The sequence below is a fragment of the Lycium barbarum genome, chromosome 11 (genome assembly GCF_019175385.1).
Source record: "Lycium barbarum isolate Lr01 chromosome 11, ASM1917538v2, whole genome shotgun sequence".
Lineage (NCBI taxonomy): Eukaryota > Viridiplantae > Streptophyta > Magnoliopsida > Solanales > Solanaceae > Lycium > Lycium barbarum.
In genome coordinates this window covers 74,237,778-74,309,866 of record NC_083347.1, presented here as the reverse complement: position 1 = coordinate 74,309,866, position 72,089 = coordinate 74,237,778, and the positions used below count along the sequence as shown (strand labels likewise).

General features: G+C 37.5%; 2 protein-coding genes across 3 annotated transcripts; one reads left to right on the top strand and one right to left on the bottom strand.

The window, feature by feature from the left end:
* The first annotated feature begins 42,087 nt into the window (after positions 1–42,087).
* Positions 42,088–57,706, top strand: LOC132620424 (U-box domain-containing protein 40-like). 2 transcript variants are annotated; one of them, XR_009574896.1, is made up of 3 exons: positions 42,088–43,200; positions 43,382–44,915; positions 57,394–57,706. XR_009574896.1 is itself a non-coding variant. In XM_060335098.1 (2 exons), the coding sequence occupies exons 1-2, from the start codon at positions 42,289–42,291 to the stop codon at positions 44,114–44,116; spliced, it is 1,647 nt and encodes a 548-aa protein (XP_060191081.1). In that variant the 5' UTR covers positions 42,088–42,288; the 3' UTR covers positions 44,117–45,064. The 2 variants fall into 2 exon arrangements, 1 of the variants encoding a protein (XP_060191081.1); XM_060335098.1 differs by lacking the exon at positions 57,394–57,706 and having other exon boundaries at positions 43,382–45,064.
* On the bottom strand, positions 45,536–47,387 carry LOC132620426 (gibberellin-regulated protein 14-like). The gene is made up of 3 exons (XM_060335099.1): positions 47,293–47,387; positions 46,649–46,886; positions 45,536–45,908 (listed from the first exon to the last, which is right to left on the bottom strand). The coding sequence occupies exons 1-3, from the start codon at positions 47,350–47,352 to the stop codon at positions 45,724–45,726; spliced, it is 483 nt and encodes a 160-aa protein (XP_060191082.1). The 5' UTR covers positions 47,353–47,387; the 3' UTR covers positions 45,536–45,723.
* Positions 57,707–72,089: the final 14,383 nt, after the last annotated feature.

Sequence of the window (72,089 nt, the reverse complement as noted above, 5' to 3'; positions counted from 1 at the left end):
GATATGATCTTGTGACTTCTCGTACTTCTTGACTTATAATATTTTTTTTTTCAGTCTCTTCTTACCTTGCTCCTTCTCTTAACTCCAAGTCCTCTTGCACCATTATAACTTTTCCTAGTACTTTCCTTCGCTTCTTGTATATACCCCTGATACCTTGCTTCTTTTAGAGTTGTGCTCCTTCATGCCTTATCTTTATAAAATTTTCCTTGCTTTTGACCTTGCACAATACCTTCATTAGGGTGTACTGGGATTGCAGTCTCAGTCCCTTCGATGACTTCATCGCATCATTTTGTTACTATGCCGTAGGTACCCCCCCCCCCCCCATCTTTATTCATTTGGGTGTTTAGCTAGCGTGCTTCCTTCAGTCACTCAGACGAATAGCTTTGTTTGTTTACTTAACTAAGTCCTTTCTGCATTAGCTCCTTCCAACAGCTGCTTATTATCTTTATGCGAGTTCTTAACTTCCTCCTCTTCCCACCTCATAGCTTCCCCCTTATAAGGATGTAGCTATCTGACGCTTTTGAGAACTAGCTTCTTCCTATTAATGTGGTCATCCTTCCCCCTGGAGGTCTCTTCGCCCCAACGAGGGGTTAGGCTTCTCCCTCGAGAATTCTATGATCCCATACGTTGGTGTGTACCTCTTTCTTTTCACGATATCCTTTGTATGACTCCCTACTCATACTAAGCGTTCCTTAGCGTATCATTGGATTTGCATTTCCTTTACCTTGCTTGCTAGCGCTAAACTTCTTAAGTCATCCCCTTCCCATGGTCTGTACCTTCACGGCCTCTGCTCTTCGAGTGCCTCATTGACAACTTTTGTTTCTCTGTCATCTTCTGTTTATGGCGATACTGTTATGCATGTCCATGTATCCTCCTTTTTCTTCGCTGTACGCCTCCTTACCCCTTTCCACATGACCTAATATACTTGAAGCTGTTGGCGAGAGCTAGTTCGTTAAACTTTTCATTGTTCGTTAGAACTATTGTTCCTATTATGGGTTTCCATCATTCCTCCGGTACCTCACGAGGCATATACGTGTCTTCATGTGGTACTTAACCTTGCATGATATCACTTGTACTATAATACATACTCAAAACATTATTTGTTGCGAATGATTCACGAGGGTCTTCTCCTTACCATTTATCATGATCTCCCCTGTGTCTAATCGCCTATCTCTTTTCCTTAGAGTGATTCCTTTGCATCCGCATTCTGGTGTGAATTCTAACTCAACTTATCCTTCAAAACTAGTGTCCTTCTCCTTCTTTTGTAGACGAACAGTTCCTTGTAGTGTTTATCACACTTAACGGATTGCTTCATTATCCATCGTAAGCCCGTTCTAAGCCACAGCCCGTTGACATAGCCATCCTTTCGTAAGGCAAGTAGGACTGCGATGTTCATGAAGTCTTTCTTGATAACTTTTGTTTACTTTCGTTATGATTCTTCGTCATTGTCGCTTTTAACTTTTCTTTTCTCCGGGTCCTCTTATTCCTCAAGACTTATTTGACTTGATTGCAACTAGACTCGTCCGTTAGCATTCTTTCTCATAATTATTTGTGGGACTAGCTCAAGGATTCCTAATACTCCTAACTCCTCTAGTCCCAATCCATCCTGACTTCTCTACCTGACTTATAGTTAGTTCAACAAAATCTTCCAAGGTGCTTTGAACTTCGTGCTTATCCATCGTCAAGTTGCTCATTCGATAAGACTTTATCCACATACATGCACCATATATCTCACCATAAGTAACTAAGCCCTACTTCTGACTTTCTTTCATTTAGGCATTTAGTACAACGTAAGCTTGGGCCCCTTAACTCCATATCCCTGATGGGAAAGGGTGTAGTGGTAGGGTGTCATACTGCCCTGGCTAGCGACACCTTGCATATTATCCACTTGCTGTATAGCGCCACAGTTTTGTTGCTTTTATTTTTAACCTTTACTCCTCTTTGAATCGCTACAATATCCATCTGTTGCATAGCAAATGGCATTCTAGTTCCCAAAACGTGTGCCAGCAGTTTCAATGGAGGGGTCATTAGACTCGTAATCATCCTACATTGGTCCTGTTTCTGCTAAACTTAACCAGATACATGCTTGAAGTGGAACTTTTCTATTATCCTTAATTACTCTCCTCCCCTTGGTTGACCATATTATTCCTCCTATACAACTCCCATCCATACACTAGCAATCCTTGATTAACAAAATTTTCAAAACTGAAAACCGTACGATATCTTGTAATACTAACGTCTGTAGCGGTCCCATCATAATGCTGGACTTAGATGGAAAATCTAATGTGCCCACTCCTGTAATGCTTTTCTCATATCCATCTCATCGGCCCTGGTGGTAGGGCTAGAGTCTGTGGCGAGGTCACACTCATAGCTGCCCTGACAGTTGTCTCATAGGGTCCTTTATACAGATTCTTCACGATAGAGGTCATAATTTCAGGAGGGTCTGACTTAGTCGTATACTTATATTGTTCCCTATCCCTTCTGTTACTTTCTGACCTGTATTGACGATTGACGTTAGCGTTACATGCACTTTTGGAACTGACCCCATATTCTTGTTTAGCTGAAACCCTTTATTTTGTTGGCGACACCGCAATTTCTAACGAGAAGATAGAATTGGGAACGAACTTTCCTACGTTGTTGGCTTTATCGCACGATCTAGATCATAAAGAAAAGAGGTATTTCCTAAATGCCTTGTAGCCTCTTGTTCATAAGTATGGCGTGCTTCATACCCCTAAACAAGACTCTACTAGACACAACTCATAGACATCCCTAAGACTGACCCGCTCTGATACCACTTTATCACACCCCGATGAGGGGCATGACGGGCACCCTCCCTAACAACCGAGTACCACCTGACGTGAAATAATATAACCTTAATATAACAATCCTGATCGTAATCATTAGCATGTACAGATAAGAGCACCGGTACACAGAAAGGCCCAACACAAGGATAATATAACCTCTTTGTGAACAATTGTATACAGAAGCTAGCCGACAAGGCCACAACATGAACATCATAAAATATCATATAGCCACCTAGGCTATAATATGTGTATCATAAGAATAATGAAAACATGCATGACTCTGACACCCACTACACTGTCTATGAGCCTCTAGGATTACGTACATCTGTCATTTACATAACCTGCAGACTCAACAAATACCCAACTAGCAAGCCAGGTAAAATGTACTCGCTGACGTCGCGCTGAAACTGGCGATCCTACTGAGAGAGTTCTTCTGCTCTGCCTGTCAGGACCTGCAGCGCCCTAAGAAGTGGGACGGTCAGTACGGATAAAAGTATGGAGTATGTAAGGCAGGGAAGTAATGACATCAGTAACATATAAATGTAAACATGGGAGAATAGTGATAACTGGTAACCTGGGACATCTGAAACCATAGAATATGCCATGCATGAGAAAATCATTTTTCATATGCAACACACACACACACACACACACACATATATATATATATATATATATATATATATATATATACGTACCCGGGCCCTAGTGGGACTCAGTGTGAAGCGTTCCCGACCTTTTCAAGACTCGGTGTGTATATCATCATCATCATCCTCCCCGCATCCGGGTTTCCCATGTCCGGGAAAACATCATTATATCATAACGTACCCGACCCTAATGGGACTCGGTGTGAATACCTAACTGATCAGTGGTTGCACATCAATGTGCCGTTCCCGGCCAACTATAGCACGGCTCGGTGGAGTAAGATAGTGCATATATATATATATATATATATATATATATATGAATGCATGAGGGGTCAAAGAAGTGACATTGGGCCTTTCGGAGTGACGTAAGGTCGTTATACCTCCGAATATGGGACACATATCGAGGACAAGGAATGACTCAAATCATAATACTCACATTAACATCATAAGGATCTTTCATAAAGTATATAGACGGTTTGATAGGTGTCAATGGACGACTTAGCTGGGGACGTTTACTTAATTTCATAAAATATCGGAAATTCAGTAAAAATAGAGATTTTTGAAAAAATATGCATCTTTAATAAAATATATGTACTTCTCATAAAATACGTATATATATATATATATATATATATATATATATATATATATATATATATATATATATATATATATATATATATATATCGTAAAATGTAGGAAATCCGAAATAGACTCAAATGGATTGATAATGCACGCTAGGGGTTGTATTGATTCGTGGCAAGGAAAGCGATAGCGAAAAACTTACATACCTTATTCTCTAACTTGCTGCCTAAAGGGATTTCCTATCCCAAAATTGTCCTTTCCTCCGCACCTATACGAGGACATGCAAATCCTGGGTTAGTCCTCCTCGACTTGCATGCAAATATTTTGGTGTTAATTTTCCCAATTATCCGAAGTTACGAAAATTTAGGCAGCATTTCGCCTGCTTATATTCTGTTTCATTATAATCATGACCATAAAACCAACACCAACAACAATACCAACAACCCATTTAGTTTAATTCAACACCCAACTTATCCAAGCAACAATACCCATATAGATTATATTCCCCTTTTCCACAATGTAACAAAATACGCTAAAATTTAATGAATACGATTTCGAATCAACAAAACCCATGATAATGAAGATAAGATCTTACCTTCTTAATCTTGCATGGCTCCTTGGTAACTCAAAATTCAGATTCCGCCATCCTCTTCTGCAATCCAATCAACAAATACGACACTGTAGCGATGATACGAAGTTGCTACGAGTTTCCCGAGCCTTGATCACAAAGCTTCTTCACAATTTCTTGTGTTTAAGGATAAAGAATGTAGGAGAGATGTTTCTAGGTGGTTCTAGTGTTTAAGGATGTGTGAAAAAAGGTGAAAAATGAAGTTAGGCTATTTATATAGCTCCAAGTCGGGTTTGGGCCGAGTGGCCCAATTTAGTGGGCTTTTAAGTGGTTTCTAGAATTTTCGCGTAGGTTCGCGGGCTTCTGGCAGTCGATTTTAAAATGCCCATAACTCCCTACTCCGATGTCGTATCGACGAATGGTTTGATGCGTTGGAAACTAGACTCGATGAACTTCAATTTGGATAATTTATTTACCCCATAACTCCTCATATGCTAGGAGATATATCCTGCTCAAGTTCGAAAAGAAATGTCACGACCCAAATCGATGAGTCGTGACGAGTGTTTGACCTCTAGTGACCAGACACCCCTATACTATCTCTGGACGATACTGAACATCAAGGGCCCATAAGCAACTGAAACTGAACTCATACTGCCTCATGAGAGGGTGACATCATGAACTCTGTACAGTCTGAATATATATACATACATGCTGAAAGAACAGTGCAAGCCAGCTAGGCTGCTACATATACTATACACAAAAGAATAGAAGCGGACAAAGCTACATTATCTGACTAATACATACAACTGTCTACAGACCTCCACTGGAATGAAAGCAGTAGAAAGGACGGGACAAGACCTCGTCATACCCATAAGTATGTACATCTCAAAAGACCAGCATACCAAAATAGACTACAAATCCGGTTCAATGGAGCACACTAACCACTGCTGAATAGAAGTCCTACTGATCTGGACCACCTGTCGGTTTACCTGAACCCGCAGGCATGAACGCAGCCCCCCGAGCAACGGGGAGTCAGTATGGATAATGTACTGAGTATGTAAAGCATAAGAGTAGCAAAAGCATAAGAATCATAAACTAAATCTGGAACTCAAATATCACTGACTGTCCACATAGATTTGTATGAACCAGTATCTGTAAGCATGCATATATCTGTATAACTGACAATGCCTCTGTGGGCGCATAATCTGTGTACTCTTAACGATAATCCTGCTCATGCCTAACAATGTAGGTCATACGTATGTATATGCATATATAACGCATGTTAAGCCTCTATGGGCATCCGATCATATCATATCGGCCTCTCGGCGGCCATCATCATCATATACATTGTTGCGGTACGTGCAGCCGATCCTTATATCATCATTATGGTGCACCGACTGATCAAGTGGTAATGCGTATATAACGCCATTCCCTTCCTCATACCCCATATACATATAATACTCACGTATATAACGGCTTCTGGTCACGGGTCAATGTGCATATATATAATGAATGTAATGCATGAATAAACTGTATACACAGAACTGGACCCGTGAACAGAAGGAACAATCACAAACGGGATACAAGAATATCACAGACTGAAGTACTCCTAATGCTTCTAAGAGTAGAATAGTATGGAAGCTCGCTTACTCACTTGTTGGTGCATTTCATAAGATCATGCCAAAATGAAGAGGGAAAAGCCTTAACATACCTTAACGACTCTTTAATCGCTTAACGTTCTCCTTCCAAATCGCAAAGTCTACATTCAAGAGGAATTACACTAAAGTTAAGCCTAGAATAAACACTCTTAAGCTCACACTAGCATATTTAACGAATTAACGAAATTTGGGCAGCATTTCCCCTATATCATCAACTTCCACCAAAGGATGAAACAACTCCCAGACAACAATAATAATATCCATAATATCACAATCAAGGAGTTATACTCAATTAAATCCCAAGTCTAGCCAAAATCCCCCTTTTTAAGTTCACTCATAGTCATCTTCTTCATTACACCATCCATGACTTCTCTACTTTCATTCTTTTCCTTTCTAAGGGGTACTAAACCTTTATATCAACTCAACCATAAGAATAAGATGAGGAACATACCTTATAATCAAAGAACTTCACTCAACTTCCTCCAAGCTCACATTCAACACAACTTTGAAAAGGAGCAAGAAACTTCACCTTCCATGGATTACCTCAAGTTCTTGATGTTGATATCCTCTCTTGATGATATGGAAAGGTGGGAAGGGTTTTATAACCTTCAAAAGCTCTCAAGAGGACTCTAAAAAGGTAAGGAAATAAGTGAGAGAAGGTGGAAATGAATTTGGGGCCGTTTGGGTTTTAAAAAGGTGGTCAAATTACACCCCGACCAACTTTTCAAAGAGTATGCGACTCAGCACACTGAGTGTGCGGCCGCACACTCCTCCCTCGGCCTGGGTAGGAAGGCCAGCCATTCTGGAAAGTTGGCTCCCAGTGTACGGGTCAGCACATTGAGTGTGCGACCGCACACTGCCCACTTTCTCCCGGTTTAGTGAAAAAGCGATCCTTTTAATTCGTTTGATCTCCAATCCTTATGGAACCTTCTTGGCACTTGGCTAGAACTTCATTAACCATATAAGGGGCCTCATATCTCTTCCTCAAGGTAATTCTAGGCAAAGCATAGCTCAAATGATACCAAACTTCCAAAACATTGTTCAACCTTAAGCTCCCCCGACGAACTTGCTTCCTTTACCTCAAATGTCTTTGGAATCTTAATTAGAATCCTCAATCACCCCTTATTAAATTAAAAGGGCTTCATATCCAATTTAGGTTTACATTGGCACATTCATAATGCGAGCGACACGAAACTCCAAGGTGTAACAAGAAATTTCTTTCAAAATTTTGCCAAGTTTTTCCCGACAACTAACTTTCTTCAATCTGCTTGACCTCCGAACCTTTAGATATTCTCTTAATACTCGTTAGAAGTCTTTCTTAGCCTTATAAGAGTTCTATCGCTCTTCCGGGCTCACGTTAGTTTACTAACGGCACTAACGATACGAAATTCTTCTAAGGTGTAACACTCGTTCGTCATGACTTATATCCGGCGTACGATCACGATGTTATCCATCCATAAGCTCCTTCTCTGAAAATATGCCATGAGTACGGAACGTCCTTAGCTCTTGGGAGGGGCGAGGTGTAACAGGAATAACTCTGTTGGTCCACGTGCAACTTCAACTCCCAGAAAATACTTCAGAGAGACCAAATCTGTCACACCCCGATCTTACTAGGGTGTGATGAGCACCCGACCCCATGCTCGGAGCCGAGCGAACCCGCTAACTCTTATTACACGCATACTCGCTTGGGCTCTTAACTCAAATAAAATGGAATGCATAATAAGAACTTCCAGAAATATCCTCTTTCGTTGCTCCCAAATCAACAAAATCTGTGATCACGTGGAATTTGTAACATAATACATAAAGACACATCGGTTGGTGAAGCCGCTTACAAGACTGACATACTATACCCACGACTCTGTCTGCAAAGTCTCTAACTTCGAACAAGACATCATAGCATAGTACTCTGACCCGGCAACACTCCAGGGCAAATGGAGCTTGCCAACTCTGTTGGAACATCTTCTATCATAGCTTCTACTCATCTGGGTGTACCTGCGCGGCATGAAACGCAGCCCCCGAAGAAAAGGGGTCAGTACGAGCAATGTACTGAGTATGTAAGGCATGAATAATAACATAGTAAGGGATGTAATTATGAATAACAACAGAATGGAAATATAGAGCATATCATGAGGTAAAAGAGTAACCTGTACATCTGAGTGCCTCTTAGGGCGGATGCCATGCATGCTTAGCTTTCTTTGAAAAACATTTCCTGTTCATATATATAGAAAATAACACATATCATGTTGCCGAGGCGTCTGCAGCCGATCCATTTAACCACATGTGTCCCGCGTCCGGGATGATATCATGTCATATACAGATACATGTATCGTGTGCATATCCCAGCGTCTATAGCGCTCTGGCCCTTTTTCCCATCTTCCCCGTATACATATACATATACATATATCATATAGCAGCATGCAGGAGAGCCCAAAGAATATTATGTCTCTATCGGAGTGACGTAAGGTCGGTAACCTCCGGTTATATTATGAAATAATCATCATGGCTTTGTCTCACCTTGAAGGAACAATTAGTATAGGATGAGACTAGCAACGAATAACAGCGTTAAGAGAACACGGAGTAAGATCATAAATCTCATAAGGCGTCGCTTCATATACATATGCACATAGAACAAACTTTTAGGACCCGATGGGTACGTACATAAATCGACACCTGAAGGCTCAGAAACAAGTTTCGGGTCAATCCGACTTAGTATAAGAAAGTTATGAGCGTTTGAAGTACAGAACCTTCTACGAACGTTTTAGAAGCCATTTTTGGAAAATCATTCTTATCATAGTCATCATAGAAATATTCTCATCCTTGACATCATCATTGTCATTGTGAAACATGTCCATCGTTATTGTCATAAGAGCTTATAAAATCATAAACTTCTGTTTTGATAGAATACGTGTTGACACCCAATTTTGTCCCGCCTCCCCTCCGAAATACCTATTTGCACGTGTGATATTTTGGAAATTTTTTAAAATATATATTTAGATTTCTACTATAATTGTTAGTCTCTTATTAATACCCACGTTTTATTATTCTATTGCAATTATCATTTTTATTATTAATTAGTATCATCATCATTATTATTATTTCTAATTAATAATAATAATAATTATTATTATTATTATTTCTTATTATTAATTATTATTATTATTATTATTATTGTTATTAATTATTATCATTATTATTACTGCTATTTTGTTATTATCAATAATTGTTATTTGTTATTATTATTATTATTATTATTATTATTATTATTATTATTATTATTATTATTATTATTATTATTATTATTATTACTATTGTTATTACTATTACAATTATTATTATGTCATCAGCATTATTATTATTACCATTATCATTATTATTATTATTAGCAGTATTATTACCTATTTATTCGCTACTGTTATTTAGTATTATTGCAATTCACATTTCTCAACGTTCTATCAGCTTCCGCATACACATCGCATTTATTTCGCACATTTAAAATGATAGCGTTCATTTGTTATTAAATATTATTGCACGGCCATTGCAACATCATATAATTTTATTATCCGGATCCTTTGTAATTACATATTTCCGTATTAGGTGATATTCTGGCACCCTTAGTACATCGTTAATCAAAATGGGTCTCTTATTCAAATTTAGAAGCCAAACTATCTCTTGTACTCGGTCCGTATTTTGATTTATTGGACCCCAAATCAAAGTCCAATTGACTCCTAAATATTTTTTGGACTAGACCATATTTTTTATCTCAATTTTTAGACCAGTCCATGTTTTAATTCACTAGTCCATCCTTTTAATACCCAGTCTAAAATTTGACCCGGTCCACAAATGGACCGGGTCCGATCCACAAATGGACCGGGTCCGATCCACAAATGGACCGGGTCCGATCCACAAATGGACCGGGTCCGATCCATTTTTCACCCAAATAAGGGAAACCCTTTTTAGGGTTTCCCCTTCATTTTTCATCTTCCACCGCCGCACATCCCACCCCTTTTCCTCTCCTTTCCCGCTCCCTCTCCGCCGCTCCTCTCTCTCCTTCCCTTTCTTCCTTCTTCTCCACTCCCTCACCATATGCTGTCCCCCACTCGTCTTGTCCCCCCCCCCCCCCCCCCCGCTCCTCCTCTCTATTTCCTCAAACACAAAGTAAAAAAAAACCCTATAAAAGGGGCTCACAAGAACAGTTTAAGGGGAGGATTTTCGGATTGAGGTAATTCCCCCCCCCCCCCCCCCCCCCCCAAAAAAAAGAGGAGTTTTCAATTCAAGAAATCCCCTTAAGAATCAAGATTTCTTTTTCGAGTCAAAAACCCCCCAAGAACCTGTCGGTTTCTTTTATTTCATGAAATTCCCCAAAGCAAGTTTTCAGTCGCACTAAATCCTCAAAATATTGAGCTTGTAGTAGTTGTGATAATCCAAAATATCGAGTCAAAAATATTATAATATTTGTTTCCTGTTTTTTTTCGTCTGCCTTGTTTGTTGTTGTGAGTTTAAGCATCGCAATCTCTGATTTAGTAGTCTTCGAGTGTAGATTCGAGACCTTCGCCCCATTTCGCTGCACCCGAAGAAGGTAAACCCCTTCCTTTAGTTGTTTTCTGTTTGGCTAAATTATTGTTCATACTGTTCATACTATGAGTTAGTCCTGTATTAGTAGTAAGCCTGATTAGGACAGTTATGTTGTTGTTAGTTTTAAACCATGATTGTATGCGCTAAAACATCTGTCGGGTTTTAGTGGTATCTTTATCATTTGTAAAGTTTAATCATGTTTAGGAACATTTAATTCCTGCTTATGTATTAACTGGGGTCCTGTTTTAGTCGAAGATTCAAATATATTAAGTAATCGGTTCGATCGACATCACGCCTACTTTAGCCTCTGTTTGTGTATGACATGTTTTCATTTGCTTCATATCCTGTTGGTTTAGATAATATGATAATATTGGCAGATATTGTTCCAGTTCTGTTTTAGAATTAGTTTTGTCTAGTGCGAGTTTAATGCATTGTACTCTTTGATGGATAATTCGATCTTCAGTGTATTGTTTGAAGGATGCTTGTCTGTTGTTGCTTTAATATATCTGTGTGTTGATTTAAGTCAAAACAGAATTTATTAGAGATCCAAGGTATCCAATGAATGAGTCCAGTCTGTAGATTAGTTACATTCTGCTTAAGTTTTCATTGTATCAAAGTGAATTACGCATACTAGTTTGGTTGGTTCTTATCTCGCACTGGTTGTTTATCGGATTCAGTCTATGGTTCACTGATAAATGACAAGTAGGTTGAAATATATAAAGGTTGATTCAGTTTCAAATATATAAAATATCCATCACTATATCTAGCCTGATTCAGTTTCAATGAAGAAAAATACACATCATCTGACTGGGTTGTTGAAATTAGTCTAAGCTGGAAATGACATGTCAAGATTCTCTCTTTTCCAGTCAGTTGTTGCTGGTAGGCTTTTAAAACAGTAGTAAAAATGACCCTAAATTCTAAGTCTTTAAATTTCAGACTGATCTGTTGCTGCTTGATAAATTCATTGTTATGGCTTATTGTTTTGGTTGCTGAGTCTTAAAAGGAAGAGTAAAGTTTAACCAGAGATGGGATCTTGAATCTTAAAACCATTAAAATGAATCATCTGATCACTTAAAGTCTACCCTTCAAAAGCAAGACTGGTTTCCTGTCCTTTGCCATATCTTTTTAGTTTATAGCATGTGCAAGTCTTGAAGTTACTTATATATTTCTTGGTATCATTTTGAACCGAGCTAAAACTTGGTGTTGTTCTTATATCATGCCTGAATAATTGAACCTTCCATGTACAAGTACACTTGGCATAACGTTGCCATAGGTTTCACTTTAGTAATATGTTGTGGGAAAGTTTACAAATGTGATGTTGATTGTGGAAAAATTGACTGCTGCTTTACTTTTGTCATTCTTCATATTTTTGTGGCTGTACATTGTAAGTATACCTCATATGAATATGTATACATGAAATATACATAGTATACCTATAATCTAAGGAGTTGTTTTGAATTTGTGTTGTTACATGTTTAACCGTATCTATTGGTTAGATATTAATCCTTTTTTTTTTGTGTGTTTGTTGCATGATCATCGCATACGAGTCCGAGAGACTCGCCCACTTCCGCGTCCGATGTTGGGCTAAAGCCCAACGAAATTCCCTCCCGTGTCAGCCCAACAGCAATCCAGAAAAGGAGACTGCTGGGCCGAAGCCCAGCAGTGGCCTAGTAACAGCAGCGGTGGCCCAGCCAAAATAAGAGCTGCTGGGCCGAAGCCCAACATCCCCAAATGGGCCAGCCCATTTGATACTTATTATCCCTTTATTTTATTTTATGCATTAAACTTGTACTATGCAACTAACCCTTTATACTGCTTTATTGTTTTTATTTTTTAGACGAACCTTAGCAAATTAACGGGGTTTAGTCTAGTAGTGGGTAGTTAAATCAATAATCAATGCCATAAGATTCACCCTCTTTCATTTTTTGCATTTATCTATAATATTTGTAGTATTCACCTTCATTAGGTTAATTAATTTTTTAAAAGAGCATGACCACGTATTTGAATTAAAGGAAACATGATTTATCTTTACTATTTTTAAATTTCAAACGTCATTAATATGCCAATATAAATTCCAGTATATTTTAAACTCTTCAAGTTGAGTCAATCATACATATTTAGCTAAGTATATTTAATAAGGAACAATAAAAGGGATAGAGTAAACTCACTAGCTATTTTGTATTTCATTTATCTTTCTTTCTAAAAATGCAAAGTTAATTCATACTTCATCATTTGGTTTGTTTCAAATATATATAAAACATTGCCTTAACCCGCGTCTCCTTCTATTTTTATACAAATTATTATATTTCGTAAAACTAATTTTGAATAGCATTATTCCATTCCCATTTAAACCATTAGCGACACTCATAACTTTATAGCACTTCAGAATATCCTTTTATACAAATTGTTAGTCTCGTTTTAAGTAGCGTTATTATTTGAAGCCTTTTACAAGTCCTATTATAAGTAGCATTTGAAATCCCTTTTTATGCAAAACATTATATTTCGTGAGTCTTATTTTCAGACAACATTACTATTCTCATTCAAAGTTTTAACAGTATTTACAAGTCTCATTTTTAGAAGCATTCCCTTTATGCAAATTATTATATCTTCCTACAAGTTAGTTCAAATGGCACTACTATATTTTACAAGTTATTTTCTTAAAATTCAAACCCTATATTTAACCTTAATTAATTAACCTAAGTTTGGTCGGATAACCGTAAGTTAACGGATTCTAAAGGATGCCTAACCCCTTCCCTTTAGGATAATATAGAAACCTTACCTAGAATCACACTGGTTAAGCAGACCATTAACAGAGGTTTAGTTTTAGCTTTACCTTAGTTAATATCTAGGTGTCCTAATTCACCGTAAAATCAATTAGGTGGCGACTCCTTAAAACAAAGCAAATTTAGGAATCACCAATATGTTGTACTCCGCTTCAACTCGGGTTAAAAATGGGGTGTGACAGCTTGGCGACTCCACTGGGGAACTTAGGTTCTTACCCATAACAACTTAGGTTAATAATTAATTAATTGGATGTTTTGGGTGTTTTGCCTTTATTTTTGCTTTGTTGTTTTCGTATGTGCTTTTAAATAGCTTTTATTATGTGAAATTTTCTATGTTACTGCTTTCCTTAAACTGGCATTCCGTTCATATTTCCTCCATTCCTGGAAAATTCACACAAATTCACACACTTAAAGCGGTTTCGCGGTTCGCGGCCATGCACTACTAAATTACCCTTTAGTTGGATCGATCTTGTGGATTTAGTCGATCGGCGGTGCAGTCGACGGCCACGGACTTTCCACTCCCAAGTTGTCCGCTTGGGGGAACCTTGTGTCATAGGAAGCCAACTCCTAGTCAGCCTAAGATAAAGCTAAACCAAAACCCTTTTAAGAACATGCACGAACCTAGGAAGGCTTAATACCCAAGGCGTATTAAGTCCATTAGTCAACCTCGTCCAAATGTCCAAGTGGGTTCATGACCCCAAGCGACGCTTATCATGTTATGTGTGCATTATTTGAAGTTGATTGGGCCAAATATCGACCATTGCTCTAATTAATTAAACTTTAGGAGGGTGGGGTTTGACTAACCTTTTGTGATGCAGATAGCCATGAAGATCGCGAGTTTTGAAAGAAGCTTGGACGCAGTTGAACTTAGCTTACTTTTAGGAATATTTTTTCTTTTCTTATTTGGCATGTAATAAAGCTTAAAAATATTTATGTACTTCATTTTGGGAATAGACTCGTTTAATTAATTAAAGAGCAAATGGGATGACATATAATGGCACCTTCATCTTTCAAATACACGTTAGGCCTACCTCGGGCATAAGGAGGTCCCCTACGTATTAACACGCGTGGCTGTTTATTTTATATACTTGTGTTATAAGCTTTTAAGTTGTGTGCTTGTTTGCTAAGTGGTTCACTTGAATTTACTTGCAATATGCTTGCTTTTTTTTGCGATTATCACCTGATGCCAAGCTCATTACTTAAATTTAAAAAGACTCTTATTTGAATTTATTTATGAAAAGTTATTACTTGATATTTACTAACATCATCTTTGTTTCAGAAGAAAAATAAAATTCATATTTGCTTTGCCGCACAATTGCATATTGTTCATTAATTATTTTGCATCATCTTCACTTCAAAAAAAAAAAAAAAAAATATTCCACAGTTAGCGCACTTTAGCCACTCTAGAGCACCTTTAAGATCGTTCGCATTCTTAGCATGACTCCCCACAAATTTCTAATCGTCGGAGGAAATTTCCTAATTTTCGCATACATGAACTAGCCTTGAAAATCCTTAAAGTTAACTCTTGTCATTCCAACTTTGTTTTAAAGGCATTCTCTTATCGTTATTTGCTTAGTTACTCAAATCTATTAGTGTCGAACAATTTGTCTAGCATCAAACTGCAAATTCTAGAGCCTTTTTGTCCTTCTTTTACGGGTATGATCTTCTGTCTCAAACGACGAAACATTTGACCCATTAGCTCCATGCCTCGTAGAATCCATTTTGCATTCGGTTCACGTCATGGAACTTTTACTTTCAAATTCTATCATTTTCAGCATTTATCGTTTCTTAAATTGGTAGATGTCCAAATTTATTGGTCCAATCTATCAAATGGCACTTCTCGATATTTGTTCGATTTTTGCCATCAAGTTGTTCAAGAATGACTGTTCAAGTACCTTGCTTCTGCGGAGTCTCCGCTCAGTCAATCGCGTCATTCTAGGTCGCTGAAGTTTATCTTCGCGCACCCATTAATTTCAATTTTTGGCATACAAGTCGAAGGATAATCTCATAGGTCTCCTCTCCGTGACATTTTGCAACCTGCCAGTGCTTCGTAACTCTCTGGTATATTAAATTCAACTGTCTTGCGCCCGATCAATCATGATCTTCTCTAAGCTAATCTCTTGCGTTATTTAAAAAAAAAACTTTTTCACACCACCCGAACTACGTTTGACCTGATTTCCTGTCGGATACAGGATACGTAGGCAGCCTATATAAGGCCCGGTCTTCTTTACTGCAAATTTTAATATTCCCCGAACGAGGGAGCATGAAACTGGGACAATTTTGGTATGCAACCCAAGACATCTTCTCAAAACGTCCTAAAACTGGGACAAACTATAAAAAAAAAAAAAGGGAATTAAAAAAAAAAATGTATGCCGAAATTGGTAAGAATTAACTCAGAACCGAACTTTGGCGTTCAATATGAGTCAACCTTTCTTCAAAATGGCATGTTCTACTCCAATGTAGTTTTATTTTCTTCCGATTCATTCGCAACCGTCAGAGCTAAATAGCTGGTGATTCATTTTCGTCCATTCGTTTCCTTTATATGACTCAAGTCATCTCTAATCTAGAGCCTGCTTAATTAGATCACAAACTTTAAATGGGATATATATATATATATATATATATATATATATATATATATATATATTATTTTGGGCATTTACTTCATGCACTAACATTTTATTTTGTTTGTGAAGTTTACTTTTCTCTTTAAAAGGTTGTCTGGCATTGAACATTGTTTTGGCTGCGAATCTGCATTAAGGACGAGATACAATGGCAAAAAGATTTGAATCAATCAACACCGGTATGGGTTTGGCGCAAGAACAAAATGATAGCAAGGGAAGGGTGGTTTGAAAAAATATTGTAGTCAATCTGGGAGATACCTTAAGCCTTCTTCCTAACGCAACCTCAACTCCCAGCACAATTTGCAACGTTTCCTTAGCCATTTCGCCTCACTTAGATCCTACCTATATCATTCCACAAATGCCTTCAACCTACACTCCCGATCAAGTAGCGATAATTCCTAATCCTCAATTTTCCATAACCACTACTCAATTCGAGAAAAGTAAGAAAAACGAACTGGCAATATCCCCATATAGGAGGCCTGGAAAGAAAATCAAATCGCTTTACCATGAAGATTTGGGAAAAGAACTCCACAATTTGAGGAAAGTCATTAATGAAGAGGTATGTTCAAGGAATTTTCAGATTTTGAAGTATGAAGATTTATGTGTGCATCCAAACGTTGAGCTTCCGTCAGGGTACAAAATACCTAAGTTTAACACTTTCAATGGGAAGAGAGATCCCGTCGCTCATTTAAAGGACTATTGCAGCAGATTAATTGGTATTGGACATATTGAAGCCGTACGAATGAGATTGTTCATTCAAAGTTTATCAGGATCAGCACTCTATTGGTACACTAAACAAGATTTTAGCAAATGGCTTACGTGGGAAGATATGGCCCGCGGATTTATAAAGCAATTCGAGTTTAACAATGGAGGCGATCCGCACATAGCCGATTTGCTTAGAATAAAGAAAACTCCACATGAGTCTTTCCAAGAATATGCCATACGATGGAGGTTAGAAGCTTCAAAAATACATCCTCCATTATCCGAGAGGGAATTGATCTCAACCTTCATCCAAATTCAGGAAGACTTATATTATGATAAGTTGCTCGGAGCTTGTGCACACAACTTCTCTGATTTGATTAGGATTGGTAGAGAACTAGAAAATGCCATTCAAGAAGGGAGAATTACAAATAGCTCAGCAACACAAGCCGTTCACCAAACCTTCCAAGCGAAGACACCCCGAAATCTGCAAAGTGAAATGAAGGGAAACCAATTTGCTTCCACGACTATGCATCAAGCGCAATGCCATAAAAGTCACCAAATTTTTCAATCTTATGCCACTATGCAATGTCCTCGTCAGCAAAACTCCCAGCAAGGCTACCAACAACGGTTTCACCAAGCACAATCAAGCTCTCAATATCAAAAGAAGAGGAAATCCTTTTGCTTCACTACTCTAAATGAACCATTGTCAAATATATTTGAGAGGTTGAGTGCTAAGGGTATTCTACAACCAAAGGAGGGATTTATACCTAAGCATCCACCGCCAAACTTTGATTTATCTAAGAGTTGTGCTTATCACTCAAACATTCAAGGACATGACATTGAAGAATGTCCAGCACTAAAATTTAAGATTCAAAGCATGTTTGAAAGTGGCAAAATAAAGCTACAGCTAGAGCCTTCAACCGGTAATATTGCAAACACAAAGACAACTGTTGTTAAGGGTGATCCATCGAAACTGGCACCAAGGCATTTGAAAAGAAAGCGTGCAACAAGTCAAGCAGACTGACAGGGACATCATCTCGCCACTCGAGAATATCATTCTCCACATGCCCATCTTTAGGAGTAGCCGATATCTTGTAATCTTTTCTAGACTTTTATAATGAACTACGGTCGACCTGATTCCTATTAGTAGCAGGATACGTAGGCGCCCATGTTGGGTCCGGTCTCAATAAATAAAAATTCCAATTTTCCCCCATAGTCGAACTGGAGAAAGTTTGCAGACGGCTTATCCCAAGCCATATTCACATAATCAGATTTCTACAATGGCATAGCAACGAGAAGCACAGATTCAAAGCCAAAGCTTCAATGTTCAACGCAAGGCAACCACTTCCTTTTATACTAACAAATTTTCTTTGAGTAGCGCAGAATCGATTTTTAGCTACTCCTCAACGATAATGCACGGCATACGAATCTTAGCATCAAGAAAACATCACGAAAGTCATGAAGCAAGGATGATTCAAAATCAACACAAATTTCGAAACTTATAATTTTCTTTGAGCGCAGGAATTTTATTCGTGGTGAAATATCACCAAGGTTTCCAGCTGCGGAAGCTGAAGTATGCTTACAGCTTTGCAGGGACTGCGCATCGAGCGGTTTGAATCTTCTTATAACGCGCACAGATATTATTGCTTTCAAATGATCTGCGCATGCACTACTATTTTAAATACCACACACTGCATACGCACTATTGCTTTAAATTCCCTGCACTGCATGCATTACTATTTTAAATACCACGCACTGCATATGCACTATTGCTTTAAATTCCCCACACTGTATATGCACCATTGCTTTAAAGTTCCCGCACTGCATGCACTACTATTTTAAATACCACGCACTGCATACGCACTATTTCTTTAAATTCCTTGCACTGCATGCATTACTATTTTAAATACCACGCACTGCATATGCACTATTGCTTTAAATTCCCCGCACTGTATATGCACCATTGCTTTAAAGTTCCCGCACTGCATGCACTACTATTTTAAATACCACGCACTGCATATGCACTATTGCTTTAAATTCCCCGCACTGTATATGCACTGTTGCTTTAAAGTTCCCGCACTGCATGCACTACTATTTTAAATGCCCCGCACTACATATGTACTATTACGTTCAAATGTATCGCACTGCATACACACTACTGCTTTCAAATGTCCCGCACTGCAAAAGCACCGCACCTGCATTTCATTATTACTTTCAAATGCCCTACAAAGGCACAGCATCATTGTTCGCAAACGCACAGCATTTGGGTTCGTCCACCCTAAAATAGGACATATTGGGTTCTTCCACCCTAAAATAGGATACCTGGGTTCTTCCACCCTAAAATAGGATACTTGGGTTCGTCCACCCTAAAATAGGATATATTGGGTTCTTCCACCCTAAAATATGATACTTGGGTTCTTCCACCCTAATAGGATGCTCGGGTTCGTCCACCCTAAAATAGGACATATTGGGTTCTTCCACCCTAAAATAGGATATTGGGTTCTTCCACCCTAAAATAGGATACTTGGGTTCTTCCACCCTAAAATAGGATACTTGGGTTAGTCCACCCTAAAATAGGATATATTGGGTTCTTCCACCCTAAAATAGGATGCTTGGGTTGGTCCACCCTAAAATAGGATATATTGGGTTCTTCCACCCTAAAATAGGATATTGGGTTCTTCCACCCTAAAATAGGATACTTGGGTTCGTCCACCCTAAAATAGGACATATTGGGCTCGTCCACCCTAAAATAGGACATATTGGGTTCTTCCACCCTAAAATAGGATGCTTGGGTTCGTCCACCCTAAAATAGGATACACGGGTTCTTCCACCCTAAATAGGACATAATAGGACATTTCGGGCTCATCCGCTTTTCATATGTTGCATGGGCTGTGCACCGCCCTTTGAGATCTCTGCATAAGGCTGAGCACCGCCTTTCATATGTTGCATGGGCTGTGCACCGCCCTTTTGTAATTTTTGCATGGGCTATGCACCGCCCTTTGAAATTTCTGCATAAGGCTGTGCACCGCCTTTCATGTTGCATGAGCTATGCACCGCCCTTTTAAATTTCTGCATAAGGCTGTGCACCGCCTTTCATATGATGCATGGGCTGCGCACCGCCCTTTGCATCGCTTTCATATATTGCCTGGGCCATGCACCGCCCTTTTAAATTTCTGCACAAGGCTGTGCACCGCCTTTCATATGATGCATGGGCTGCGCACCGCCCTTTGCATCGCTTTCATATATTGCTTGGGCCATGCACCGCCCTTTTAAATTTCTGCATAAGGCTGAGCACCGCCTTTCATATGATGCATGGGCTGCGCATCGCCCTTTGCCTCGCTTTCACATATTGCTTGGGCCATGCACCGCCCTTTCTAAATTTCTGCATAAGGCTGAGCACCGCCTTTCATATATTACATGGGCCATGCACCGCCTTTTGTAATTTCTGCATAAGGCTGAGCACCGCCTTTCATATATTATATGGGCCATGCACCGCCCTTTGTAATTTCTGCATAAGGCTGTGCACCGCCTTTCATATGATACATGGGCTGCGCACCACCCTTTGCATCACTTTCATATATTACATGGGCCATGCATCGCCCTTTGTAACTTCTGCATAAGGCTGTGCACTGCCTTTCATATGATGCATGGGCTGCGCACCGCCCTTTGCATCGCTTTCATATATTACATGGGCCATGCACCGCCCTTTGTAATTTCTGCATAAGGCTGAGCACCGCCTTTCATGTTGCATGAGCCATGCACCGCCCTTTTAAATTTCTGCATAAGGCTGTGCACCGCCTTTCACATGATGCATGGGCTGCGCACCGCCCTTTGCATCGCTTTCATATATTGCTTGGACCATGCACCGCCCTTTTAAATTTATGCATAAGGCTGAGCACCGCCTTTCAGATGATGCATGGGCTGCGCACCGCCCTTTGCCTCGCTTTCACATATTGCTTGGGCCATGCACCGCCCTTTTTAAATTTCTGCATAAGGCTGAGCACCGCCCTTTGCATTGCCTTTCATATGATGCATGGGCTGCGCACCGCCCTTTGCATCACTTTCATATGTTACATGGGCCATGCACCGCCCTTTGTAATTTTGCATAAGGCTGAGCACCGCCTTTCATACATTACATGGGCCATGCACCGCCCTTTTAAATTTCTGCATGGGCTGCGCACCGCTCTTTGCATCGCTTTCATATATTACATGGGCCATGCACCGCCCTTTGTAAATTTCTGCATAAGGCTGAGCACCGCCTTTCATACATTACATGGGCCATGCACCGCCCTTTTAAATTTCTGCATGGGTTGCGCACCGCCCTTTGCATCGCTTTGATATATTACATGGGTGATGCACCTCCCTTTGTAAATTTCTGCATAAGGCTGAGCACCGCCTTTCATACATTACATGAGCCATGCACCGCCCTTTTAAATTTCTGCATAGGCTGCGCACCGCCCTTTGCATCGCTTTCATATATTACATGGGCCATGCACCGCCCTTTGTAAATTTCTGCATAAGGCTGAGCATCGCCTTTCATATGTTACTTGGGCCATGCACCGCCCTTTGTAATTTTGCATAAGGCTGAGCACCGCCTTTCATACATTACATGGGCCATGCACCGCCCTTTTAAATTTCTGCATGGGCTGCGCACCGCCCTTTGCATCGCTTTCATATATTACATGGGCCATGCACCGCCCTTTGTAAATTTCTGCATAAGGCTGAGCACCGCCTTTCATACATTACATGGGCCATGCATCGCCCTTTTAAATTTCTGCATGGGTTGCGCACCGCCCTTTGCATCGCTTTCATATATTACATGGGCCATGCACCGCCCTTTGTAAATTTCTGCATAAGGCTGAGCACCGCCTTTCATACATTACATGGGCCATGCACCGCCCTTTTAAATTTCTGCATGGGCTGTGCACCGCCCTTTGCATCGCTTTCATATATTACATGGGCCATGCACCGCCCTTTGTAAATTTCTGCATAAGGCTGAGCACCGCCTTTCATACATTACATGGGCCATGCACCGCCCTTTTAAATTTCTGCATGGGCTGCGCACCGCCCTTTGCATCGCTTTCATATATTACATGGGCCATGCACCGCCCTTTGTAAATTTCTGCATAAGGCTGAGCACCGCCTTTCATACATTACATGGGCCATGCACCGCCCTTTTTAAATTTCTGCGTGGGCTGCGCACCGCTCTTTGCATCGCTTTCATATATCACATGGGCCATGCACCGCCCCTTTTAAATTTCTGTATAAGGTTGTGCACCGCTTTTCATATGATGCATGGGCTGCGCACCGCCCTTTGCATCGCTTTCATATATTGCCTGGGCCATGCACCGCCCTTTTTAAATTTCTGCATAAGGCTGAGCACCACCTTTCATCTCATGCATGGGCTGTGCACCGCCCTTTGCATCGCTTTCATGTGTTACATGGGCCATGCACCGCCCTTTTAAATTTCCGCATAAAGACATTGCACCGCACCTGCCTTGTTTTATTATTATTTTATTAATGCCCTGCATATGCTCGCAGCCGCATTGCACCGCACTTGCATCGCTGTATTTCAATATTTATTCTTATTGACTATTTTTATCTAGTTTTTAGTTTCGCAGGAGCTTTAGCGCAACGTGGAACTATCTCTTCGGCAGCGAACTGGGGCAATACGTCGGGAAGGACAAGCAGACTTCTCGACAAGGGTCAAAGATCTACCTCGAACACTCGGCTCCAAATTCAAATTTCCCGTTCACATTCCAGCACAATCAATTTTCAGGGTTCTATCACAATACCCAGTGTCATCATAACTCGACACTGGGACAATATTTTTTTTGCGAAGATTCGCACCAAATTGTGAGTTGTCAGTCATAGATGTCGTAGTCATCCCGGAACTACACACGCCCGGATTCTCGTGCAACCCGAGATATGTAGGCGATTCAGAGACCAGAATTCGGCCGTAATACTCTTTACCCTTAGGCCCCATAATCCTCTAGCTGGGACAAAATAGGCTACTAAGTCAACGTCTTTGCCCGACAACTTCTTTCATCATTACCGGGCAAAGAGGGACAAGTTGTTGACACCCAATTTTGTCCCGCCTCCCCTCCGAAATACCTATTTGCACGTGTGATATTTTGGAAATTTTTTAAAATATATATTTAGATTTTTACTATAATTGTTAGTCTCTTATTAATACCCACGTTTTATTATTCTATTGCAATTATCATTTTTATTATTAATTAGTATCATCATCATTATTATTATTTCTTATTATTAATAATAATAATAATAATTATTATTATTTCTTATTATTAATTATTATTATTATTATTATTGTTATTAATTATTATCATTATTATTACTGCTATTTTGTTATTATCAATAATTGTTATTTGTTATTATTATTATTATTATTATTATTATTATTATTATTATTATTATTATTACTATTGTTATTACTATTACAATTATTATTATGTCATCAGCATTATTATTATTACCATTATCATTATTATTATTATTAGCAGTATTATTACCGCTATTTATTCGCTACTGTTATTTAGTATTATTGAAATTCGCATTTCTCAACGTTCTACCAGCTTCCGCATACACATCGCATTTATTTCGCACATTTAAAATGATAGCGTTCATTTGTTATTAAATATTATTGCACAGCCATTGCAACATCATATAATTTTATTATCCGGATCCTTTGTAATTACATATTTTCGTATTAGGTGATATTCTGGCACCCTTAGTACATCGTTAATCAAAATGGGTCTCTTATTCAAATTTAGAAGCCAAACTATCTCTTGCACTCGGTCCGTATTTTGATTTATCGGACCCCAAATCAAAGTCCAATTGACTCCTAAATATTTTTTGGACTAGCCATATTTTTTATCTCAATTTTTAGACCAGTCCATGTTTTAATTCACTAGTCCATCCTTTTAATACCCAGTCTAAAATTTGACCCGGTCCACAAATGGACCGGGTCCGATCCATTTTTCACCCAAATAAGCGAAACCCTTTTTAGGGTTTCCCCTTCATTTTTCATCTTCCACCGCACATCCCACCCCTTTCCCTTTCCTTTCCCGCTCCCTCTCCGCCGCTCCTCTCTCTCATTCCCTTTCTTCCTTCTTCTGCGCTCCCCCACCATACGCTGTCCCCCACTCGTCTTGTCCCCCCCGCTCCTCCTCTCTATTTCCTCAAACACAAAGTAAAAAAACAACCCTATAAAAGGGGCTCACAAGAACAGTTTAAGGGGAGGATTTTCGGATTGAGGTAATTCCCCCCCCCCCCCCCCCAAAAAAAAAAGAGGAGTTTTCGATTCAGGAAATCCCCCTAAGAATCAAGATTTCTTTTTCGAGTCAAAAACCCCCCAAGAACCTGTCGGTTTCTTTTATTTCATGAAATTCCCCAAAAACAAGTTTTTAGTCGCACTAAATCCTCAAAATATTGAGCTTGTAGTAGTTGTGATAATCCAAAATATTGAGTCAAAAATATTAGAATATTTGTTTCCTGTTTTTTTTTCGTCTGCCTTGTTTGTTGTTGTGAGTTTAAGCATCGCAATCTCTGATTTAGTAGTCTTCGAGTGTAGATTCGAGACCTTCGCCCCATTTCGCTGCACCCGAAGAAGGTAAACCCCTTCCTTTAGCTGTTTTCTGTTTGGCTAAATTATTGTTCATACTGTTCATACTATGAGTTAGTCCTGTATTAGTAGTAAGCCTGATTAGGACAGTTATGTTGTTGTTAGTTTTAAACCATGATTGTATGCGCTAAAAAATCAGTTGGGTTTTAGTGGTATCTTTATCATTTGTAAAGTTTAATCATGTTTAGGAACATTTAATTCCTGCTTATGTATTAACTGGGGTCCTGTTTTAGTCGAAGATTCAAATATATTAAGTAATCGGTTCGATCGACATCACACCTACTTTAGCCTCTGTTTGTGTATGACATGTTTTCATTTGCTTCATATCCTGTTGGTTTAGATAATATGATAATATTGGCAAATATTGTTCCAGTTCTGTTTTAGAATTAGTTTTGTCTAGTGCGAGTTTAATGCATTGTACTCTTTGATGGATAATTCGATCTTCAGTGTATTGTTTGAAGGATGCTTGTCTGTTGTTGCTTTAATATATCTGTGTGTTGATTTAAGTCAAAACAGAATTTATTAGAGATCCAGGGTATCCAATGAATGAGTCCAGTCTGTAGATTAGTTACATTCTGCTTAAGTTTTCATTGTATCAAAGTGAATTACGCATACTAGTTTGGTTGGTTCTTATCTCGCACTGGTTGTTTATCGGATTCAGTCTATGGTTCACTGATAAATGACAAGTAGGTTGAAATATATAAAGGTTGATTCAGTTTCAAATATATAAAATATCCATCACTATATCTAGCCTGATTCAGTTTCAATGAAGAAAAATACACATCATCTGACTGGGTTGTTGAAATTAGTCTAAGCTGGAAATGACATGTCAAGATTCTCTCTTTTCCAGTCAGTTGTTGCTGGTAGGCTTTTAAAACAGTAGTAAAAATGACCCTAAATTCTAAGTCTTTAAATTTCAGACTGATCTGTTGCTGCTTGATAAATTCATTGTTATGGCTTATTGTTTTGGTTGCTGAGTCTTAAAAGGAAGAGTAAAGTTTAACCAGAGATGGGATCTTGAATCTTAAAACCATTAAAATGAATCATCTGATCACTTAAAGTCTACCCTTCAAAAGCAAGACTGGTTTCCTGTCCTTTGCCATATCTTTTTAGTTTATAGCATGTGCAAGTCTTGAAGTTACTTATATATTTCTTGGTATCATTTTGAACCGAGCTAAAACTTGGTGTTGTTCTTATATCATGCCTGAATAATTGAACCTTCCATGTACAAGTACACTTGGCATAACGTTGCCATAGGTTTCACTTTAGTAATATGTTGTGGGAAAGTTTACAAATGTGATGTTGATTGTGGAAAAATTGACTGCTGCTTTACTTTTGTCATTCTTCATATTTTTGTGGCTGTACATTGTAAGTATACCTCATATGAATATGTATACATGAAATATACATAGTATACCTATAATCTAAGGAGTTGTTTTGAATTTGTGTTGTTACATGTTTAACCGTATCTATTGGTTAGATATTAATCCTTTTTTTTTTGTGTGTTTGTTGCATGATCATCGCATACGAGTCCGAGAGACTCGCCCACTTCCGCGTCCGATGTTGGGCTAAAGCCCAACGAAATTCCCTCCCGTGTCAGCCCAACAGCAATCCAGAAAAGGAGACTGCTGGGCCGAAGCCCAGCAGTGGCCTAGTAACAGCAGCGGTGGCCCAGCCAAAATAAGAGCTGCTGGGCCGAAGCCCAACATCCCCAAATGGGCCAGCCCATTTGATACTTATTATCCCTTTATTTTATTTTATGCATTAAACTTGTACTATGCAACTAACCCTTTATACTGCTTTATTGTTTTTATTTTTTAGACGAACCTTAGCAAATTAACGGGGTTTAGTCTAGTAGTGGGTAGTTAAATCAATAATCAATGCCATAAGATTCACCCTCTTTCATTTTTTGCATTTATCTATAATATTTGTAGTATTCACCTTCATTAGGTTAATTAATTTTTTAAAAGAGCATGACCACGTATTTGAATTAAAGGAAACATGATTTATCTTTACTATTTTTAAATTTCAAACGTCATTAATATGCCAATATAAATTCCAGTATATTTTAAACTCTTCAAGTTGAGTCAATCATACATATTTAGCTAAGTATATTTAATAAGGAACAATAAAAGGGATAGAGTAAACTCACTAGCTATTTTGTATTTCATTTATCTTTCTTTCTAAAAATGCAAAGTTAATTCATACTTCATCATTTGGTTTGTTTCAAATATATATAAAACATTGCCTTAACCCGCGTCTCCTTCTATTTTTATACAAATTATTATATTTCGTAAAACTAATTTTGAATAGCATTATTCCATTCCCATTTAAACCATTAGCGACACTCATAACTTTATAGCACTTCAGAATATCCTTTTATACAAATTGTTAGTCTCGTTTTAAGTAGCGTTATTATTTGAAGCCTTTTACAAGTCCTATTATAAGTAGCATTTGAAATCCCTTTTTATGCAAAACATTATATTTCGTGAGTCTTATTTTCAGACAACATTACTATTCTCATTCAAAGTTTTAACAGTATTTACAAGTCTCATTTTTAGAAGCATTCCCTTTATGCAAATTATTATATCTTCCTACAAGTTAGTTCAAATGGCACTACTATATTTTACAAGTTATTTTCTTAAAATTCAAACCCTATATTTAACCTTAATTAATTAACCTAAGTTTGGTCGGATAACCGTAAGTTAACGGATTCTAAAGGATGCCTAACCCCTTCCCTTTAGGATAATATAGAAACCTTACCTAGAATCACACTGGTTAAGCAGACCATTAACAGAGGTTTAGTTTTAGCTTTACCTTAGTTAATATCTAGGTGTCCTAATTCACCGTAAAATCAATTAGGTGGCGACTCCTTAAAACAAAGCAAATTTAGGAATCACCAATATGTTGTACTCCGCTTCAACTCGGGTTAAAAATGGGGTGTGACAGCTTGGCGACTCCACTGGGGAACTTAGGTTCTTACCCATAACAACTTAGGTTAATAATTAATTAATTGGATGTTTTGGGTGTTTTGCCTTTATTTTTGCTTTGTTGTTTTCGTATGTGCTTTTAAATAGCTTTTATTATGTGAAATTTTCTATGTTACTGCTTTCCTTAAACTGGCATTCCGTTCATATTTCCTCCATTCCTGGAAAATTCACACAAATTCACACACTTAAAGCGGTTTCGCGGTTCGCGGCCATGCACTACTAAATTACCCTTTAGTTGGATCGATCTTGTGGATTTAGTCGATCGGCGGTGCAGTCGACGGCCACGGACTTTCCACTCCCAAGTTGTCCGCTTGGGGGAACCTTGTGTCATAGGAAGCCAACTCCTAGTCAGCCTAAGATAAAGCTAAACCAAAACCCTTTTAAGAACATGCACGAACCTAGGAAGGCTTAATACCCAAGGCGTATTAAGTCCATTAGTCAACCTCGTCCAAATGTCCAAGTGGGTTCATGACCCCAAGCGACGCTTATCATGTTATGTGTGCATTATTTGAAGTTGATTGGGCCAAATATCGACCATTGCTCTAATTAATTAAACTTTAGGAGGGTGGGGTTTGACTAACCTTTTGTGATGCAGATAGCCATGAAGATCGCGAGTTTTGAAAGAAGCTTGGACGCAGTTGAACTTAGCTTACTTTTAGGAATATTTTTTCTTTTCTTATTTGGCATGTAATAAAGCTTAAAAATATTTATGTACTTCATTTTGGGAATAGACTCGTTTAATTAATTAAAGAGCAAATGGGATGACATATAATGGCACCTTCATCTTTCAAATACACGTTAGGCCTACCTCGGGCATAAGGAGGTCCCCTACGTATTAACACGCGTGGCTGTTTATTTTATATACTTGTGTTATAAGCTTTTAAGTTGTGTGCTTGTTTGCTAAGTGGTTCACTTGAATTTACTTGCAATATGCTTGCTTTTTTTTGCGATTATCACCTGATGCCAAGCTCATTACTTAAATTTAAAAAGACTCTTATTTGAATTTATTTATGAAAAGTTATTACTTGATATTTACTAACATCATCTTTGTTTCAGAAGAAAAATAAAATTCATATTTGCTTTGCCGCACAATTGCATATTGTTCATTAATTATTTTGCATCATCTTCACTTCAAAAAAAAAAAAAAAAAAATATTCCACAGTTAGCGCACTTTAGCCACTCTAGAGCACCTTTAAGATCGTTCGCATTCTTAGCATGACTCCCCACAAATTTCTAATCGTCGGAGGAAATTTCCTAATTTTCGCATACATGAACTAGCCTTGAAAATCCTTAAAGTTAACTCTTGTCATTCCAACTTTGTTTTAAAGGCATTCTCTTATCGTTATTTGCTTAGTTACTCAAATCTATTAGTGTCGAACAATTTGTCTAGCATCAAACTGCAAATTCTAGAGCCTTTTTGTCCTTCTTTTACGGGTATGATCTTCTGTCTCAAACGACGAAACATTTGACCCATTAGCTCCATGCCTCGTAGAATCCATTTTGCATTCGGTTCACGTCATGGAACTTTTACTTTCAAATTCTATCATTTTCAGCATTTATCGTTTCTTAAATTGGTAGATGTCCAAATTTATTGGTCCAATCTATCAAATGGCACTTCTCGATATTTGTTCGATTTTTGCCATCAAGTTGTTCAAGAATGACTGTTCAAGTACCTTGCTTCTGCGGAGTCTCCGCTCAGTCAATCGCGTCATTCTAGGTCGCTGAAGTTTATCTTCGCGCACCCATTAATTTCAATTTTTGGCATACAAGTCGAAGGATAATCTCATAGGTCTCCTCTCCGTGACATTTTGCAACCTGCCAGTGCTTCGTAACTCTCTGGTATATTAAATTCAACTGTCTTGCGCCCGATCAATCATGATCTTCTCTAAGCTAATCTCTTGCGTTATTTAAAAAAAAAACTTTTTCACACCACCCGAACTACGTTTGACCTGATTTCCTGTCGGATACAGGATACGTAGGCAGCCTATATAAGGCCCGGTCTTCTTTACTGCAAATTTTAATATTCCCCGAACGAGGGAGCATGAAACTGGGACAATTTTGGTATGCAACCCAAGACATCTTCTCAAAACGTCCTAAAACTGGGACAAACTATAAAAAAAAAAAAAGGGAATTAAAAAAAAAAATGTATGCCGAAATTGGTAAGAATTAACTCAGAACCGAACTTTGGCGTTCAATATGAGTCAACCTTTCTTCAAAATGGCATGTTCTACTCCAATGTAGTTTTATTTTCTTCCGATTCATTCGCAACCGTCAGAGCTAAATAGCTGGTGATTCATTTTCGTCCATTCGTTTCCTTTATATGACTCAAGTCATCTCTAATCTAGAGCCTGCTTAATTAGATCACAAACTTTAAATGGGATATATATATATATATATATATATATATATATATATATATATATATATATATTATTTTGGGCATTTACTTCATGCACTAACATTTTATTTTGTTTGTGAAGTTTACTTTTCTCTTTAAAAGGTTGTCTGGCATTGAACATTGTTTTGGCTGCGAATCTGCATTAAGGACGAGATACAATGGCAAAAAGATTTGAATCAATCAACACCGGTATGGGTTTGGCGCAAGAACAAAATGATAGCAAGGGAAGGGTGGTTTGAAAAAATATTGTAGTCAATCTGGGAGATACCTTAAGCCTTCTTCCTAACGCAACCTCAACTCCCAGCACAATTTGCAACGTTTCCTTAGCCATTTCGCCTCACTTAGATCCTACCTATATCATTCCACAAATGCCTTCAACCTACACTCCCGATCAAGTAGCGATAATTCCTAATCCTCAATTTTCCATAACCACTACTCAATTCGAGAAAAGTAAGAAAAACGAACTGGCAATATCCCCATATAGGAGGCCTGGAAAGAAAATCAAATCGCTTTACCATGAAGATTTGGGAAAAGAACTCCACAATTTGAGGAAAGTCATTAATGAAGAGGTATGTTCAAGGAATTTTCAGATTTTGAAGTATGAAGATTTATGTGTGCATCCAAACGTTGAGCTTCCGTCAGGGTACAAAATACCTAAGTTTAACACTTTCAATGGGAAGAGAGATCCCGTCGCTCATTTAAAGGACTATTGCAGCAGATTAATTGGTATTGGACATATTGAAGCCGTACGAATGAGATTGTTCATTCAAAGTTTATCAGGATCAGCACTCTATTGGTACACTAAACAAGATTTTAGCAAATGGCTTACGTGGGAAGATATGGCCCGCGGATTTATAAAGCAATTCGAGTTTAACAATGGAGGCGATCCGCACATAGCCGATTTGCTTAGAATAAAGAAAACTCCACATGAGTCTTTCCAAGAATATGCCATACGATGGAGGTTAGAAGCTTCAAAAATACATCCTCCATTATCCGAGAGGGAATTGATCTCAACCTTCATCCAAATTCAGGAAGACTTATATTATGATAAGTTGCTCGGAGCTTGTGCACACAACTTCTCTGATTTGATTAGGATTGGTAGAGAACTAGAAAATGCCATTCAAGAAGGGAGAATTACAAATAGCTCAGCAACACAAGCCGTTCACCAAACCTTCCAAGCGAAGACACCCCGAAATCTGCAAAGTGAAATGAAGGGAAACCAATTTGCTTCCACGACTATGCATCAAGCGCAATGCCATAAAAGTCACCAAATTTTTCAATCTTATGCCACTATGCAATGTCCTCGTCAGCAAAACTCCCAGCAAGGCTACCAACAACGGTTTCACCAAGCACAATCAAGCTCTCAATATCAAAAGAAGAGGAAATCCTTTTGCTTCACTACTCTAAATGAACCATTGTCAAATATATTTGAGAGGTTGAGTGCTAAGGGTATTCTACAACCAAAGGAGGGATTTATACCTAAGCATCCACCGCCAAACTTTGATTTATCTAAGAGTTGTGCTTATCACTCAAACATTCAAGGACATGACATTGAAGAATGTCCAGCACTAAAATTTAAGATTCAAAGCATGTTTGAAAGTGGCAAAATAAAGCTACAGCTAGAGCCTTCAACCGGTAATATTGCAAACACAAAGACAACTGTTGTTAAGGGTGATCCATCGAAACTGGCACCAAGGCATTTGAAAAGAAAGCGTGCAACAAGTCAAGCAGACTGACAGGGACATCATCTCGCCACTCGAGAATATCATTCTCCACATGCCCATCTTTAGGAGTAGCCGATATCTTGTAATCTTTTCTAGACTTTTATAATGAACTACGGTCGACCTGATTCCTATTAGTAGCAGGATACGTAGGCGCCCATGTTGGGTCCGGTCTCAATAAATAAAAATTCCAATTTTCCCCCATAGTCGAACTGGAGAAAGTTTGCAGACGGCTTATCCCAAGCCATATTCACATAATCAGATTTCTACAATGGCATAGCAACGAGAAGCACAGATTCAAAGCCAAAGCTTCAATGTTCAACGCAAGGCAACCACTTCCTTTTATACTAACAAATTTTCTTTGAGTAGCGCAGAATCGATTTTTAGCTACTCCTCAACGATAATGCACGGCATACGAATCTTAGCATCAAGAAAACATCACGAAAGTCATGAAGCAAGGATGATTCAAAATCAACACAAATTTCGAAACTTATAATTTTCTTTGAGCGCAGGAATTTTATTCGTGGTGAAATATCACCAAGGTTTCCAGCTGCGGAAGCTGAAGTATGCTTACAGCTTTGCAGGGACTGCGCATCGAGCGGTTTGAATCTTCTTATAACGCGCACAGATATTATTGCTTTCAAATGATCTGCGCATGCACTACTATTTTAAATACCACACACTGCATACGCACTATTGCTTTAAATTCCCTGCACTGCATGCATTACTATTTTAAATACCACGCACTGCATATGCACTATTGCTTTAAATTCCCCACACTGTATATGCACCATTGCTTTAAAGTTCCCGCACTGCATGCACTACTATTTTAAATACCACGCACTGCATACGCACTATTTCTTTAAATTCCTTGCACTGCATGCATTACTATTTTAAATACCACGCACTGCATATGCACTATTGCTTTAAATTCCCCGCACTGTATATGCACCATTGCTTTAAAGTTCCCGCACTGCATGCACTACTATTTTAAATACCACGCACTGCATATGCACTATTGCTTTAAATTCCCCGCACTGTATATGCACTGTTGCTTTAAAGTTCCCGCACTGCATGCACTACTATTTTAAATGCCCCGCACTACATATGTACTATTACGTTCAAATGTATCTCACTGCATACACACTACTGCTTTCAAATGTCCCGCACTGCAAAAGCACCGCACCTGCATTTCATTATTACTTTCAAATGCCCTACAAAGGCACAGCATCATTGTTCGCAAACGCACAGCATTTGGGTTCGTCCACCCTAAAATAGGACATATTGGGTTCTTCCACCCTAAAATAGGATACCTGGGTTCTTCCACCCTAAAATAGGATACTTGGGTTCGTCCACCCTAAAATAGGATATATTGGGTTCTTCCACCCTAAAATATGATACTTGGGTTCTTCCACCCTAATAGGATGCTCGGGTTCGTCCACCCTAAAATAGGACATATTGGGTTCTTCCACCCTAAAATAGGATATTGGGTTCTTCCACCCTAAAATAGGATACTTGGGTTCTTCCACCCTAAAATAGGATACTTGGGTTAGTCCACCCTAAAATAGGATATATTGGGTTCTTCCACCCTAAAATAGGATGCTTGGGTTGGTCCACCCTAAAATAGGATATATTGGGTTCTTCCACCCTAAAATAGGATATTGGGTTCTTCCACCCTAAAATAGGATACTTGGGTTCGTCCACCCTAAAATAGGACATATTGGGCTCGTCCACCCTAAAATAGGACATATTGGGTTCTTCCACCCTAAAATAGGATGCTTGGGTTCGTCCACCCTAAAATAGGATACACGGGTTCTTCCACCCTAAATAGGACATAATAGGACATTTCGGGCTCATCCGCTTTTCATATGTTGCATGGGCTGTGCACCGCCCTTTGAGATCTCTGCATAAGGCTGAGCACCGCCTTTCATATGTTGCATGGGCTGTGCACCGCCCTTTTGTAATTTTTGCATGGGCTATGCACCGCCCTTTGAAATTTCTGCATAAGGCTGTGCACCGCCTTTCATGTTGCATGAGCTATGCACCGCCCTTTTAAATTTCTGCATAAGGCTGTGCACCGCCTTTCATATGATGCATGGGCTGCGCACCGCCCTTTGCATCGCTTTCATATATTGCCTGGGCCATGCACCGCCCTTTTAAATTTCTGCACAAGGCTGTGCACCGCCTTTCATATGATGCATGGGCTGCGCACCGCCCTTTGCATCGCTTTCATATATTGCTTGGGCCATGCACCGCCCTTTTAAATTTCTGCATAAGGCTGAGCACCGCCTTTCATATGATGCATGGGCTGCGCATCGCCCTTTGCCTCGCTTTCACATATTGCTTGGGCCATGCACCGCCCTTTCTAAATTTCTGCATAAGGCTGAGCACCGCCTTTCATATATTACATGGGCCATGCACCGCCTTTTGTCTTAATCATTAGACTCATCGACATATACTTGTCTTAGTCCTTCAAATGAATTCATTTATATTCTGCCGAAATTTCGGCAGCATTTCCCCTGTAAATACACCATCCCCGAGAATCTAACTCGGTCAATTTATCAACAACAAACCCGAGAATGCAACTCAGCCAAATTATCGACAACAATACCAACAATCATACTAACAACTTCAACAATCAATCCAAAATATATTCTAACATTAACAACCCTTTCTACACAATTCGACGGCATTTCATTTATACTCAATTCGATCACATATAATCAAGCCAACATCAACGCTTACACATTCAAATACTTGCCCAAGACCTTACCAACACAATTCAAGAATACTTCAAACAATTCACATAATGTTCAAAACAACCCAATCAACATACTACTTCACCCGAAACCTTCCAAACTCAACAAGAACAATAACACCACATCTTCTTCCTTCAATTCATGAACTATACCCATAATTCACACTCTAACAACATTATTCTCATAATTGAAAGAAACCATATTAGAACCACATTAATTCCTCCAATAATTTCTTGACGATTACAACTTTATTTCAATTTTTCCAACCTTTATTTTCATTATGGAATCCACAACTACAACAATCAAAATGCTAAATAAAATCACTTCTTCACACCTTATCAACATACCTATATTCGGCCACACTATACACATACATGTTTCATGAATTCCATCTATTTCTACATTCTTCAACATACATAAATCATCTATAACACATGTAAAAGAAGATTGAACCTTACCTTCCTCCACTTGTCTTCTTACTTGGCTAGGGTTTATAAATCATCCAAATGAATGCTTGGCTTGCTCTAACAACTCCCTCATGTTAATGAGGACCTTCCAATTGGTGGAAATACTAGAAGAAAATAATTTTTCTTGATCAATTTCTATAACCTCATATTATGAGTCATGGCCGAATGGCCTTTGTTTCCTTTCTCCAAGTTTTCTTCTTGGAGTTTCCATGAATAATTGTCTTGCTTTGTGAGAAATTGTCCACATATATATATTTAGCCTCATCAAATAGCATATGGACACATGCCCCTTCTCCCTTTTTCTTGAAGTTTCTTAAAAATAAACAAAGAAGACTAAGTATCTTCTTATGTAAGCTTTAGTCCACATATATATATATATATATATATATAATTAGTCCCCATTAAATAAAAATGTGGAAATATGATTATATGCCACACGACCAACATGGCCCCTTCAAGAACCCTCTTGAATGTTTTGTGAAATTCCCATTTTGCCCTTAGCCTTCCACAATATTACCATGAACCACTTTGTGAATTTCCCTTTTTACCCTTAGCCTTTCTCAATATTTCCATACTAATAAACAACTTGTTCATTAAAAAAAATTTGGAAAATAGTCTTGCCTTTGACTTCTCGCAATTATCTCGAATTACCCGAATGTACAAAATACGGGATATAACAAAATCCTTCATGTGAAAACAAGCACAGAGATAGTCTTTCAATCATTTTATAACACTATGGTCGTTTCCAGAGATAATCAAGTCATCCACATAAACTAAGACGTTAAGTTGCATACCTCCTCGCTGCATCATGAAGAGAGAATAATGTGAATGACTGTTTGAACCCATATTTCATCAAAGTACTTGAAAATTTCGTAAACTAGCACTGTGGGGCTTGTTTCAAACCATACAAAGAATTCTGGAGTCGACATACTTGGCTCGGACCAAGAACACGAAATCCCGGTGGCAATTTCATATAAACTTCCTCTGTAAGGTCACTGTGCAAGAAGGCATTATGAATATCCATCTGATGCAACTCCTAATTTCGCACAGAAGCAACTGCCAGGAAGGTCCGAACGGTTACTAACTTAGCAATCGGAGCTAACGTTTTATTCCTTCCTCATGTTTATTCCCGAAAATGACCGACCGAGCTTTATATCGCTCGATTGTACCGTTAGAGTAGTACTTGATCTTGTACACCCATCGACATCCAAGTGCTTTCTTATCCGGTGGTAATGTTTCTAATTTCCACGTTCCATTGTCCTCCAATGCGCGGATCTCTTGCAGCATGGCTTTTCTCCAGTGTCCCTTTTTCATTGCCTCCGAGAAGGTTTTTGGCTCGGTTCCTGTGGTGATTGCTAGAAGGAAACTTTGGTGTTGTGAGGAAAAATTATCGCAAGATATATAGTGAGCTAAAGGATAAGGCGCACCTGAGGGTTGTTAAGGATCGGGCAGACGCGTTGATGGACCTTCTTTCCGGAATTTTTCAGTGATGTAACCGCGCAACCAAATCGATTCATGCTTTTGACATTTACCCTGACCCAATTGTTCTTCCGCTGGCATTTCGTTAGCCTGAACACCTTCCGTCCGTACTTCTCCACATTTTCTCTATGTGGATTGGCTTCTGTCCGGTTCGATTCTGGTTGATCCGTATGTTCGATATTCGGTGTCAGTACTTTATCCATCCGAGTTTCATTCGTACCTCCATTATCAGTCTGGTCTTCTTCGAAATTGTGTTGGTTTCTTTCTTCCTCCGTTTCGTCCGGGATCACTTCTATATTGTCGACCAAGTTACCTGATCCTATAGCAAAAGGGAACTTAGTCTCGTAGAAGTCCACATCTCTTGAGACTAAATATTAACCGTTTTCTAAGTCATACCATCTCTAACCCTTCTGTCCGTAGGGGTATCCCAAGAAGACACACCTACGATTTTGACACTCAAACTTGTCCCTCGTTCTTCCCTTTGTATGTGCATAATATAGTAACCCTAGTACCCTTAAGTGGTCATAATGTGGCGCTTCCCCGTACAAAACGTCATAGGAGGTTTTCCCATTAAAAATCGAAGATGGTGTTCTATTGATCAAATACCCTACAGTTAAAACACATTCTCCCCAGAATCTGATTGAAAGATGACCCTGAATTCTTAATACTCGCGCCACATTAATAATGTGACGATGTTTTCTTTTGATTCTTCCATTCTGCTATGGTGTCTCTGTGCAAGATGTTTGGAAAAGAATTCCATGTTCGAAGGAGTAAGTCTTCATACATGTGAACTCAGTTCCGTTATCACTTCTAACAATCTTCACTCTCTTACCAAACTACCTATCCACCAAGGCGAAGAAATTTTTCAAGGTTTGGGGCACTTCTTTCTTATCGATTAAAAGAAAAATTCACACGGTTCGCGAACGATCATCCACAATAGTAAAAAAAATACGAAGCACCATAAGAGGAAGGGGTTCTATATGGTCCCCATAAATCACAATGAATCATATAAAAAATATCCCAAGTATATTATCACTTAAAGGAAAAACACATCTTGTTTGCTTTGCCCTTTGGCATACATCACATTATTTATCTAATCTATTACTAATATCTTTTAGGCCTAATGCCGTAATGGACTTTGTTACTTGTGTTGAAGGATGACCTAACCGTTTGTGCCAAAGATTGAACCAATCGACTGCCTCCGCCTTCATAGCTCGTATCCGCGGCACGTTTCGAAAATAGTAAAGTCCACCTCGACGCTTACCCGTTCCAAGCAGCTTCCTCGTGGTGGCTTCTTGAATAGCACACATAATTTTGTTAAATCTTACATCACAATCTAAATGATCAATAAGTTGTGACACAGAAATTAAATTGCATGTTAGATTTGAAATGTAAAGGACATCCTTCAACCAAATTCTATTATTTAGCCTGGTTGTTCCTTCTCTCGTGACCACCGAGCTACTTCCATCTGGAAACCCAACCGGATACTCAGGAATGTCCCGCTGATCACTCAGTTCATCCAGATTACCTGTCACATGGTTGGTAGATCCAGAGTCAATAATCCAGGATGAGTTTTCGGTACTATCCATCTTGCCATTTGGGTTTATTCCTTGGGAATGCAACACGTGAATCATAGTCTTCCGGATCTCTTTGCTCAAATTGTGAATTGCTGTCCCGCATGTGCTCACCGGTCCTATCTCCGCCTGAGCTCCTTCCTTGGCAACTATGAAGTTATCCCGGTAGTTGCCTCTTCCACGATCGGATCCGGTCCACCCCTCTGATGTTGTTGCTGTCCTCGTCCTCTTCCTCCGATTTTTTCATCTCCTTTTTTATTTTCTAGCCACCAATTCGGATAGCCAATAAGTTGAAAACATCCGTCCGTAATGTGTCCAGATCTCAAGCAATGTGTGAAGAATGCACCCTCATTTTTGCCTTCAGCTTGGTCATGATCCCTTGCACGGCAAAAACCATGCTTTCACTCTGGTCCTCCATTTTTCGTGTGATTCTTCTTACACACTCTTCTTGCACCAGCTTCGAATAGACCTTCTTTGATGATGGCAATGGTTCCTGGGCCAGTATGTTTAACCTCACTGTTCCATACATTGCTTCATCCAATCCCATGAGGAAAAAATGGATTTTTCTTCTTCTCTTTTGGTTTCTAGGGCCGTTCCTAGATTGCACGTGCACTTTCTGCACTTGCAAGTTAGAATCTGTTCGTAATTTGCCAATTCCTCCCACAACTTAGTGAGTTTTCCATAGTAATCCACTATGGTCCTTCCTTTCTGCTTGCACTCCTCGAGTTCCACCTTTAGTTGTTGCATCCGAGGGCCGTTGATAATGGCGAATAGCTCTCGGATGCTCGTCCATAATTCTTCTACTTCCTTTTTATGTGAAATCGTTGAGTGAAGCATTGGTTCTATGGTGTTGCGAATCCACAACACTAATAGTGAGTTTATAGTCCACCAATCTTCCAAGTTTGGCGACTCTTCATCTGGCTTTCTGATCGTGTCGTCAATGAAGCCGGATTTCTTCTTTGCCCTTATGGTTGTCCTCATGGATCTAGCCCATTCTTCATGATTTTCACCCTTCAATTGGACTTTTGTCACCACATTTCTAAGGTTATCATTCGACATAATGTTATAAGGAGAGATTGTTTTTCTTTGGGTTTTGTTTTCTTCACTGGCGATTCCTTTGCTTTTATCACTGGTTTCTCCATCTCCTGCTGTTGTTTTAGGGTTTTTGTGTTCTTTCTAATGTGGCACTGATACTATGTTAAAATCGAGACAGGGACAAGAATTTAGAGAAACAAGAATAATGAGAGAATTCTTTCTGCTTTGTATTCATCATAATGACCTCCTTCTATACAAGTAAGGTCCTCCTTACCCTAGTCTAATAAGGTAATCCTATTCCAATAGAACTATAAATTCTTTATTACCATAATTACAAATTCGCCATAAATAAACCAAACATATAACAATTAGACTAGAATAGAGTTCCCACCGACGGGACCGGATAAACTGGTCCGGTCACACTCAGTGTCAATAAGGAATAATAACTAAATCGATTTTTGCACACTAAGGTTCAATATTCGAAATACGAAAAAAACATTAAACAAACTAACGGGTATTTCAATGTGGAGATTTTTCGATTGTCACCCCATCTCATTTTATATTCCACTTTTCTTTCCAGAACAGTTGAACAAAGTAACATGCTCCAAAGCTATCTTTCAGGTATACTAACATTTCTTTTTCTGGTCCACTGGAAACCAGTTAGGACTCATAATTAACAAGTGTATATACTCTGTACTTTACATTATATGTGTATGTGCTTTTTGGGTAAGTTTTTAAACTTTTCATCTTCTTACATATTGAACAAGTTTTTATTTTTGTGCATTTTCTTTTATCTCTGAACCATTAGGGGATTGAAGAATTAGAATTTGTAAAGAAGAAAGTTCCAGCATTATGGAAATGAAATTGTCTTTTGTTGGAGAAGAATAAACACAGAATTAGTACACTACAAAACAAAGTTAAAAAGGAGATTTAACATTGGAGATTTGTAGCTAGGGGAGATTTCGGTGACGTAAGAAGATTAATAACATTTGTTCACGGAAAGCAAAAGGGACAAGGAACAACTAGAATATGTTGGCAATTTAAGACTTTAATAGGCAGCGATTGCAGGGTAACTAATATAATAAGCCAAAAAGACAAACTTTCAGAATGCAGTGGGTGTTATTACCACTAAAAATCATAATTATTATTGTTTTCTAGTCCTCTTTTTCATTTTCTTCTGCCTTATAGAGCAATCAAATTCAAAAAGAATGGTTTGACGTCCAATAATATAAGTATTAGATTAGACATAGAAATGTTTATATCACTGAACCTTTCCGTTTGTCATTTTCAGTTTTCTAGAGTAGTCCTAGTGATTTTCACATCACATGCCATATGGTTAAACTAAAATTAAGAAATGTAGTGGGATGATTGAAATCTATCCTTAATAAAATTTTTTGAGTTTGATCCCTGAAAATAAAGAATTTTTCAATAGAAGGCCTACTTAGCGTACACAAATCCGAGTTATCCAGTATCAAGACCAGACAACTTCAAGTAATGATTAGTTAAACCCGGAAAATATAAAAATACATAGTCTATGGAAGACGTCAAAGTGGAGTGCAGGCAAGAAAAGGAAGAAAGAAGCTTAGCAATTAAGTTTATTAGTGTCATGATGGGCGCTACTACATTTGCCTGCACCTTCTTGAAGACTCATTGCTAGAGTGTTGAGCCCCTTTTGCATCAACTTTAGAATTTAATATCACCAATATATATCTGTAGTTTAAGCAAAAATATATGCAAGGTCCTTCAAAATCTTATTGGCCAAAATTAAAGGGGATTTGATGCACATAATCATGAATTTCCACCAAGTCTCAAGACTCCCCTTGCTCTCTTTCACATCTTTTGTAGCAGAGAGACCGCAGTACTTGAAATAACTACAGTATTTTAATACTCTCTGTATTTAATTCCAACAAAGAGTTGTAACGTACTGTATATAATGACGAAAAGATATCATACTATTGGGGTCATAATTTGGTTAATATATATGCTGGTTATGTAACTATGTAGGGATTACTAATCAAGAAATTGTTGTGAAGAGAATATTTATTTTAAGAGCATTTTTAATTTATCCTGAGATACTTTAATCATGCATTGCTGATATACCTATTCTTATGTTGCATTCTAATCATACATAATATAATACATAAATTTTTGAATAACTTAACGCGGCATTATCTGACATTACATCTTTGACAAAACTTTGTATTAGAAAATTCATTTAATCTGTCTCTGTTATTGATATTGGGCCAACCAAATGTGGTATAAAATTATGCAGGAATTATTTTTTCTTATTCACCCAACCAAATGCTGCATGACTTCTAAAGGAGTTATTTTTCTAATTCTTCTAACCAAATATATTACTCCCTTTGTCTCAAATTATTTGAAGCACTTTGACTACACACATAATTTAAGGAACAAAATTTTTTTAAAACTTGTGATCTAAAATAAATGATACATAATTATGTGACTTTAAATTGTTTCATTGAGGATTAAATGAAAAATTTAAACTTAAGTTGCTTATAAATACTATTAGAATTAATATATCATTTCTTTGGGATAGATTAAAAAAAAGTGCATCATATAAATCAAAATTGAAGAAAAATGCATCACATAAATTAGAATATAAAAAAATATTATCGTTAATTTTATGTTGGGGATTATTTTGCAAATCTTCTAAACCAAATGGCACTGCACTTCTAAAATAAATTTATTCCTGTGTAAAGTAAACCTTTTCATGTTGTGCAAATTAGATACTCCATCGAACAATCCTTGATCGTTAAGTTGGTAAGATAAAAATAATAATTCGGAATTAAATTATGAGATTATTTTATTTTATATTTTGTTTATTTAGTCTCAAAATTATTTTATCTTATTATTTTAATATAAATGGTAAGATAAGTTATCTTATATTGAAGCTGAGATAAAATAATTACATCTTGTATAAGTCCCACAAACCAAAGTACCTTTAAATGATGAGAATAAAGAGAAGAGAAATAGAAACTACTCAAAAAAGTAAAGTTGAAGGGTTTGATAAAATGGGAATTGACATTTAGTTGAATGATTGACCAACTTTACTACTAAATTCTTATTCCAAAACTCCCTTTCCCTTTCCCTTCCCCTTCCCCTTTCCATAGCTCATCATGTTTCTTTCTCTCTTAACCCATACCACTTCTTCATCTATGGATTCACTTACACTCTTCAATTATATATACTCAACATTATATTCACTAAAAATATCTAACATCAAAATCCCATAACACATAATTTCAAGTCTTTAATGGGGACTGGCAAGCAAAGATGGAGAATAATCTCCTTCAACAAATATCCATTAAAACACCACCCACCATATCCTAAAGAATTCATCTGTCCAATATCTAAGTCTCTCATGGCTGACCCAATAATAATCTCTTCTGGTCATACTTTCGAACGTAACTGTGTTCATGCATGCAAATCACTCTCTTTTACACCTATATTACCTGATGGTTCTTTACCAAATTTCTCCACTATTATCCCTAATAAGGCCCTTAAATCTACCATTTTCAACTGGTGTTCTTCTTCACATATTGATCCTCCTCAACCTCTCGATTTCCTCTCTGCTCAAAATCTCGTCCGTTCATTAATGGCTGCCCAAAACCCACAAAAATTTCGTGAACAGATGCATAGTAGCAAGAATTGTGATGTGATGAACCGGTTTATTGAGTCTGTGACACAGTTAAATAGTGTGTCGAGTCACATATCAGGGAGGAGTTATCACCACCAGTCCAGCAGACCCGTTCATGCAGCTATGCAGGCGTCCCAGGGGGATTATTCTGGGCACGGTACTACGTACAGTTCGGGACAGGCTACCCATGGTTCATATTCCAGGCATTCAGACTATTCGTGTTCTATGAGTTCTGAGGAATCTGTGGGTCCTACCAGTGGATCAGCAACTCCTTTACCTCTACCGACCCGACCCTTCTGTTGCTCTTCATCATCATCCTCGGAAATGGAGACGATAAACCATAATTCATGTGAAGAAGATGAACTTATCGTTAAACTGAAGAGCTCACAAGTGTTTGAACAAGAAGAAGCTGTCATTTCACTTCGAAAGTTGACCCGAACCCGAGAAGAAACTCGTTTCCATCTCTGTACTCTGCGTTTATTGTCAGCTCTTCGTTGTACCATCACCTCGAGATATGCTTCCGTACAGGTAATAGCGTACTTGGTAGTTAGTTATTGGTAGTTAGTTATTGAGATATTCATTACTTTGAATTTTAAATTATGTAGATTTGGTGAACAGAGTAATCGATGTTATTAAATTGAAAGAGCATCTTACAACCGCTTTCAAATTAATGTATATTTGTACTAACTACCAAGTACACTATTAACAGGTGAATTCCGTAGCAGCTTTAGTGAACATTTCGTTAGAAAATCGAAACAAGGTGAAGATTGTAAGGTCTGGAATTGTTCCCCCTTTAATTGATGTGTTAAAAGGAGGATTCCCTGAATCACAAGAACATGCTGCAGGTGCACTTTTTAGTTTGGCATTAGATGATCAAAACAAGACTGCCATTGGGGTTTTGGGTGCATTGCCACCTCTTCTTCACTCGCTCCGTTCGGAGTCCGAACGGACAAGGCATGATTCAGCTTTGGCTCTGTATTATCTTTCATTGGTTCAGAGTAACCGTGCTAAGTTGGTTAAACTTGGCGCGGTTCAGTTACTATTAGGCATGGTGAGAAGTATGGGTCCTATGACGGGTCGAATTCTGTTAATACTGTGTAACATGGCAGGTAGTTTAGAGGGGAGAGGAGCTCTGCTTGATGGGGGTGCAGTGGAGTGTTTTGTCGGTATGTTGAGAAAGGGAGAGTTTGATGGAGAGTCGAATATTCGGCAGAGTTGTGTTACTGCATTATATGGACTAAGTCATGGTGGACTTAGGTTTAAAGGGTTGGCAAAGGAGGCTGCTGCAGAGGAATTGTTGATAACAATTGAGGAAATGGGAAGCAAGCGGGCAAAGGATAAGGTCAAGAGGATATTGGAGGTGTTGAGGGAGAAAGATGAAGAAGAGGAGGAAGTTGATTGGGAGGAGTTGCTTAATTCTGATGAAGATACAAATTCTCCATAGCTTTTGTTTCCTTAATTGGGTGATGACTTGGGTGTTTTTTCTGGACATGAAATTGTAATTAGGCAAGATTTGTATGCACATAGTGGGTTTTAGTTTTGCTTGTGGTGTCTTTTGAAACAATTCGTCGATTGACAAAGTAAATAACAGTTTCTTGAATGTTCAAAGTGTAAAGAAAATATTTTGAACAGTGTGTTATAGTTTGGGAAAATGTTTGTAACATGAGCCCATCGTCTTCTACTATTGTTTGGCCATCCTTGATACCAGATAATGTTCTTCATATCTTGTGTGAATGGTGCTTATTCTGTGAACCTGCTGTGGTTTATCTCTGCTCTTCTTTGTTATGCTTGATGTTGAGTTTATCAGCTATATCTGGTCCTGAAAAGTTAGAAAATGCAATGCTCCTCTCTTTGTTAGTTTCTTGAAAGGTCTGTAATAGTACATGTTTACTGCTAATGCCTAACCAGAGGCAAATGAACTGACTTTTGCGAGTGTTAGCTTCAATCATCTTGGTGGTTCAACGATGAAAGAAAGAAAGAAAAACAAAGCATTCCCACTATCTAGCTACTTCAAAGGAGTATTTCTTCTTTAAGCAGAGCCGATTTGTCGGTGGTTGTTACTAGAAATTTGAAGTCACGCGGAGATGCTGAATTTTTGGTACTTCTATGGAGAGTGTGCAAAAATCGCGGCCGAACTTTGGTGTCCGAGTTACCTACATCTCTTGCCCGCTGTAACTGCAAATTAATAATGGAGCTGACTTCTCGCGGAGGATGCTACTTGGAGTCATCAACTGGTATAAAAGGTATTTTTTAATCGTTTCGTTTACATTATGTTTGTTCTTTTTAAGGTAATTGGGCGTTGTTGATCTAAAATATGACCAGACACTGCTACTTATCCTATATATATGTCTAATTGTGATATGTGTAACGGAGTTAGTATGTCTTTTGTGTATACATTTGTGAGATGAAAAGACATGTGGACAACCACAATCTGAGCACCCATTCCGGAATGGGCAATGCAAGTGCCAATAATGGAATTTGCACCAACTTAGAAATTTAGTAATTCAACTAATTCATTGGGCACCTTAAAATTGAAAAAGCATCACAGAAATTGTAACTAATAGAGTATTGAGTTGAAACTTCAGAATTTAATCACATGAGTGATCTTAAGCAAATGAAACGAGACTTCTTACACATTTCATATAAAATATTGGTATGCATGTCTATAGTAGTAAGCATAAATTCATCAAACACAATTTGACATGGCGTCCAGTTCGATGAAGATTGGATGCAGGATAAATTTCTAATAAGGACACAAATACTGCAAGATTAACGTGAGAATCGTTCCCTTCCATTACTAAAAAAACGCAGACACTCCCAAAATATTAATTATTATAAGATACTCTTAATGATATTTGGGCTTAGTCTCAAACTGTTCGAGAAAAGTTGGTATCTACGGAGAAAGATAGGCAGGTTTTCTGGATCCGTTTGGACATTTAATTACCAAAATATTTTTCAGCAAATTATTGCTGGTGCGAGTCAACTACAACAAATCACAGATGCAATCATGCAACAGTTCCCTGTATACACCATCTAGCTTCCTTTAAGTTTTCATGGGCACTTGGGCTTGCCTCCGTGAGTGGTCATATTAGCATAGCATTTGCCACATTTCTCTCTGTTGCCATATTGGCCTGGCGGAACGCATTTGCATCTTAGACAGCAAGTAGTGCATGCTCTTAGGCATACGTTCTTCCTTGAATGTAATTTGCATCTCACCTCGCATAGGGGAAAGCATTCTGCATATATCCAATAAACATAGAAAACTTGTTACTTGAGGGCATTCTCAGATAGTAAAAACATTAATTGAAGATTATATAAAGGGTTGAAGTTACATATATGGACAATGTTTAAGATTTTTATAATATTAATGTAGTTTAACTTGTGATATCAGATTACTTAACATGTTTATCAGGTTACTTATTACATGCTTATTATAGAAATTTATAAGTGACCTGATTGTGACTTCTATGAAGTTTTTATCGTTGATACAGTTGATAAAAATCATTGTTTTACACGGAAGAAGAGTTTGACTCTATGCTTTTCCTGTCCCTAGTTGATACAGATTTATGGCCTGGATATTGAGATGTACCATAAGAACCATAAGTTTATTCAGAATCTCCCTATCAACCTTTTCGACTAAAAAGAGTAATATTTCTCAATAAAGTCAGCTTAGTAGGGTAAAGTTGCATATCATAGGAACCGTACAAGCATCTTTTGATGCATACGGTTGAAAAAAGTTGTGAATTATCGTATATACAGATTCCAGACCTCTTTCTTCTTTTTAGTTTTTTTTTTTCTCTTAATTGAAGAAGCGTCACTATGTTACTATTGCCTGATTTCAATGCATAAGACTGTTTTCAATAGTTTTCTATTCTAAATAGAAAGAAAGTCAAATTTGTCTAAATATAAGAAAGCAGGGGATAAATTCAGGGAAAAAAGTAGATAAAACTTGAACTCTTATGTAAGTGTCTTATACCTGCTGTGGTCCTTGGTGGTGAAACGGGAGGAGTAGGGACAGGTGGTTTCGTGGCTGGTGGTGGTAGCTTGACTGCCGGAGGTGGGGATGGTGCTTTCACTGGCGGTGGAGGAGGGGTGTATGGAGTGGTTGGTGGAGCGGGGAACGGAGGGGTCGGAGAGGATCCATTGACTGGTGGTGGGGGGCTTGATATCTTACCATGTGGGAAAGCACCAGGAGCAGTGTTGCTACCCCCCTTCTGCAAAGAAAGAAAAGGTAAAAATAAGTTCAATGAGTTACCATACTTTGGTGAACTCTTTATTCTAGGGTACATTCGAGAGAATCTTAGTAACTCATAAATATAAGTAGTTTACACTTGATAAAAGTTGATTATCATAAGCATGCTGCAATATAAAACATCATATCATTAGGAACAAACTTCTGTCATGGAGAATGTAAATGCTCATTATACTTCGCATGTATAATGAAAATGTACGCTAAGACTCCTACAGTTCATACTCTATGTACTACTTAACGTATTAAGATCTAAACATAGTAAACTAGGTATCTGTTGTTCATACAGTGTTCTAATTAACTTAAGATCTAAGCAGAATAAACTAGATAAGTATCTGTTGTAGTTCAGAAAGGAAGTGTGAAAGACATACAGTAGAAGCGATGAGAAGCAAAAAGCTGGTAAACAGAAGTGGCATAAGCTTGAAAGCCATTGCTGGAGGACAAGAAAGGAGTAGATGAAAGGGAGCTGATGAAAGATTCATGACAACAAGAATAGGTATATATATAGGATGCGAAGTATCTAAGATGTGGCTTAGTAGTTAATGAAGCGGGCAAGAAAGGTTCAAATTCCAGTGGAGACAAAAACACCAGGTGATTTCTTCCGATCTATCCAAGTATGGTGAACAGAGTTACCTGGTACCTATTGCTGGTGGGAGGTAGCAGATATCCAGTGAAAATAGTCGAGGAATACACAAGCTGGCCCGAACACCACGGTTATCAATTTTTTTTTTGATGTCCTGTTGAATCAGTCCAGGGGCACACAAAGAGGAGCTAAAAATAGTGACAGATCCAACTAGAATTTGCAGGTCAATAGAATCATGAATCAAGGTGCTTTCAAGTTGAATTCAAAGATGGATTCATAATTTAAATTTGATAGTTCTCCCCTTAAGGTTCTTATTACTGAATTCATTGCATTTTTAAATTTACTGAGTTCAAAATTTAAAATTTATTGAAATTTAGTGGTTTTGTACTTATATATATTATGCTTCCGCTCTAGCCTGCACATGAAAGCAAGTACATATACATATACTCCCTCCGTCTCAGTTTAAGTGTCTAAAATTCCTTTTTGGTGTGTTCCAAAAAGAGTATATCTTTCTATGTTTAGTAAGTTGACAATTCAAATATTCTACTTGTCAAGTTTAAAACCACAAGATTTAAATGATATTTAGTACATTATACACATCTTTAATTTAAGACAACAAGATTCAAAAGTTTTTTTTTATTCCTTAAATTTTATGCCCACTAACTAAAACATTTAAATTGACACGTAGGGAGTATATATGTTGGAACTCACAACGTCCAAGTCTAGATCGATCACTGAAGCCTCTGTATTAATGCAGGGATATTGGTGGTGCTGGTCCTGGCCAGTTAGGTGCCAGCTTGGTAGATCAAAGATAGTATGGGCGAGACACATTGATGAATTGGTAGATACGCTAAGTCTAAGTTATTTTTCCAATACATATCCCCATAACACAGGGCTGATAAACTAATATATCCATTTCACATCAGAGTGTGCGCTTCAGTTTTTTGTTTACCTCTGCACGAGGTTTGTCGTTTCAGACTAGATACGTTTTCTACCTTCCAAAGCACTTGTTTTTCTACCATCCTCGGGTGTCATACTTTGTGGATAATTTCAGAGTTTATAAGCGTTGGTTCCCCAGGTTTGTGATGTCATTTAAGGACATGCTAATTCAGAATTTAAACTTGATTTTTTTAATGACATTATGATGTGTTTTTATTTAAAACTTCTAATTCAAATTGTATAAAACGAGAGGTTAAGTTGCTTAAAAAGTGTTACACCTTAGAAATTCCGAATTTGTTGCCTTGTGAGTAGGCTAATGTGAACTTAAGATGATTAAGAAATCCTTACAAGGTTAAGGGAAGTATTAGATAGTTTAAAGTGCATACTATAATATTTTGAAGTCACATGATTATGTGAAATCTAGTTTGTTGAAGGAAGTGAAATGTGAGTCGTGTTCGGAAAGGGTTTGCAAAGTACCGAGCTAATGTTGGTTTAATAATGTCTTGAGGAAGAGTTACAACACTCCTTAGATTGTTAATGAAGTGTTAAACAAGTGCTAAGAAGGTTCCATAAGGATTAGAGAGAAAACGAAACGACGAGATTAACTTCAGAAAAATGGAGTTATATAACCACTTATACGGTCCGTATAAGGGGTCTGGTCTGTATAACCTTACAGAAAAAGGGATTTCCCTGATGGTGAAATACGACCACTTATACGGACCGTCTAATATTATACGGACCGCATAAGGATCCGTATAAGTCCCGTCGGCCTGAGTATTTTCCAAGTATAAATACATGTTCCCACTTCTAATTTTTCATTCTTCCAACTTCTCCACTTTTCTCAAGACCTCTAGAAGGTTCCACATACTTCACTAACATAAATTCAAGGGAAATCAAAGATCAACATCATTAATCCAAGGAAATCAAGTACAAGAATGTTAATGAGGGTTGATGGAAGCTAGAAATTTCTTTGGAAGTGGAGCTAGGGTTTCCTCCAAGTGAAGCATTTCGATCCAAAAACCATTCCTTCACAATCAAAGGTGAGTTTTATGATCATTTCATGTTATTAAGAATATTGAATGGTTGAAAGACTTGGATTATGGAAGAAAGTAGAAAATGGGTTACAAATATGAGAGTACTGGTATTCTTGAATAGTAGTTTGATATGAATCATGATTCTTGAGATGTTATGGGTATAATCTTGTTATAAATGGTATTAAGAATATTGGAGAAGCATTATGTGAGGATGAAGGTGGTGTTGTATTGTGGGTATGGTTATGACTTTGAGAGGGAATCTTGATAATTGAATAATGATTAACTTAACGAAGTTTATTGATTATGGTATTGTGGGTGTGTTGTTGATGTTTGGGATTTGTTATATTATATGGAGAAAGTTGTAGAAACAAAGGATATGCTGCCCAGTTTTCATTATCCTTAGCTTAAGCTTAAGTATGTTTTCGATTATCTAATCTTAGTACGAATTCTCTTGGATGTAGAATCGTTAATAATAGAGGAAAATGTTTAATTAATAAAGTTGGAGAGACGTAAAGGTATGCAAGGCTAGTCCCTTATTTTTCTAAGGCATGATCCTTATGATATGACTTCCTTTATCACTCCATGACTCTCTTATATTCCGGAAATTATGAGTCTATGATTATTAAGAGCTTTTCATGAAATAAAGATAAGCGATGCGTTGTGAATATGACAATGATGATGATGAGTCTAAGTCTAGAGATCCTAAAGCTCATAATATGATATTCTTACGAAGCTAATGTTCCTTATATGATTTCTTGATGTTATTCGTTGTTGTTAGACTCACCTTATAATGCTAGTCCATTCAAGGTGAGACATGATGATCACAACTACTCCATGATGGAATCGGGGGTTCTCGACCTTACGTCACCCCGATAGAGTTGTAGTACTTAATTGATTTATGATAAATATATAATGATGAGATTACACCGTGCCTAGATGGCTGGACATGACACTGCTAAGGCGGGCTGCTTATGATTACACCGTGCCTAGAGGGCCGAACATGACACCACTAGTGGGCGGCGTGCGATAGTTACCCGGACGCGGGTTAACGATGATGATATATTTGATATGCATAACATGTGTTTTTCTTTAAAAGTTAAGCAGGCATAGTATTCGCCTTAAGAGGCAATTGACATACGGGGTATATCTTCGCCTCATGTTTTCATTATTCCTTTATTATGCTAGTATTATTCATGTCTTACATACTCAGTACATTATTCGTACTGACGTCCCTTTGCTTGGGGGCGCTGTGTTGCATGCCACACAACCTCATATTGCTTTGTCGGAAAGTTATCCAGGAGTTTGACTGTAGGATGTTCCAGGCTATCAGCTGGATCGGTAAACTCCAATCGGTTCGGAGTGATGCGTCAAAGTATTCCCGTATGTGCCGAGTCATATACATTATGGGTATGTTAGGGTCCTGTCCCAACTTAGGTTTTGATGTCATATCTTACGTTAGAGACTTTTGCAGACAGAGTCATGTATACAGTACGTCAGCCTTGTAAGCAGCTATGTAAGCCGATGTATCATTATGCATTACATTACAGATTTCACTTGATTTGAGAAAGACAGAAAGAATGTTTTTGAAAAGCTTTCATCATGCCTTTCATCTCATGATTTAAGAGTCCAGCGAGACTATGAGTATAACGAGAACCAGCGGGTTCGCTCAGCTCTAAGTAAAGGTCGGGTGCCCATTATACCCTATCACGATTGGGGTGTGACAAAGTGGTATTAGAGCAGTTCGTCCTAGGGGTTGTCTACAAAGTCGTGTCCAGTAGAGTCTTGTTTATGGTGTGTTGCGCGCCACATTTATAAACAGGAGGCTACAGGGCATTTAGGATGGTTACTCTTCTTTCATATCTAAGATCGTGTGATAGAGCCAAGCCATAGGAAATGAGATTCCTTATACTAATCCTTGATTTCAGCAAAAGAACGGTATCGACAGAAGAAAGTGAGTGATGATATTGGAAGTTACAGAGGTAAGTCACTTCGTTGGGGCTATGTTATTAGAATATGTATTTATATGATAATGGATTGGTTGTCATAGAGGTAAGTCAGTGAAAGTACAACAAAGAATTGATTTTAATGTATCTCTTGATGATAAGTTCAGTTATAATTTTGTAAACTAACCAAATTGAATGAATCAGTACAAAGGTAAGCGACAGTACGAAAAGATGTATGTCGGGTAAGGTAAGAATATTGAGGTATGATTGAAATGCAAAGCTGAAGAATGAAAAAGAAAGTAAATAGGAAGGCATAACATGGCAGATCGCTAAAGGATCAGGTACATCTCGAGGTGTGGTATATGAGGTAAGTTTCGACATCTTTGTACTTTTACTTAAAAATTGAGAGCCCTGTGTGGCTGAGATATGTCATATATATTTTAGCCCTGTGAGGCATTGTTGGTATCTGCTGTGTGCAGGTTTTGGATAGTAAGAAATATAGAGGAAACTTTGCCGAAAGTTTCCTAGAATTTAAAGGAGATAAGATATAAGATTGTAATATGTCCCGACGGGAAAATATGTTGTGTAAAAAGTAATGGAAGGACGGGATTAAGCTAGGAGTATTGTTGACAACTACAAGAGGTGAGTAAATATTGTTGGAATGATAGTAACGTTAATTATAAGGTCGACATTGATACGGTAAAGAGAAATGCTAGAGTAAATTAGGGAGACTGGTAGTACTAAAACATGGCATAGGAGAGAAAGGGGAACTCCAATAGAGTGTTCTACTGGAGTATTGATTGGATGGATAAGCACAAATAAGATACGACAAGTTTTCTAGCAAAATAGAGTAACAACATGACTGAGACAGGGGTATGAAGTACGAATGGTTATAACAAATATGAATACCTTGGTAAGACAACTTATGGGGTGAGTGTAATAGGGCTGATCAGAATGAATAACAGGTTAAGTATGCTTACTCCACGAGGTTTATTCTATTTTATACGCAAGCTTGCAAATGAGATCAAGAAGTGGCACTCTATAGAGTTGATATGATCAGGATATAATAAGAACGTAGCAAGAACCGTAATACAACGTAAGTAAATCATAACAAGGAAACGACTAAAGATGTAGCATATTCTATATGAATAAGGAGTGAATGCAAGTGTGAAACCAATAAGCGAACCATGGGGCAGTAGATAATAAAGCTTATAAAGCCTTGTTTAGGGAAAGTCCAGCATAGAGGTTTCGCAATGACAGAAACGATGGCAAGCAAAAAGAAAAAGAAAAAAAAAGAGGTCAACTTGAAAAAGAAATAAGAGGAAAGTGATATGGTAAAGTAGTAACAGTTGTGATTTGCCTAATCAAGACCACGAGTGATGTCTTCGGCTAGATGTAAAAGACCAAGACTACGGAGAAATGAATAACGAAATAGAACGTTTGTTAGGAAAAGGATCAGTTTAATAAAGATAAGAGGGGATGATCAAATTGAACAGAACAGGTTTTGGAAGCGAAGAATGGATGGTATAGAAGTGCTATCTTCTAAAGGACAAGACGGTATTGAGTTAAGAATAGGGTTCCTTGTGCGAGGAATAAGGGATTGATTATAAAACGGGAGGTAATAAGATAAATTAAGGAGGAAAGAATGTAAAGGAATAAGTATGGGTATAGAAAGAAAGGAAATATGCGAAATACGCGCGCTTAAGAAGTAGTCATATTATGAGAAAAGGAAGATGCATCTCCTAAGAATATCCTATACTAAGACAGAACGAGTAAAGTATATAAAGGGCTAAGTTGGAGAGAAAAATGTGGCCCTGAGTTATGAGTTTACCGTACGACGATAAAGCGATAAAGCAAGGCTATCATCAACGACAAATATGATATGATTATGATTGTTTTTGAAATCAACGATGAGTGCAACACGAGAGTAAAAGAGTATGAGGCATAAGGGGTACTAGTTGCACCTGAGACTCAGATCCTTGAAAACAATTATGGCGGGTTCATGGGAAAATGGATTTATGGTTACTATAAGTCGATTATGGCAAGGAGAGGAATAACTTGAGATGGGAAGAACAAGGAAAGATGACGCTCTAAGTGAACTCTGAGTATCAAGAATGGGATAAGTGACATTGCATGGATGGTACGGATAACTAGACATACTACTATTTCGAGTATCCCTATGGGGCAGAAGTTGTTAATTGGAGCGGATGTAGAGATTGACTCATAACTAACAGTTGAGCTAAGTAAAACACATCCTTATTTGGATTGCTATGTCGGGTGCATTACTTGATTACAAAACTGCAAGATGAGTATATTAAGACTTCACACATGAATTACTGTAGCTATAAATTATGGGAAATGGCATGAAAATGATGCAGTATAATAAGGGAATTGAGGAAAGGGATATATGAATTCAAGATTGGAAGTGAGGTAACAAATTTGAGAACGGTATAAGTAAAACCCTTAGAGGGGGAAAACGAGTAAGGAAAATACGAGTGTAGAGATTGAAATGATGTATCCTAAGAACAGCTCTCACTTTTTCGTTTTAGAGTCTATATCTGTCACATCTTAGGGCTTATTGTTCCATGTACTGAAAATCATTCGTGGAGACCTTGAACAGCATGACATGGAGACCTTGAACAGCATGACATTGAGGGCAAATAACTCAAGGAATATGGTAGAGGATAGCGATGCTATACTGGAATAGAGGCAAAAGAAATTGACAGTAGAGTCATTTGTAAATGATATTGTGATTTATGTGTGGCAAATAAGATGAGACATAAAGTTTTCTATAGTAGAATATAAGATGTGATAATCAATGTACAAACAAAGGAGAAAAAAGAGAACGATGAAATAAGTTACAACAGATAGACAAAAGAGTTTTGTTATGTAGGAGATATGTAAAATAGAACGAACTAAAGGAAGGGAAGTTTACGAATAAGGTTAGATGTACATACATGAATCACACATGAACGGTTATGTAACCTGCAAGTATTTACATGTTGAGAATGAAACCAATTCGGTACATAAAAAGAGGAGCAAGAGGTAAGCGAGAATAACATGTTTGTGATACTCCGGGTCAGTTGAGGGAAAGTATATGGTAAATTGATAATGTTGAGTTGGAATTATCATTAAGGACAAATAGGACAATTACCCTGAATGTGGTATAAGTATATGTTATGCGTTTCCTACGATAGCCCTGGGGTGTGCTAGATTACTTGCAAACTCGATAGGATCATTGAATAAGGGGTTTTTCCAGGAGAATATTACGCCTTAGAACTTTCATTTTGTATCATTATGGTCATAGCGAATTTCCAACAGTTTACCAGAGGGTTATGAGATTCTAAAAAATTTTGAGGCCATTGATGAGTCGACGACGGACACCTATGACAAGACACCTCGGATTGAATTTATCTAGACTCTACCGGCGTGAATCAATACTATTATCATGGTCATATGGAAGGAAGGAAATGGAAGAGATTTGCAAACCATGTGAGGCTTAAAAAGATGACTCCAAGAAGGAGGTACGCTCTGGACTATGCAACCTAAATGAAGAGTGAAAGTAGACATATAGGAATTATAAGAGAAATCAAGGGGAACCAATATGCGGTGGTAAACCTACCCAAGGGAAATAGCTTCTACTGTGCAGTGTTACTGAAGAAAGGACTTCAAAATAAGAAAAACTCGACCTAAGCTTTAAATGTTGATGGATAGAGTAAGTTGCAGTCAATTACAGAGGTAGCTAATTTATGACCACTTTCTTTGGGAATTCAATAATAATCGGTGTCAAGTGGAGAATGGTATTAAGTTAAACAAGGAGAGGTACAACATAATAGGAGAGTAATTGATTCGTCATAAGATCACCATAACCAGCATACTTATACAGGACCAGTTTAACATTCGAGGACGAATGTTCTAAGGGGGGAAGAATGTTACACCTCGAAAATTCCGGATTTGTTACCTTGTGAGTAGGCTAATGTGAACTTAAGGTGATTACGAAATCCTTACAAGGTTAAGGGAAGTATTAGATAGATTAAAGTGAATACTATAATATTTTGAAGTCATATGATTATGTGAAATCTAGTTTGTTGAAGGAAGCGAAATGTAAGTCGTGTTCTGAAAGGGTTTGCAAAGTACCGAGCTAATGTTGGTTTAATAATATCTTGAGGAAGAGTTATAACGCTACTTAGATTGTTAATGAAGTGTTAAAAAAGTGCTAAGAAGGTTCCATAAGGATTGGAGATCAAACGAAACGACGAGATTAACTTCAGAAAAATGGAGTTATATGACCACTTATACGGTCCGTATAAGGGGTCCGTATAACCTTACAGAAAAAGGGATTTCCCTGATGGTGAAATACGGCAACTTATACGGACCGCATAAGGGTCCGTATAAGTCCCGTCGGGCTGAGTATTTTCCTTGCATAAATACATGTTCCCACTTCTAATTTTTCATTCTTCCAACTTCTCCACTTCTCTGAAGAGCTCTAGAAGGTTCCACATAATTCACTAACATAAATTCAAGGGAAATCAAAGATCAACATCATTAATCCAAGGAAATCAAGTGCAAGAATGTTAATGAGGGTTGATGGGAGCTAGTAATTTCTTTGGAAGTGGAGCTAAGGTTTCCTCCAAGTGAAGCATTTCGATCCAAAAACCATTCCTTCACAATCAAAGGTGAGTTTTATGATCATTTCATGTTATTAAGAATATTGAATGGTTGAAAGACTTGGATTATGGAAGAAAGTAGAAAATGGGTTACAAATATGAGAGTACTGGTATTCTTGAATAGTAGTTTGATATGAATCATGATTCTTGAGATGTTATGGGTATAATCTTGTTATAAATGGTATTAAGAATATTGGAGAAGCATTATGTGAGGATGAAGGTGGTGTTGTATTGTGGGTATGGTTATGAATGACTTTGAGAGGGAATCTTGATAATTGAATAATGATTAACTTAACGAAGTTTATTGATTATGGTATTGTGGGTGTGTTGTTGATGTTTGGGATTTGTTATATTATATGGAGAAAGTTGTAGAAACAAAGGATATGCTGCCCAGTTTTCATTATCCTTAGCTTAAGCTTAAGTATGTTTTCGATTATCTAATCTTAGTACGAATTCTCTTGGATGTAGAATCGTTAATAATAGAGGAAAGCGTTTAATTAATAAAGTTGGAGAGACGTAAAGGTATGCAAGGCTAGTCCCTTATTTTTCTAAGGCATGATCCTTATAATATGACTTCCTTTATCACTCCATGACTCTCTTATATTCCGGAAATTATGAGTCTATGATTATTAAGAGCTTTTCATGTAATAAAGATAAGCGATGCGTTGTGAATATGACAATGATGATGATGAGTCTAAGTCTAGAGATCCTAAAGCTCATGATATGATATTCTTACGAAGCTAATGTTCCTTATATGATTCCTTGATGTTATTCGTTGTTGTTAGACTCACCTTATAATGCTAGTCCATTCAAGGTAAGACATGATGATCACGACTACTCCATGATGGAATCGGGGGTTCTCGACCTTACGTCACCCCGATAGAGTTGTAGTACTTAATTGATTCCTAATGCATGCTTGATGATAAGTATATAATGATGAGATTACACCGTGCCTAGATGGCTGGACATGACACTACTAAGGCGGGCTGCTTATGATTATACCGTGCCTAGAGGGCCAGACATGACACCACTAGTGGGCGGCGTGCGATAGTTACCCGGACTCGGGTTAACGATGATGATATATTTGATTTGCATAACATGTGTTTTCTTTTAAAAGTTAAGCAGGCATAGTATTCGCCTTAATAGGCGATTGACGTACAATTTATATCTTCGCCTCATGTTTTCATTATTCCTTTATTCTGCTAGTATTATTCATGCCTTACATGCTTAGTACATTATTCGTACTGACGTCCGTTTACCGGGGGGCGCTCTGTTGCATGCCACACAACCCCATATTGCTTTGCAGGGAAGTTATCCAGGGGCTTGACTGTAGGATGTTCTAGGCTATCAGCTGGATTGATAAACTCCATTCGGTTCGAAGTGATGCCGCGTCGGAGTATTCCCGTATGAGCTAAGTCATTTACATTATGGGTATGTTGGGGTCCTATCCCTACTTAGGTTTTGATGTCATATCTTACATTAGAGACTTTAGCAGACAGAGTCATGTATACAGTACGTCAGCCTTGTAAGTAGCTATGTAAGCCGATGTATCATTATGCATTACATTACAGATTTCACTTGATTTGAGAAAGACAGAAAGAATGTTTTTGAAAAGCTTTCATCATGCCTTTCATCTCATGATTTAAGAGTCCAGCGAGACTATGAGTATAACGAGAACCAGCGGGTTCGCTCAGCTCTAAGTAAAGGTCGGGTGTCCATTATACCCTATCACGATTGGGGTGTGACAAAGTGGTATTAGAGCAGTTCGTCCTAGGGGTTGTCTACAAAGTCGTGTCCAGTAGAGTCTTGTTTATGGTGTGTTGCGCGCCACATTTATAAACAGGAGGCTACAGGGCATTTAGGATGGTTACTCTTCTTTCATATCTAAGATCGTGTGATAGAGCCAAGCCATAGGAAATGAGATTCCTTATACTAATCCTTGATTTCAGCAAAAGAACGGTATCGACAGAAGAAAGTGAGTGATGATATTGGAAGTTACAGAGGTAAGTCACTTCGTTGGGGCTATGTTATTAGAATATGTATTTATATGATAATGGATTGGTTGTCATAGAGGTAAGTCAGTGAAAGTACAACAAAGAATTGATTTTAATGTATCTCTTGATGATAAGTTCAGTTATAATTTTGTGAACTAAACAAATTGAATGAATCAGTACAAAGGGAAGCGACGGTACGAAAAGATGTATGTCGGGTAAGGTAAACATATTAAGGTATGGTTGAAATGCAAAGCTGAAGCATGAAAGGGAAAGTAAATAGGAAGGCATAATAGGGCAGATCGCTAAAGGATCAGGTAGATCTCGAGGTGTGGTATATGAGGTAAGTTTCGACATCTTTGTACTTTTACTTAAAAATTAGGAGACCTGTGTGGCTGAGATATGTCATATATATATTAGCCGTGTGAGGCATTGTTGGTATTTGCTGCGTGCAGGTTTTGGATAGTAAGAAATATAGAGAAAACTCTGTAAATTTTTCTAGAATTTAAAGGAGATAAGATATAAGCTTGTAATATGTCCCGACGGGAAAAGATGTTGTGTAAAAAGTAATGGAAGGACGAGATTAAGCTAGGAGTATTGTTGACTACTACAAGAGGCGAGTAAATATTATTGAAATGATAGTAACGATAATTATAAGGTCGACATTGATACGGTAAAGAGAAATGCTAGAGTAAATTAGGGAGACTGGTAGTACTAAAACATGGCATAAGAGAGAAAGGGGAACTCCAATAGAGTGTGATACTGGAGTATTGATTGGATAGATAAGCACAAATAAGATACGACAAGTCTTCTAGGAAAATTGAGTAACAACATGACTGAGACAGGGGTATGAAGTACGATGGGTTATAATGAATGTGAATACCTTGTTAAGACAACTTAGGGGTGAGTGTAATAGGGCTGACCAGAAAGAATTACAGGTTAAGTATGCTTACTCCACGAGGTTTATTCCATTTTGTACGCAGGCTTGCGAATGAGATCAAGAAGTGGCACTCTATAGAGTTGATATGATTAGGATATAAAAGAACGTAGCAAGAACCGTAATACAAGGTAAGTAAAGCATAACAAGGAAATGACTGAAGATGTAGCATATTCTATATGAATAAGGAGTGAATGCAAGTGTGAACCAATAAATGAACCATGGGGCAGTAGATAAGAAAGCTTATAAAGCCTTGTTAAGGGAAAGTCCAGCATAGAGGTTTCGCAATGACAGAAATGATGGCAAGCAAAAAGAAAAAGAAAAAAAAGAGGTCAACTTGAAAAAGAAACAATAGGAAAGTGATATGGCAAAGTAGTAACAGTTGTGATTTACCTAATCAAGACCACGAGTGATGTCTTCGGCTAGATGTAAAAGACCAAGACTACGGAGAAATGAATAACGTAGAATGATTGTTAGGAAAAGGATCAGTATAATAAAGATGAGGGGGGATGATTAAATTGAACATAATAGGTTTTGGAAGCGAAGAATGGATGGTATAGAAGTGCTATCTTCTAAAGGACAAGATGGTACTGAGTTAAGAATAGGGTTCCTTATGCGAGGAATAAGGGATTGATTATAAAACGGGAGGTAATAAGATAAATTAAGGAGGAAAGAATGTAAAGGAATAAGTATGGGTATAGAAAGAAAAGGAAATAAGCGCAGTACGCGCGCTTAAGAAGTAGTCATATTATGAGAAAAGGAAGATGCATCTCCTACGAATATCCTATACCAAGACAAAAAGAGTAAAGTATATAAAGGACTAAGTTGGAGAGAAAAATGTGGCCATGAGTTATGAGTTTACCGTACGAGGATAAAGCGATAAAGCAAGGCTATCATCAACGACAAACATGATATGATTGGTTTTGAAATCAACGCTGAGTGCAACACGAAAGTAAAAGAGTATGAGGCATAAGGGGAACTAGTTGCGCCTGAGACTCAGATCCTTGAAAACAATGATGGCGGGTTCAAGGGAAAATGCATTTATGGTTACTATAAGTCGATTATGGGAAGGAGAGGAATAACTTGAGATGGGAAGAACAGGGAAATATGACGCTCTAAGTGAACTCTGAGTATCAAGAATGGGGTAAGTGACATTGCATGGATGGTACGAATAACTAGACATACTACTATTTCGAGTATCCCTATGGGGGCAGAAGCTGTTAATGGGAGCGGATGTAGAGATTGACTCATAACTAACGGTTGAGCTAAGTAAAACACATCCTTGTTTGGATTGCTATGTCGATTGCATTACTTGATTACAAAACTGCAAGATGAGTATGTTAAGACTTCACACATGAATTATCGCAGCTATAAATTATGGGAAATTACATAAAAATGATGCGGTATAATAAGGCAATTGAGGAAAGGGATATATGAATTCAAGATTGGAACTGAGGCAACGGATTTGAGAATGGTATAAGTAAAAACCTTAAAGGGGGGAAGCGAGTAAGGAAAATATGAGTGTGGAGATTGAAACGATAAGCCCTAAGATGTGACAGATATAGACTCTAAAACAAAAAAATGAGAGCTATGCAGAAATGAGCCTAATAGCTAGCAAGTAGATGAACAAGAAGAGAGGCAGTATCTGAGACTGTACTGAAAATCATTCGTGGAGACCTTGATCAACATGACATTGAGGGAAAATTGCTTAAGGAATATGGTAGAGGATAGCAATGCTATACTGGAATAGAGGCAAAGGAAATTGACAGTAGAGTCGTTTGTAAATGATATTGTGATTTATGAGTGGCAAATAAGATGGGACATAAAGTTTTCTATAGTAGAATATAAGATGTGATAATCAAGGGACAATCAAATGAGAGAAAAGAGTACGATGAAATAAGTTACAACAGATAGACAAAAGAGTTTTGGTATATTGGAGATATGTAAAATAGAACGAACCAAAGGAAGGGAAGTTTACGAATAAGGTTAGATGTGCATATATGAATCACACAAGAACGGTTATGTAATCTGCAAGTATTTACATGTCGAGAATGAAACCAATTGGGTACTTAAAAAGAGAAGCAAGAGGTAAGCGAGAATAACATGTTTGTGATACTCCGGGTCAGTTGAGGGAAAATATATGGTAAATTGATAATGTTGAGTTGGAATTGTCGTTAAGGACAAATAGGACAATTACCCTGAATATGGTATAAGTATATGTTATGCGTTTCCTACGATAGCTCTGGGGTGTGCTAGATTACTTGCGAACTCGATAGGATCGTTGAATAAGGGGTTTTTCCAGGAGAATATTACGCCTGGGAAATTTCATTTTGTATCATTACGATCATAGCGAATTTTCAACAGTTTACCAGAGGGTTATGAAATTCTCAAAAATTTTGAGGCCTTTGATGAGTCGACGACGGACACCTATGACAAGACTTCTCAGATTGAATTTATCTAGACTCTACAGGCGTGAATCAATACCATTATCATAGTCATATGGAAGGAAGGAAATGGAAGAGATTTGCAAACCATGTGAGGCTTAATACCATTATCGAGCAAGGAATAGGATCGACGAGTCCGAGTATCAAGGAGGATCATATCAGGAAAGTGACTCACTTATGTCTCTCGAAAGGATGTTTCTGAGGAATCGAGGGAGTATTGAAATCGTGAGTCATTACTAAGAGGAAAACGCGTTTTCAAGTATTCAAAGGGAATGTTAGAGATAGTGCATGTTAGAGGATTAAAAAGAGGACTCCAAGAAGGAGGTACGCTATGGACTATGCGACCTAAATGAAGAGTGAAAGTAGACCTATAAGAATTACAAGAGAAAACAAGGGGAACCAATATGCGGTGGTAAACCTACCCAAGGGAAACAACTCCTACCCTGCAGTGTTACTGAAGAAAGGACTTCCAAACAAGAAAAACTCGACCTAAGCTTCAAACGTTGATGGATAAAGTAAGTTGCAGTCAATTACGGAGGTAGCTAAATTATGACAACTTTCTTTGGGAATTCAATAATAAAGGTGTCAGGTGGAGAATGGTATTAAGTTAAGCAAGGAGAGGTATAGAATAATAGGAGAGTAATTGATTCGTCATAATATCACCATAACCAGCATACTTATACATGACTAGTTTAACATTCGAGGACGAATGTTCTAAGGGGGGAAAAATGTTACACCTCGGAAATTCCGGATTTGTTGCCGTGTGAGTAGGCTAATGTGAACTTAACGTGATTACGAAATCCTTACAAGGTTAAGGGAAGTATTAGATAGCTTAAACTGCATACTATAATATTTTGAAGTCATATGATTATGTGAAATCTAGTTTGTTGAAGGAAGTGAAATGTAGGTCGTGTTCGGAAAGGGTTTGCAAAGTACCGAGCTAATGTTGGTTTAATAATGTCTTGAGGAAGAGTTATAACGCTCCGTAGATTGTTAATGAAGTGTTAAAAAAGTGCTAAGAAGGTTCTATAAGGATTGAAGATCGAAACGATGAGATTAACTTCAGAAAAATGGAGTTATACGACCACTTATACGGTTCGTATAACATTATACGGTCCGTATAAGGGGTCCGTATAACCTTACAGAAAAAGGGATTTCCCTGATGGTGAAATACGGCCACTTATACGGACCATATAATATTATACTGACCGCATAAGGGTCCGTATAAGTCCCGTCGGGCTGAGTATTTTTCAAGTATAAATATATGTTCCCACCTTTAATTTTTCATTCTTCCAACTTCTCCACTTCTCTCAAGACCTCTAGAAGGTTCCACATACTTCACTAACATAAATTCAAGGGAAATCAAAGATCAACATCATTGATCCAAGGAAATCAAGTGCAAGAATGTTAATGAGGGTTGATGGAAGCTAGAAATTTCTTTAGAAGTAGAGCTAGAGTTTTCTCTAAGTGAAACATTTCCATCCAAAAACCATTCCTTCACAATCAAAGGTGAGTTTTATGATCATTTCATGTTATTAAGACTATTGAATGGCTGAAAGACTTGGATTATGGAAGAAAGTAGAAAATGGGTTACAAATATGAGAGTACTGGTATTCTTGAATAGTAGTCTGATATGAATCATGATTCTTGAGATGTTATGGGTATAATCTTGTTATAAATGGTATTAAGAATATTGTAGAAGCATTATGTGAGGATGAAGGTGGTGTTGTATTATGGCTATGGTTATGAATGACTTTGAGAGGGAATCTTGATAATTGAATAATGTCTAACTTAACGAAGTTTATTGATTATGGTATTGTGGGTATGTTGTTGATGTTTGGGATTTGTTATATTATATGGAGAAAGTTGTAGAAACAAAGGAGATGCTGCCCAATTTTCATTGGCCTTAGCTTAAACTTAAGTATGTTTTCGATTATCTAATCTTACTACGAATTCTCTTGGATGTAGAATCGTGAACATTGGAGGAAAGAGTTTAATTGATAAAGTTGGAGAGACGTAAAGGTATTCAAGGCTAGTCCCTTTTTTTTCTAAGGCATGATCCTTATGATATGACTTCCTTTATCACTCCATGACTCTCTTATATTCCGGAAATTATGAGTCTATGATTATTAAGAGCTTTTCATGAAATAAAGATAAGCGATGCGTTGTGAATATGACAATGATGATGATGAGTCTAAGTCTAGAGATCCTAAAGCTCATGATATGATATTCTTACGAAGCTAATGTTCCTTATATGATTCCTTGATGTTATTCGTTGTTGTTAGACTCACTTTATAATGCTAGTCCATTCAAGGTAAGGCATGATGATCACGACTACTCCATGATGGAATCGGGGGTTCTCGACCTTACGTCACCCCGATAGAGTTGTAGTACTTAATTGATTCCTAATGCATGCTTTATGATAAGTATATAATGATGAGATTACACCGTGCCTAGATGGCTGGACATGACATTGCTAAGGCGGGCTGCTTATGATTACACCGTGCCTAGAGGGCCGGACATGACACCACTAGTGGGCGGCGTGCGATAGTTACCCGGACGCGGGTTAACGATGATGATATATTTGATATGCATAACATGTGTTTTCCTTTAAAAGTTAAGCAGGCATAGTATTCGCCTTAAGAGGCAATTGATGTACAGGTTATTTCTTCGCCTCATGTTTTCATTATTCCTTTATTATGCTAGTATTATTCATGCCTTACATGCTCAGTACATTATTCGTACTGACGTCCCTTTGCCTGGGAGCGCTGTGTTGCATGCCACACAGCCTCATATTGCTTTGTCGGAAAGTTATCCAGGAGTTTGCCTGTAGGATGTTCCATGCTATTAGCTGGATTGGTAAACTCCATTCGGTTCGGAGTGATGCCGCGTCGGAGTATTCCCGTATATATGAGCTGAGTCATATACATTATGGGTATATTGGGGTCCTGTCCCAACTTAGGTTTTGATGTCATATCTTACGTTAGAGACTTTTGCAGACATAGTCATGTATACAGTACGTCAGCTTTGTAAGCAGCTATGTAAGCCGATGTATCATTATGCATTACATTACAGATTTCACTTGATTTGAGAAAGACAGAAAGAATGTTTTTGAAAAGCTTTCATCATGCATTTCATCTCATGATTTAAGAGTCAAGTGAGACTATGAGTATAACGAGAACCAGCGGGTTCGTTCGGCTCTAAGTAAGGGTCGGGTGCCCATTATGCTCTATCACGATTGGGGTGTGACTAAAATGACTCATAATGTGGTTGTGATGCCTTAAATTGGTAAGAAAATTCACTACAATTTAACCAAATTGCTTCATAAATGCAATTTCACAAGTTGTTGCATAATTACAGTTGAGAACTAAATTAGATCAAATATGCCTTTAATGTATGCGTGTAGATATGCCCTTGTCAGTCTTCCGTTAAGTTGTATGTGATATAGAGGCATTTTTGTCCCAATTAACACCATTTTCCGTAAATTCTATAATACTTTTGTATTTATTGATTTTAAAGTTTAATATTTGTTAACATTTTACTGATTATTCATATATATATATATATATATATATATATATATATATATATATATATATATATATATATTTATACACGCTCTATATAGAAAATATTGAGTTCAGTTTAAGCTTAGAACAATATTGAATCCGGCGCTGTCAGGGGTGGATATAGCTATTCGGTAGAATCCGATGCTTCATCAAGGTTGACACCTTTGTTGGACTCCGTGACCACCAATTTGAGGGCAAAAATTAAAGACCACCCCCAGCGAAGGGCAATCCTTCAAATTGCCCTAATAATAATATATCCAGTATAATTCCGCAATAGTATAATCTAGAGAGAATGGTGTGTACTCAGCCTTACACCTTGTGAAGGTAGAGAGATTGTTCTCGATAAAAAATTGACTCAAGTAACCCATATCATTGTTTTAAAAGGCAGTGTCAGGACTCGCCCCGGGGCTCGCCTTGGGGCAGGGCAGTGGCAAAACGCCCTGGGGCTAACGTGCGGGGCTTAGTTCCTATGAGGCTTACGCCCTAAGCGCCCAACCGTACGCCCTAAACACGCCTAACGCCCAACGCCCAGGGCTCGCCTAACAGTTCTTACACAAATTATATTTTAAATTCCTTAATTAAAATCATTTACCCTCATAATTGTTTAACAAAATAATGATACTTAATAGTTTTTCATCTATAGAAGTAGAAGATTGGGTGTAACTCATATAACAAGTCGTAGTATTGGGTATTTACTATTTGAGAACGTCGTGAGGGTGAATATCACTTAATTTTTTTAACAAAAACACATAGTGGAATTGTACATTTTCACTTGTCATTGATCATAAGTCCTATGTATCAATCATATAATTTTATTTTTTGTTCATGAAGAAGTTATGTTTTAATTGTAATATTGATAAATTTTATTGATTATTTGCTTATAGGGAGATAAAATGAATAGTATGATAGTAATAGTGTTTTAAGAATCTGTGTGTTTTTTCCGTGTTTGAAAGTTAAAATGTTAGAATTGTTTTGCATTTCATAATAGCTTTTATTTCATTGTATTGTTTATACTTGTAGAATTATGTTATATATAATTACAAGTTATAAGCGGTGTATAATGGATTGCTTTGATCTTTTTTTTGTGAGGATCAAGCGCGCGCGCGCTCACACACACACATATACATATATATATATATATATATATATATATATATATATATATATATATATATATATATATATATATATATATATTTCATTTATTTACAGTTTTCTTTTATTTTTTAATTTAATTTTACCTATTTGAAAATATTTATTGTAATTATATTATTTTAAGAAATACTAAAAATTAAATACCCATGTGGCTTACGCCCCCGTGCCTCGAGGCTTACGCCTCGTCGAGACGTATGTAAAATGCCCCGCATTACGTCCCCGCCTTTTAAAACACTGGCCCATATCAAAATCAGTAAAAAAATGAATTCCTCGTCTTCTCCTCAAAATTATACTAATACAGAGACTACAAGTGGAAACTTTAAAGACATGTACCCGGATCCATTCTCACAAAAACAGTAATAAGCCAGTACTCATTACATATTAATTTGAGATTCGTCTTTGGTGTCAGTTCTCTTGTTGGCAGGTGGGACGGAAAATATTTATTGTATTTGGTGTTTGTACAAATCAATGAATACAAAATATATTACGATTTGATTTAGACACCGACGACAGATAGATATTTGTCGGAGAAACCAGAGGATCCTAGTGGTATTAAATTAATAAGTACTCCTATATTTAGGATGATTAAATTGATATACTTCCTCTGTTTTAATTTGTGTGAATCTATTTCCTTTTTAGTCTGTATCAAAATGAATGATCTCTTTTTTAATTTGAAAATAAATTCACTTTATGAAGTGATTTACAGCCACACAAATATTCAAGACTTACTTTGAACCACAAGTTTCAAAAGTCTTCACTTTTTTTTAAATATCATACACAGTCAAATAAATTCACATAAATTGAAACCGAAGGAGTATAAAATTCCATGTCACTGAGATACGCCTTCGCCTGTTGTTGACATGTGATGTCACGTGCTTATTCATTTGAGTCAATAGATACGGGACCTACTAGTCTGTGCTAGTTGTACATTGATCTAATTAATCATGTTTTTTTTCACCCGTATCTGATATCCATTTTAGGGTGTGCCAAAAAATTTCACTTCGAGGGGTGCATCAAAAGCCTACTCAATTACTAGGATTCGAATGCAAAATATGCAATTAAGTAGGCGTTTGGCCATAATTTTAAATATTTTTTCACTTTATTTGGAATTTATGAAGTAGGAGTTGAAGATGAAATTTTGTAGAGAACACTTTATTTGAAATTTATGAAGATTGAGTTGAAAAAACAAGTTTGGAGCATTTTTCCAAATTAGAGTTAGATTTAAAAATTATAACCATCCACTAATTTTAAAATAAAGTGAAAATTATTCCAAGAAAAAATAATTCTCATGGCCAAATGATGTATCACTCCACCACAACTTTTTAATAGTGCCATGTCGAATTTCAATTAATGAAATAAATCTAAATGCACAGTCGAGGATCCAGATGTATTTTCGGATGCACAATTTTTAAAGCAAATTGCAACTTCTATGAACCAAAATGAATGAAGAATTTTTTTCAAAACCATGATACCTTTACCAACCCCAAAATTTAATTGCTTCTCTTTCTGGTCAGGAGGGATGAGGGAGGTCCTAGCAAAGTTTCCTTTTAACCTAGAAGTAGAACTATTTTTTCCCACAGAGACAACTATGCATATTAATTAAAATCAAGATCTAGCTTGAAGGACTTTTTTAAATCAAAAATCCAACTCTTTAATGGTTATTAGGCTGGACCCTTGTATATAAAATCACAAAAGAACAAAAGGTTGAGGAGACATAAGGTTTTGTTTCCAATACAAGATGAGGAATGAGCTTAGTCATTCTTCCCATAATCTGAAATGCAAGAAAGTCTAAAATAGAGGAGCACTCCTCCTTTACAATATATACTAATGTGATCATAAAAAAATAAACTATGAAGAACCTTAACCTTAACATTGGCCTATGGGCTGGTTAACCTAGAACTATTGATATTGATATAAGAAGTGTTGAAAAATGAACCTTGTTTTGGAAAAAAAAAAGTCTTTTTTTTTATATATACATGAATTGTCCTATTTCATGTATTAGAAAAATATTAAGATACTTGTATTGTTTTATTCATGAACTAGGAAAAATGAAAAATTATTCATGAATTAGGAAGATAAAAATAATTTGTAGAATTAAATAAGGTGCATGTATTAGTCTAGGTGCGTGCTAGAAAATTCCTATAAATACCTAGGTACTATAGTCATATGATATGGGAAAAAAAAAATGTAGCCTTTTTATAAGTCAAGTTGAGTGGAACAAAAAAAGAATTGTTGCTTCACTTGTCTTCAAGAGAGACTTTGAGTAATTGAGAGTGCTTTCTCTTCCCCGATTTTCCAACATTTGGTGTCAGAGCCACTTCTCTTGAGGGACCTGTAAAGAATCCAAATTTGTCAAAAGATTCAAGAGAATGAATATGAATGAGATTAACTACTATAGCTATGAGAATGTTGTGTTAGAGGAGCACCAACTTGAAGAAATTATAGTGGTATCAACTTTTGAAGGATGTTTTTGAGGGCAAGGAGTCCAACAAAGGTGTCAACCTTGATGAAGCAGTTGTGTTTGAAGTAGCTGAACCACGAAGAATCTCGAGTAGAGAGGTAGCAGATGATATTGCTGCCATGGAAAAGATGGATATGAAAATCCATACTCGGATTGATGAAGAGATGCCAGAGAATGTTTCTTTTTGTGAAAACGAGATAAGATGAAGATGATTATGATTATCATCATGAGAAAGCATGTTGTCGAATCTAACTCTAGCTTTGATGAAATTTAAGGAAGTGATTCCTAAAGAGATGTACACTTCTAAAATATTGTCTATTGTTGTAAAATAAAAAAAGATTTTTACAATAAATATGATAATTGAGAAAATGATGAAGAAACAAACTGCTCATGCTACTGAGAAATCTTCAAAAGGGGAGAGCAGTGGCGAAGAGGAAAGTTCTGATGAAACTGATGATGTGCCTTCTGAAACACAATTATTAGAAATGGCAACCTCAATCTCAAGAAGATAACATCTTACGAGACGATGAAAGAATCTGAGAAAATGAGGATCTTTTGAAGAATAGTGAGATCACATAACGAATATGGTCTTGAGCTAGATTTGGAAGCCAAGGCTGTGATCGACTCAAACTCGAAGAAGAAGAAGAAGAAGAAGAAGAAGAAGAAGAAGAAGAAGAAGAAGAAGAAAAAGAAGAAGAGAAAACTTGAAGATGCTGAAATCCAGATTTGAGAAGTTGAAGAATTTTTTGTGAATTCTGACCACAAGGTTCAAGGGGGAGTGTTAAAAATGAACCTTGTTTTGGGAAAAGAAAAAGTCTTTTTTTATATACATGAATTGTCCTAGTTCATGTATTAGAAAAATATTAAGATACGTGTATTGTTTTATTCATGAACTAGGAAAGATAAAAAATTATTCATGAATTACGAAGATAAAAAGAATTTCTAGAATTAAATAAGGTGCATGTAGTAGTCTAGGTGCGTGCTAGAAAATTCCTATAACTATCTAGGTACTATAGTCATATGATATGGGAAGAAAAAAATGTAGCCTTTTTGTAAGTCAAATTGAGTGGAACAAAAGAAGAATTGTTGCCTCACTTGTCTTCAAGAGAGAATTTGAGTGATTTGATGTCCTCTCCTCCCCCAATTTTCCAACAAGAACAAGTTCACGCATGTAGTGTTTGCAGTTGAGTTACTATCTTTTTTTTTTTTGGTTTGCTACGAAAGAAAACACTAATATTACTAACAGTGCATCATATTATAGCTTGAGAAGTTTCTACTGAAAATGACCCTTTAAGATTTTGTTCAGGAAAATATTACGTAAGGGAAGACGAACCAAACAAAAATGTCCTTTTTTTAATTCCATCCTTGCTAGTTCAATCCCTCTATTCCTCCATTTTCTTCCTTATAAATGTGGTTTTTAGTTGAGTTACTATCATTTCTCTAATTATTACTATCACACTCTAATCACTACCGCCTGTGCACCTTCTTTATTTTTATTGATATACCGCTTATGCACCTTTGTTTATATTTACTTTTCTATTGTTTGTTAGATAATATATACTCTTAACTAGCTTGAAGCTTCATAAAAAAATATATTTAGAATAATTAAAGTAATTTAAAGATTAAATTAAGTTTATCCGTAATCTAATTTATAATTTAATATCTGTATTTTCGGTATTTTTATAGATGAATAATAGGAATTATATTAGGTCTTACAATATTATTCTTCCTACTATATGCTATTCAATGTAGTCAAGTAATTTTATTTTGTTTGTAAGAAAAAACATGGGCGTGAGCTGACTCATGAGGAGCTTTCCCGGGAGACCACATAAGGAAGAAAAAGAACGAGTCAGATTCGGATCAATGGCTCGAGGAGAGGGTTGAGATTATCTAAATTCATTAAAGTAATTATATACGTTCATAATATTAATTGTATTTACTAACTTTTATTTTTTAATATATAGACTCTCTTTAAACATCATCTAGAGGAGTACAACCAAACTCACCCCAGCAGTGACTAGGGCGAGTCAACCCAACATTCAGATGATGAAATGGTGAATATGTGGTTGGACGTTGTTGGCAATAAAATGGAGGGGAAAGCATATGGTCTGCGCCTGCAAAGAAGTTCTTTCACCACATTCAGTCCAAGTGCAAATTGCAGGGTATAGGGACTCTGAGACAGGACAAGGCACTTGATAGGGCCGCCATGACGACTATGCGTGTCACGACCCTAGCAGCCGTGAGTGGCACCCACATAAATCTCCGAGTGGGCGAATCATCTGCTTAACCAACCATCCAACCGATTACCAATTAATTAACCACTTTTAGGCAAGTCAAGGATATAACAACTATGATAATCACCCAAAATGTCTAGTCATGCCATAAATAAATAAACTGCGGAAATCCCAACTATTACAACCCAAAATCCGAAAGTCATCGTACAAGGACTCTAAAACATAAACTGTCGAAGGAAATAACAACTGTCTGAAATAATATAAGGAATGTCTGGAATGAAAATAGAAATCAATAAGAGAAGATCTTCAGGCGTCCTAGCATGGATAAGGGCTCACCCTCAAATCTGTCGAAAACTGGCCTTACGCTAAATATGAGGTCTGGTAGACGTCGCTGGATCACAATCTGCACTCAAAAGAATGCAGCAAGGTAGTATTAGTATAAACACTATGTACCGGTAGATATCATGGGCCGACTAAGATTAGTATCATGCATACAATCACAAAATAAATAGAATAGACATATAGGCACAACAACACATAACCATATGAAACTATCAACATGAATCATCTAACACCGAAATAAGATAAGCCCACACAAATAGCAATCAATAAGAGTAACTCAACCCATGTCATTATCAACACAACCGTAACTCACGAATTATCTCAATTCTGTCACATATCCGTACACACATGCTAAATGGTATTGTTTGCCCAAATAGCCATGGCCTGCAGGGGACCTATGTTGTCCATGTACCACTCGCTCCGGAACTGACCTCGGATCACAAGCCCATAACTAGGCCACATCCTTACCCCCTGCCAAATGTGCCTTTTCATATTTATATGTTCTTTCTCATTTCAATGTATTTCCATTCCAACAATCAATAGGGAATGTGAATAGTCAATAAATCAATATCAACAAACATAAGTCACCATGTCACAAGCCATATCAAGACTCAAAAATCAATTCATCAATAGCATGAATAAGGATTACTCCAAGTCAACAAGAAGAGTATTCACTAACTTCTTCTTTATCATATCATAACAGTTCATCACATAGTAAATCAATCAATGTCAAACTTAGGAATTTCCAACCACACTTTATGTCTGAAGCCCTAATCATGCTTCTTCTATCAATTTCATAACATATACTATCAACTAATCAAAGTCTAACTCAAGTAGACCGTAACCTACCTCAACGCAAAACTGGAACA

Bases quoted from the DNA above. Each gene is read 5' to 3' on its own strand.
- LOC132620426 (XM_060335099.1), bottom strand. From the start codon at position 47,352: ATGGCTTTCAAGCTTATGCCACTTCTGTTTACCAGCTTTTTGCTTCTC. The intron at 46,887-47,292 runs GTATGTCTTTCA...CTTTCTTTGCAG, and splicing joins TGCTTCTCATCGCTTCTACT to AAGGGGGGTAGCAACACTGC. The intron at 45,909-46,648 runs GTATAAGACACT...GGATATATGCAG, and splicing joins ACCACCAAGGACCACAGCAG to AATGCTTTCCCCTATGCGAG.
- LOC132620424 (XM_060335098.1), top strand. From the start codon at position 42,289: ATGGGGACTGGCAAGCAAAGATGGAGAATAATCTCCTTCAACAAATAT. The intron at 43,201-43,381 runs GTAATAGCGTAC...CACTATTAACAG, and splicing joins CGAGATATGCTTCCGTACAG to GTGAATTCCGTAGCAGCTTT.